General features: G+C 33.2%; 3 protein-coding genes across 3 annotated transcripts; 2 read left to right on the forward strand and 1 right to left on the reverse strand.

Moving 5' to 3' along the window:
- Nucleotides 1-31,752: 31,752 nt before the first annotated feature.
- On the forward strand, nt 31,753-33,079 carry LOC141630365 (aspartic proteinase CDR1-like). The gene has a single exon (XM_074443197.1). It carries the CDS (start codon nt 31,871-31,873, stop codon nt 33,002-33,004), a length of 1,134 nt encoding a protein of 377 aa, XP_074299298.1. The 5' UTR covers nt 31,753-31,870; the 3' UTR covers nt 33,005-33,079.
- A 5,523-nt stretch (nt 33,080-38,602) lies between these two features.
- LOC141641364 (uncharacterized) lies at nt 38,603-39,397 on the reverse strand. The gene has a single exon (XM_074450031.1). It carries the CDS (start codon nt 39,395-39,397, stop codon nt 38,603-38,605), a length of 795 nt encoding a protein of 264 aa, XP_074306132.1.
- Nucleotides 39,398-67,086: 27,689 nt separating this feature from the next.
- Nucleotides 67,087-67,950, forward strand: LOC141641365 (aspartic proteinase CDR1-like). Its single transcript, XM_074450032.1, has one exon. It carries the CDS (start codon nt 67,087-67,089, stop codon nt 67,948-67,950), a length of 864 nt encoding a protein of 287 aa, XP_074306133.1.
- The last annotated feature ends 4,139 nt before the right edge of the window (nt 67,951-72,089 follow it).

Genomic DNA, 72,089 nt, shown 5'->3' on the forward strand with positions numbered 1-72,089 from the left:
ATTAAATATATATTATAAGCAATGACCTGCACATTCACCAAAAAAAAAAAAAATTAGTCTTACGAAAATCAAAACATCAATATCAACATTATCAATTTATCATGCCTAGAAACGTGAAAATATAAATAATAATGGAGCATTAGAGGGATGATAGTAAACATCATCTAACTATTTATAATGATCGGTGTTGATGAATTTTATGTGTTGTAGGACTCATATATATTTTTGGAGTAATAATAATATTATTCAAATATAGCTTGGTTCCTACGTTTCTAGGCTTCCATATTTTGTTGGAGCTAGTGTTTGATCCATAATCTAATTCATAAAATTATTAAATTTATTCTTATTGAGTTGTACAAAGTTTTAATTTCGTAATTTTAAAAACTTGGACTGTCTATGTAATTATAATTTAAATATGGACTAATCTTTATTTTAATTATTTTTTATTTATACACATAATCAATATATATACTTTAATTATTTATTCAACAAAAGCAATAGCCAATGAAATCGCTCCAAAAGTTCCTCTATAGTAAACATCATCTAACTATTTATAATGATCGGTGTTGATGAATTTTATGTGTTGTAGGACTCATATATATTTTTGGAGTAATAATAATATTATTCCTCATCGACACAAATTTCACAACCTAATTAAATTGGTCGACTTAAGTACATCTCACCGTCCAATTGAAGGAATAACCTCTAATTTCTATACGGTTGATTTTCAATTATGTGTGCATGAAAATTAATATTATCAGATTAGCAATAGTATGCACCCGTTTAATTCCGAGAGATAAAGCAAAAAGAATTCTCTTACTTATGATCTGTCGATGCTCATTGCTCAACATTAACTTATGGAGTGAAATAACATTAAGTTATGGAGTGAAATTATACATAAGTCAAATATTATTTACATTACACCATGAAAAAACCTTTCAATTTCAGGGAATATAGACACAAAGATTAATTGATGTTCTGATTTCTCATACATATAAGTCAAATATTCTATCCAACATTTGCTTTTCATAAACCTTAAAACCCAAAAAAAGTAAAGCTAAATCACAATATAATATACAAAGGTTGAAAGATGAAAAATCTTAATTATGATGATAAGATTATAACTTAGCTAATGCATAGATACGGTAGAGACCAGAATTTAGTTACAATATGAAGTTAAAGCTAGAAGTTATCACCATGAGTACATAACCATGTACCATCTATGACTTTGCTAAAATTCTGAAGTTTGACACGGATAACTAATAAGTTTAAAATACTAAAGTTTATGAAATGTCGTTTCATTATAGGATTCATATATGTGCAAAGAACCTGAATTCTAATGTGCTTAAAAATTCATTTATAAATTTGAAAAAATTCATCTGAAATTAAATGGAACTAGATTTCAAGCCGGGCGTTGCTGCAATATCATAAGTTATTCACAACAACGATTTCATAATATTTATCTTGGGGCTAATATTAGAAAAATGCCCGGACGATGCGCAAAGCACTTGATAGTGTCTTTTATAATATCTTTAGTTATATCCAACAGTTCAGCTATTATCTCGTGAGATTGATATATTAGAAAAAAACAATAGTTTACTAATATATAGTTTTATGGTTTACCTTAAAAATAACGATCAATCTCCTATTGTTAGTTTTATGTTAGTGGTAGTGCTTGAATTTTTTCTTCTTCTTTTTCGTTCAATCCCTTTCAATTGTTGTACGCGAAATGACCTTATCGTTAATGACTTCTTATCAAATTGTTCAACCAATACGTCTTTGTACCTACACAAAGAGAGGGAGTCATTCGAATACGATTATTTTCAAGGGTAGAAGCCTTGGTTGTACCGATTCGGCAATATACTCTTTGTACCAATTTTGTCGATATTACCCCCATAGCCTCATTGTATCGACCGAATAACCCGACTGTACCGACCCAACACCGAGCCGAGAACCCCGCTTGATCCGTAATCCGAATTAACCCGATTAGTATGATCCCTTTGTGGTTTTGACATAATGAGTAATGAGTAAAACAATAATAAAGTCCAACTAATATCATGTGCATGCAAAATCCTATTTGTGCATGTACTGCTTATTCCCATCACATACATACATTTGCATTTTCGTTTTTCAGAAGATTAGTATTTGAATTGGCTTTTAGAATAATCATTAGCTAACTTCTTCCTTAATCCTTACATAGTTACGTATATTTAGGTTCATTGACATTAAATTTGACTATTGACAAAATCTTATACTATTTTGAACTATTTATTTTAATTTTAATTAATTGATCTACTTTTAAAAAATTTCTATATTTTAATATGCAAGTAGTTTAGAATAATTGGAGACTTTAAAATCGCTCAAAAAATTTATCTTTGGACCCGGGAAGTGGGTAACACTAACCACAAGGAGATTTAAGCATCAAAATATATCAACATTGAACGCACCATTTTTTCGTTTTATTTGTGTATCAATTTTTCATTATAAGACAAACTCTACAATCGATTAAATGAGATTATTTTATTCGCAATATTTGATGGCAAAGTAAAGAAACTATTTTATTTACAATCTAAATCAATATTGATAAATTAATTTGAGCTACAATCTAGATTCATGAAAAGAATTTGAGAAAGTGAATCAAACTCTAGTGCATCTTGATACATGTTTTATCTGATAGTTGAAAAATAATCATGCAAGACACTTGAAAAACTCTAGTGCATCTTGAAGTTGAGCGAAATCGTATCAGAACCGGTTTTTTATTTGATGCAACCGTCATCAATGTAACACAAACTCACAAAATAAGTTCATCATTACTTCATCGGTAATTCTTGTGGCTAAACACAAATAAAAACTAAGCGCTTTTTGTCAAGAGTACAACGACAAAATAGTAACATGTACAATAGTTGACGAATGAATTAAGTAGAGCAAAAATCATCAAATTAAAACCAAGTATATATGAGAATTCAACTTTTCAATAGGTAACTCAAGATGAATGCGTGTCTTTCTTAAGACTATTAAATCTAGTGTCGATCAATAACTCACGTCTTCCGGTATTCCACCCAAATAACTTTTACCTAACGCATGTAAAATAAAGAATAAAGAACTCATATGAAATGTAATTTGAGTTTTCGCTACAATATATAGTGGATAAAGGATTGAAATACCTTGTAAAAAAGTCGATCAAAGTCTTTTACAACACATTAAATATATATTATAAGCAATGACCTGCACATTCACCAAAAAAAAAAAAAAAATTAGTCTTACGAAAATCAAAACATCAATATCAACATTATCAATTTATCATGCCTAGAAACGTGAAAATATAAATAATAATGGAGCATTAGAGGGATGATAGTAAACATCATCTAACTATTTATAATGATCGGTGTTGATGAATTTTATGTGTTGTAGGACTCATATATATTTTTGGAGTAATAATAATATTATTCCTCATCGACACAAATTTCACAACCTAATTAAATTGGTCGACTTAAGTACATCTCACCGTCCAATTGAAGGAATAACCTCTAATTTCTATACGGTTGATTTTCAATTATGTGTGCATGAAAATTAATATTATCAGATTAGCAATAGTATGCACCCGTTTAATTCCGAGAGATAAAGCAAAAAGAATTCTCTTACTTATGATCTGTCGATGCTCATTGCTCAACATTAACTTATGGAGTGAAATAACATTAAGTTATGGAGTGAAATTATACATAAGTCAAATATTATTTACATTACACCATGAAAAAACCTTTCAATTTAAGGGAATATAGACACAAAGATTAATTGATGTTCTGATTTCTCATACATATAAGTCAAATATTCTATCCAACATTTGCTTTTCATAAACCTTAAAACCCAAAAAAAGTAAAGCTAAATCACAATATAATATACAAAGGTTGAAAGATGAAAAATCTTAATTATGATGATAAGATTATAACTTAGCTAATGCATAGATACGGCCGAGACCAGAATTTAGTTACAATATGAAGTTAAAGCTAGAAGTTATCACCATGAGTACATAACCATGTACCATCTATGACTTTGCTAAAATTCTGAAGTTTGACACGGATAACTAATAAGTTTAAAATACTAAAGTTTATGAAATGTCGTTTCATTATAGGATTCATATATGTGCAAAGAACCTGAATTCTAATGTGCTTAAAAATTCATTTATAAATTTGAAAAAATTCATCCAAATTAAATGGAACTAGATTTCAAGCCCGGGCGTTGCCCGGGTAATATCATAAGTTATTCACAACAACGATTTCATAATATTTATCTTGGGGCTAATATTAGAAAAATGCCCGGACGATGCGCAAAGCACTTGATAGTGTCTTTTATAATATCTTTAGTTATATCCAACGATTCACTATTATCTCGTGAGATTGATATATTAGAAAAAAACAATAGTTTACTAATATATAGTTTTATGGTTTACCTTAAAAATAACGATCAATCTCCTATTGTTAGTTTTATGTTAGTGGTAGTGCTTGAATTTTTTCTTCTTCTTTTTCGTTCAATCCCTTTCAATTGTTGTACGCGAAATGACCTTATCGTTAATGACTTCTTATCAAATTGTTCAACCAATACGTCTTTGTACCTACACAAAGAGAGGGAGTCATTCGAATACGATTATTTTCAAGGGTAGAAGCCTTGGTTGTACCGATTCGGCAATATACTCTTTGTACCAATTTTGTCGATATTACCCCCATAGCCTCATTGTATCCGACCAGAATAACCCGACTGTACCGACCCAACACCCGAGCCGAGAACCCCGCTTGATCCGTAATCCGAATTAACCCGATTAGTATGATCCCTTTGTGGTTTTGACATAATGAGTAATGAGTAAAACAATAATAAAGTCCAACTAATATCATGTGCATGCAAAATCCTATTTGTGCATGTACTGCTTATTCCCATCACATACATACATTTGCATTTTCGTTTTTCAGAAGATTAGTATTTGAATTGGCTTTTAGAATAATCATTAGCTAACTTCTTCCTTAATCCTTACATAGTTACGTATATTTAGGTTCATTGACATTAAATTTGACTATTGACAAAATCTTATACTATTTTGAACTATTTATTTTAATTTTAATTAATTGATCTACTTTTAAAAAATTTCTATATTTTAATATGCAAGTAGTTTAGAATAATTGGAGACTTTAAAATCGCTCAAAAAATTTATCTTTGGACCCGGGAAGTGGGTAACACTAACCACAAGGAGATTTAAGCATCAAAATATATCAACATTGAACGCACCATTTTTTCGTTTTATTTGTGTATCAATTTTTCATTATAAGACAAACTCTACAATCGATTAAATGAGATTATTTTATTCGCAATATTTGATGGCAAAGTAAAGAAACTATTTTATTTACAATCTAAATCAATATTGATAAATTAATTTGAGCTACAATCTAGATTCATGAAAAGAATTTGAGAAAGTGAATCAAACTCTAGTGCATCTTGATACATGTTTTATCTGATAGTTGAAAAATAATCATGCAAGACACTTGAAAAACTCTAGTGCATCTTGAAGTTGAGCGAAATCGTATCGTAACCGGTTTTTTATTTGATGCAACCGTCATCAATGTAACACAAACTCACAAAATAAGTTCATCATTACTTCATCGGTAATTCTTGTGGCTAAACACAAATAAAAACTAAGCGCTTTTTGTCAAGAGTACAACGACAAAATAGTAACATGTACAATAGTTGACGAATGAATTAAGTAGAGCAAAAATCATCAAATTAAAACCAAGTATATATGAGAATTCAACTTTTCAATAGGTAACTCAAGATGAATGCGTGTCTTTCTTAAGACTATTAAATCTAGTGTCGATCAATAACTCACGTCTTCCGGTATTCCACCCAAATAACTTTTACCTAACGCATGTAAAATAAAGAATAAAGAACTCATATGAAATGTAATTTGAGTTTTCGCTACAATATATAGTGGATAAAGGATTGAAATACCTTGTAAAAAAGTCGATCAAAGTCTTTTACAACACATTAAATATATATTATAAGCAATGACCTGCACATTCACCAAAAAAAAAAAAAAAATTAGTCTTACGAAAATCAAAACATCAATATCAACATTATCAATTTATCATGCCTAGAAACGTGAAAATATAAATAATAATGGAGCATTAGAGGGATGATAGTAAACATCATCTAACTATTTATAATGATCGGTGTTGATGAATTTTATGTGTTGTAGGACTCATATATATTTTTGGAGTAATAATAATATTATTCAAATATAGCTTGGTTCCTACGTTTCTAGGCTTCCATATTTTGTTGGAGCTAGTGTTTGATCCATAATCTAATTCATAAAATTATTAAATTTATTCTTATTGAGTTGTACAAAGTTTTAATTTCGTAATTTTAAAAACTTGGACTGTCTATGTAATTATAATTTAAATATGGACTAATCTTTATTTTAATTATTTTTTATTTATACACATAATCAATATATATACTTTAATTATTTATTCAACAAAAGCAATAGCCAATGAAATCGCTCCAAAAGTTCCTCTATAGTAAACATCATCTAACTATTTATAATGATCGGTGTTGATGAATTTTATGTGTTGTAGGACTCATATATATTTTTGGAGTAATAATAATATTATTCCTCATCGACACAAATTTCACAACCTAATTAAATTGGTCGACTTAAGTACATCTCACCGTCCAATTGAAGGAATAACCTCTAATTTCTATACGGTTGATTTTCAATTATGTGTGCATGAAAATTAATATTATCAGATTAGCAATAGTATGCACCCGTTTAATTCCGAGAGATAAAGCAAAAAGAATTCTCTTACTTATGATCTGTCGATGCTCATTGCTCAACATTAACTTATGGAGTGAAATAACATTAAGTTATGGAGTGAAATTATACATAAGTCAAATATTATTTACATTACACCATGAAAAAACCTTTCAATTTCAGGGAATATAGACACAAAGATTAATTGATGTTCTGATTTCTCATACATATAAGTCAAATATTCTATCCAACATTTGCTTTTCATAAACCTTAAAACCCAAAAAAAGTAAAGCTAAATCACAATATAATATACAAAGGTTGAAAGATGAAAAATCTTAATTATGATGATAAGATTATAACTTAGCTAATGCATAGATACGGCCGAGACCAGAATTTAGTTACAATATGAAGTTAAAGCTAGAAGTTATCACCATGAGTACATAACCATGTACCATCTATGACTTTGCTAAAATTCTGAAGTTTGACACGGATAACTAATAAGTTTAAAATACTAAAGTTTATGAAATGTCGTTTCATTATAGGATTCATATATGTGCAAAGAACCTGAATTCTAATGTGCTTAAAAATTCATTTATAAATTTGAAAAAATTCATCTGAAATTAAATGGAACTAGATTTCAAGCCCGGGCGTTGCCCGGGTAATATCATAAGTTATTCACAACAACGATTTCATAATATTTATCTTGGGGCTAATATTAGAAAAATGCCCGGACGATGCGCAAAGCACTTGATAGTGTCTTTTATAATATCTTTAGTTATATCCAACAGGTTCAGCTATTATCTCGTGAGATTGATATATTAGAAAAAAACAATAGTTTACTAATATATAGTTTTATGGTTTACCTTAAAAATAACGATCAATCTCCTATTGTTAGTTTTATGTTAGTGGTAGTGCTTGAATTTTTTCTTCTTCTTTTTCGTTCAATCCCTTTCAATTGTTGTACGCGAAATGACCTTATCGTTAATGACTTCTTATCAAATTGTTCAACCAATACGTGCTGTACCTACACAAAGAGAGGGAGTCATTCGAATACGATTATTTTCAAGGGTAGAAGCCTTGGTTGTACCGATTCGGCAATATACTCTTTGTACCAATTTTGTCGATATTACCCCCATAGCCTCATTGTATCTGACCAGAATAACCCGACTGTACCGACCCAACACCTGAGCTGAGAACCCCGCTTGATCCGTAATCCGAATTAACCCGATTAGTATGATCCCTTTGTGGTTTTGACATAATGAGTAATGAGTAAAACAATAATAAAGTCCAACTAATATCATGTGCATGCAAAATCCTATTTGTGCATGTACTGCTTATTCCCATCACATACATACATTTGCATTTTCGTTTTTCAGAAGATTAGTATTTGAATTGGCTTTTAGAATAATCATTAGCTAACTTCTTCCTTAATCCTTACATAGTTACGTATATTTAGGTTCATTGACATTAAATTTGACTATTGACAAAATCTTATACTATTTTGAACTATTTATTTTAATTTTAATTAATTGATCTACTTTTAAAAAATTTCTATATTTTAATATGCACGTAGTTTAGAATAATTGGAGACTTTAAAATCGCTCAAAAAATTTATCTTTGGACCCGGGAAGTGGGTAACACTAACCACAAGGAGATTTAAGCATCAAAATATATCAACATTGAACGCACCATTTTTTCGTTTTATTTGTGTATCAATTTTTCATTATAAGAGAAACTCTACAATCGATTAAATGAGATTATTTTATTCGCAATATTTGATGGCAAAGTAAAGAAACTATTTTATTTACAATCTAAATCAATATTGATAAATTAATTTGAGCTACAATCTAGATTCATGAAAAGAATTTGAGAAAGTGAATCAAACTCTAGTGCATCTTGATACATGTTTTATCTGATAGTTGAAAAATAATCATGCAAGACACTTGAAAAACTCTAGTGCATCTTGAAGTTGAGCGAAATCGTATCAGAACCGGTTTTTTATTTGATGCAACCGTCATCAATGTAACACAAACTCACAAAATAAGTTCATCATTACTTCATCGGTAATTCTTGTGGCTAAACACAAATAAAAACTAAGCGCTTTTTGTCAAGAGTACAACGACAAAATAGTAACATGTACAATAGTTGACGAATGAATTAAGTAGAGCAAAAATCATCAAATTAAAACCAAGTATATATGAGAATTCAACTTTTCAATAGGTAACTCAAGATGAATGCGTGTCTTTCTTAAGACTATTAAATCTAGTGTCGATCAATAACTCACGTCTTCCGGTATTCCACCCAAATAACTTTTACCTAACGCATGTAAAATAAAGAATAAAGAACTCATATGAAATGTAATTTGAGTTTTCGCTACAATATATAGTGGATAAAGGATTGAAATACCTTGTAAGAAAGTCGATCAAAGTCTTTTACAACACATTAAATATATATTATAAGCAATGACCTGCACATTCACCAAAAAAAAAAAAAAATTAGTCTTACGAAAATCAAAACATCAATATCAACATTATCAATTTATCATGCCTAGAAACGTGAAAATATAAATAATAATGGAGCATTAGAGGGATGATAGTAAACATCATCTAACTATTTATAATGATCGGTGTTGATGAATTTTATGTGTTGTAGGACTCATATATATTTTTGGAGTAATAATAATATTATTCAAATATAGCTTGGTTCCTACGTTTCTAGGCTTCCATATTTTGTTGGAGCTAGTGTTTGATCCATAATCTAATTCATAAAATTATTAAATTTATTCTTATTGAGTTGTACAAAGTTTTAATTTCGTAATTTTAAAAACTTGGACTGTCTATGTAATTATAATTTAAATATGGACTAATCTTTATTTTAATTATTTTTTATTTATACACATAATCAATATATATACTTTAATTATTTATTCAACAAAAGCAATAGCCAATGAAATCGCTCCAAAAGTTCCTCTATAGTAAACATCATCTAACTATTTATAATGATCGGTGTTGATGAATTTTATGTGTTGTAGGACTCATATATATTTTTGGAGTAATAATAATATTATTCCTCATCGACACAAATTTCACAACCTAATTAAATTGGTCGACTTAAGTACATCTCACCGTCCAATTGAAGGAATAACCTCTAATTTCTATACGGTTGATTTTCAATTATGTGTGCATGAAAATTAATATTATCAGATTAGCAATAGTATGCACCCGTTTAATTCCGAGAGATAAAGCAAAAAGAATTCTCTTACTTATGATCTGTCGATGCTCATTGCTCAACATTAACTTATGGAGTGAAATAACATTAAGTTATGGAGTGAAATTATACATAAGTCAAATATTATTTACATTACACCATGAAAAAACCTTTCAATTTCAGGGAATATAGACACAAAGATTAATTGATGTTCTGATTTCTCATACATATAAGTCAAATATTCTATCCAACATTTGCTTTTCATAAACCTTAAAACCCAAAAAAAGTAAAGCTAAATCACAATATAATATACAAAGGTTGAAAGATGAAAAATCTTAATTATGATGATAAGATTATAACTTAGCTAATGCATAGATACGGCCGAGACCAGAATTTAGTTACAATATGAAGTTAAAGCTAGAAGTTATCACCATGAGTACATAACCATGTACCATCTATGACTTTGCTAAAATTCTGAAGTTTGACACGGATAACTAATAAGTTTAAAATACTAAAGTTTATGAAATGTCGTTTCATTATAGGATTCATATATGTGCAAAGAACCTGAATTCTAATGTGCTTAAAAATTCATTTATAAATTTGAAAAAATTCATCTGAAATTAAATGGAACTAGATTTCAAGCCCGGGCGTTGCCCGGGTAATATCATAAGTTATTCACAACAACGATTTCATAATATTTATCTTGGGGCTAATATTAGAAAAATGCCCGGACGATGCGCAAAGCACTTGATAGTGTCTTTTATAATATCTTTAGTTATATCCAACAGTTCAGCTATTATCTCGTGAGATTGATATATTAGAAAAAAACAATAGTTTACTAATATATAGTTTTATGGTTTACCTTAAAAATAACGATCAATCTCCTATTGTTAGTTTTATGTTAGTGGTAGTGCTTGAATTTTTTCTTCTTCTTTTTCGTTCAATCCCTTTCAATTGTTGTACGCGAAATGACCTTATCGTTAATGACTTCTTATCAAATTGTTCAACCAATACGTGCTGTACCTACACAAAGAGAGGGAGTCATTCGAATACGATTATTTTCAAGGGTAGAAGCCTTGGTTGTACCGATTCGGCAATATACTCTTTGTACCAATTTTGTCGATATTACCCCCATAGCCTCATTGTATCTGACCAGAATAACCCGACTGTACCGACCCAACACCTGAGCTGAGAACCCCGCTTGATCCGTAATCCGAATTAACCCGATTAGTATGATCCCTTTGTGGTTTTGACATAATGAGTAATGAGTAAAACAATAATAAAGTCCAACTAATATCATGTGCATGCAAAATCCTATTTGTGCATGTACTGCTTATTCCCATCACATACATACATTTGCATTTTCGTTTTTCAGAAGATTAGTATTTGAATTGGCTTTTAGAATAATCATTAGCTAACTTCTTCCTTAATCCTTACATAGTTACGTATATTTAGGTTCATTGACATTAAATTTGACTATTGACAAAATCTTATACTATTTTGAACTATTTATTTTAATTTTAATTAATTGATCTACTTTTAAAAAATTTCTATATTTTAATATGCAAGTAGTTTAGAATAATTGGAGACTTTAAAATCGCTCAAAAAATTTATCTTTGGACCCGGGAAGTGGGTAACACTAACCACAAGGAGATTTAAGCATCAAAATATATCAACATTGAACGCACCATTTTTTCGTTTTATTTGTGTATCAATTTTTCATTATAAGACAAACTCTACAATCGATTAAATGAGATTATTTTATTCGCAATATTTGATGGCAAAGTAAAGAAACTATTTTATTTACAATCTAAATCAATATTGATAAATTAATTTGAGCTACAATCTAGATTCATGAAAAGAATTTGAGAAAGTGAATCAAACTCTAGTGCATCTTGATACATGTTTTATCTGATAGTTGAAAAATAATCATGCAAGACACTTGAAAAACTCTAGTGCATCTTGAAGTTGAGCGAAATCGTATCAGAACCGGTTTTTTATTTGATGCAACCGTCATCAATGTAACACAAACTCACAAAATAAGTTCATCATTACTTCATCGGTAATTCTTGTGGCTAAACACAAATAAAAACTAAGCGCTTTTTGTCAAGAGTACAACGACAAAATAGTAACATGTACAATAGTTGACGAATGAATTAAGTAGAGCAAAAATCATCAAATTAAAACCAAGTATATATGAGAATTCAACTTTTCAATAGGTAACTCAAGATGAATGCGTGTCTTTCTTAAGACTATTAAATCTAGTGTCGATCAATAACTCACGTCTTCCGGTATTCCACCCAAATAACTTTTACCTAACGCATGTAAAATAAAGAATAAAGAACTCATATGAAATGTAATTTGAGTTTTCGCTACAATATATAGTGGATAAAGGATTGAAATACCTTGTAAAAAAGTCGATCAAAGTCTTTTACAACACATTAAATATATATTATAAGCAATGACCTGCACATTCACCAAAAAAAAAAAAAAATAGTCTTACGAAAATCAAAACATCAATATCAACATTATCAATTTATCATGCCTAGAAACGTGAAAATATAAATAATAATGGAGCATTAGAGGGATGATAGTAAACATCATCTAACTATTTATAATGATCGGTGTTGATGAATTTTATGTGTTGTAGGACTCATATATATTTTTGGAGTAATAATAATATTATTCAAATATAGCTTGGTTCCTACGTTTCTAGGCTTCCATATTTTGTTGGAGCTAGTGTTTGATCCATAATCTAATTCATAAAATTATTAAATTTATTCTTATTGAGTTGTACAAAGTTTTAATTTCGTAATTTTAAAAACTTGGACTGTCTATGTAATTATAATTTAAATATGGACTAATCTTTATTTTAATTATTTTTTATTTATACACATAATCAATATATATACTTTAATTATTTATTCAACAAAAGCAATAGCCAATGAAATCGCTCCAAAAGTTCCTCTATAGTAAACATCATCTAACTATTTATAATGATCGGTGTTGATGAATTTTATGTGTTGTAGGACTCATATATATTTTTGGAGTAATAATAATATTATTCCTCATCGACACAAATTTCACAACCTAATTAAATTGGTCGACTTAAGTACATCTCACCGTCCAATTGAAGGAATAACCTCTAATTTCTATACGGTTGATTTTCAATTATGTGTGCATGAAAATTAATATTATCAGATTAGCAATAGTATGCACCCGTTTAATTCCGAGAGATAAAGCAAAAAGAATTCTCTTACTTATGATCTGTCGATGCTCATTGCTCAACATTAACTTATGGAGTGAAATAACATTAAGTTATGGAGTGAAATTATACATAAGTCAAATATTATTTACATTACACCATGAAAAAACCTTTCAATTTCAGGGAATATAGACACAAAGATTAATTGATGTTCTGATTTCTCATACATATAAGTCAAATATTCTATCCAACATTTGCTTTTCATAAACCTTAAAACCCAAAAAAAGTAAAGCTAAATCACAATATAATATACAAAGGTTGAAAGATGAAAAATCTTAATTATGATGATAAGATTATAACTTAGCTAATGCATAGATACGGCCGAGACCAGAATTTAGTTACAATATGAAGTTAAAGCTAGAAGTTATCACCATGAGTACATAACCATGTACCATCTATGACTTTGCTAAAATTCTGAAGTTTGACACGGATAACTAATAAGTTTAAAATACTAAAGTTTATGAAATGTCGTTTCATTATAGGATTCATATATGTGCAAAGAACCTGAATTCTAATGTGCTTAAAAATTCATTTATAAATTTGAAAAAATTCATCCGAAATTAAATGGAACTAGATTTCAAGCCGGGCGTTGCGTCCGTAATATCATAAGTTATTCACAACAACGATTTCATAATATTTATCTTGGGGCTAATATTAGAAAAATGCCCTGGACGATCGCAAAGCACTTGATAGTGTCTTTTATAATATCTTTAGTTATATCCAACATTCACTATTATCTCGTGAGATTGATATATTAGAAAAAAACAATAGTTTACTAATATATAGTTTTATGGTTTACCTTAAAAATAACGATCAATCTCCTATTGTTAGTTTTATGTTAGTGGTAGTGCTTGAATTTTTTCTTCTTCTTTTTCGTTCAATCCCTTTCAATTGTTGTACGCGAAATGACCTTATCGTTAATGACTTCTTATCAAATTGTTCAACCAATACGTCTTTGTACCTACACAAAGAGAGGGAGTCATTCGAATACGATTATTTTCAAGGGTAGAAGCCTTGGTTGTACCGATTCGGCAATATACTCTTTGTACCAATTTTGTCGATATTACCCCCATAGCCTCATTGTATCGACCAGAATAACCCGACATCGTATCGACCAACACACGAGCCGAGAACCCCGCTTGATCCGTAATCCGAATTAACCCGATTAGTATGATCCCTTTGTGGTTTTGACATAATGAGTAATGAGTAAAACAATAATAAAGTCCAACTAATATCATGTGCATGCAAAATCCTATTTGTGCATGTACTGCTTATTCCCATCACATACACATTTGCATTTTCGTTTTTCAGAAGATTAGTATTTGAATTGGCTTTTAGAATAATCATTAGCTAACTTCTTCCTTAATCCTTACATAGTTACGTATATTTAGGTTCATTGACATTAAATTTGACTATTGACAAAATCTTATACTATTTTGAACTATTTATTTTAATTTTAATTAATTGATCTACTTTTAAAAAATTTCTATATTTTAATATGCAAGTAGTTTAGAATAATTGGAGACTTTAAAATCGCTCAAAAAATTTATCTTTGGACCCGGGAAGTGGGTAACACTAACCACAAGGAGATTTAAGCATCAAAATATATCAACATTGAACGCACCATTTTTTCGTTTTATTTGTGTATCAATTTTTCATTATAAGACAAACTCTACAATCGATTAAATGAGATTATTTTATTCGCAATATTTGATGGCAAAGTAAAGAAACTATTTTATTTACAATCTAAATCAATATTGATAAATTAATTTGAGCTACAATCTAGATTCATGAAAAGAATTTGAGAAAGTGAATCAAACTCTAGTGCATCTTGATACATGTTTTATCTGATAGTTGAAAAATAATCATGCAAGACACTTGAAAAACTCTAGTGCATCTTGAAGTTGAGCGAAATCGTATCAGAACCGGTTTTTTATTTGATGCAACCGTCATCAATGTAACACAAACTCACAAAATAAGTTCATCATTACTTCATCGGTAATTCTTGTGGCTAAACACAAATAAAAACTAAGCGCTTTTTGTCAAGAGTACAACGACAAAATAGTAACATGTACAATAGTTGACGAATGAATTAAGTAGAGCAAAAATCATCAAATTAAAACCAAGTATATATGAGAATTCAACTTTTCAATAGGTAACTCAAGATGAATGCGTGTCTTTCTTAAGACTATTAAATCTAGTGTCGATCAATAACTCACGTCTTCCGGTATTCCACCCAAATAACTTTTACCTAACGCATGTAAAATAAAGAATAAAGAACTCATATGAAATGTAATTTGAGTTTTCGCTACAATATATAGTGGATAAAGGATTGAAATACCTTGTAAAAAAGTCGATCAAAGTCTTTTACAACACATTAAATATATATTATAAGCAATGACCTGCACATTCACCAAAAAAAAAAAATTAGTCTTACGAAAATCAAAACATCAATATCAACATTATCAATTTATCATGCCTAGAAACGTGAAAATATAAATAATAATGGAGCATTAGAGGGATGATAGTAAACATCATCTAACTATTTATAATGATCGGTGTTGATGAATTTTATGTGTTGTAGGACTCATATATATTTTTGGAGTAATAATAATATTATTCAAATATAGCTTGGTTCCTACGTTTCTAGGCTTCCATATTTTGTTGGAGCTAGTGTTTGATCCATAATCTAATTCATAAAATTATTAAATTTATTCTTATTGAGTTGTACAAAGTTTTAATTTCGTAATTTTAAAAACTTGGACTGTCTATGTAATTATAATTTAAATATGGACTAATCTTTATTTTAATTATTTTTTATTTATACACATAATCAATATATATACTTTAATTATTTATTCAACAAAAGCAATAGCCAATGAAATCGCTCCAAAAGTTCCTCTATAGTAAACATCATCTAATTATTTATAATGATCGGTGTTGATGAATTTTATGTGTTGTAGGACTCATATATATTTTTGGAGTAATAATAATATTATTCAAATATAGCTTGGTTCCTACGTTTCTAGGCTTCCATATTTTGTTGGAGCTAGTGTTTGATCCATAATCTAATTCATAAAATTATTAAATTTATTCTTATTGAGTTGTACAAAGTTTTAATTTCGTAATTTTAAAAACTTGGACTGTCTATGTAATTATAATTTAAATATGGACTAATCTTTATTTTAATTATTTTTTATTTATACACATAATCAATATATATACTTTAATTATTTATTCAACAAAAGCAATAGCCAATGAAATCGCTCCAAAAGTTCCTCTTTTAAGTATATATATTGATTAGGACTTATGACTATTTACGTAATATAATACTTCCTATAATTTATTTAATTATTTACGCTTGATTAAAATATTTCCATTAGAAATATAAAAACGGTCAAATTAATATCCCAAAGCAAGAGGGGTATGTAAGGTATCATAGTCATTTAGAAAGGTTATACTTGACTAAAAAATAGGAATGTAAAGAGTCAGATAAAACGGCTCGAAATGGAATACGTAAAGAACTCAATGAAACGGAGTAAGTAGTAGGTTAGATGAGTAACTTGAAAGACCGTCTTACAGTACTTGGTTATTATAAGACACAGGAAAAACTCCCTAGAAAGTAACAAAAAGTGATTTTTAAAGAGTTCAAATTAATAACTATCTATAATATATGATATGTCTCACATTAACCTGATTAGGAGAATTAGTGTGATAGTACAATTAAATAAGTTACAAATTGACTAGAGCTAGCTAGGTATTTGACTTTTGCGCTATGAGTAAAAAGGTCTTCAACTTTTAAATTAACTTTAACGTGATTAACGTCCTATATCGAACTCCAAGTTTTAGGTTAAATTATGTCATCCAATTTAATCACTTGGAATCAGATTTAGATTTAAATTAGTGGTAAAATTTTAGTAGTTAGGTCATGTCTTTTTTTTTTCACTTAAAGTCAACCTCTTTAAGTTTAATTCAGCTTATAAAAGTAAAAGTTTAACTGAGAACAGTTAAGCTCCTATAAGTTCACTTTAGAAAAGTTAAGCTCATATAAATTCAGTTTAGAAAATTAAGCTCAATTCATATCCATTATTCTATAAGCTAAGCTCTTATAAATCCAGTTCAGCTCCTATAAGTTCAGTTCAGCTCCTATGAATTAGTTTAACTTTTATATGTTCAGTTCATAAAAATTAAGGTTCTATAGCTTCAGCTCAGTTCAGCAAAATTAAGTTCAAAAGAACAGGACCTTAGAGTATTATTACATCATAATCATAGCCTCATAGGATATTACAAGTAGGCCCGGGCATCGCCCGGGCATTAAATCTAGTCTATATTAATAAAAGAAGCTTTTTTCGAGCGATTATAGAGAGTCCAAGTTATACAAAATACAATCAAATAAATTAATAATAACTTTTAAAGATAAAGAATTATTTATATAATAGAATTTGAAAGATATACAAATTGGGAGAATAATACTAAAATATCACCCTATATAAAGTGGTATGATGTAGCCTACCAAGCATATTTTATTTTTGTTCTACCCTATTCTCTTTTACGTTTCTCTTTGTTTAGTTGCCATACTTATTTGTTTGCAATATGCGTTTTGTTCTTCATAATATGATTTATTATTGCAATTGTATCTGTGAATCTAATTAATTTTCTCTTACTTTTTAATGTCAGGTAAGGGGAATAACAAGAAATCTCACAATAGTTTTATGTCATGCTTCTTCAATATATCTCTACCATACTTGTGATCCCGTGAGTTTGTGGTTGCATCACCATATTTGTAGATGGCTGAGCTGATCGTCATGACTATTAAAAAATAATAATTAGTATTACGTTTATGAGCTTTTAAAGGAGGAATCGATCTTCACAAATTTTGCACAAATAGGATTATACATCCAGTTGTACCATAAGCATGGTACAACCAAGTATAAGAATCCGAGCTTACGTGTATTCTTTCTGAGCTAATTTAAATTTCATGTTTTTAATGTGTAAATGAATGAACTCAATACTTTCTAATAAAGCTCATATTCTTTAATATAAAGCTCGGATACTTTGACACAAAGCTCAGGTTCTACACCGTACAACATATACAACTGGTTGTATAGTCCATGAGTTGCAAATTTTGTGTCTCAAGTGTATAAAGTTAATATTTTATTAGTAGTCTTAATCATTACAAATCTTCTAATTATACCTATTATATATAGGTAGTATATAAGATTCGTTATTCTATTCCTTATTATTCACGATATGAACAAGCCAGGTTAAAGTATTGTGCTTTAAACAAAGAGAAAACAAAATTGTATGGAGATCGAACTGGTTTAATCTGTCTTATTATTAAACTGGTTTATTCTATAGGTAGAAATGTAGAATCATGCATGTCAACTATCTATACTTTGGTATAATTTGGGTGGAGTAAGAAACTAAGAATTAATGAGATCAGTTGGTCTTATTTTAGACGGTCCATTTTATTTTGAAGCAATAAGATGAGATTTTTTAATCATATATAAAATAGTCACATATATCGTCTAAAGCTTCAGACGAAAAGCAATCATCTGAAACAAGAATTTGTGTAATGAGATAACAGTATTTAAATCTTAATTGTAAAGATAGAATTTAAATACATGAAAATTTGACCAACGTATATATTATACATGTTTTATTTTATATTCAACTCAGGGTAGAAAATTTTCTATTGTGCTTCTTTTTCAAATTGTCAATACATAGGGAACAAATAGTGTGTGAAATAGTTAAATGCTAACTTCTTTCTTACGAAATTATTATTATTAAAATATACTAAGATTAATCATCAAATTTTAATTAAAAATTAATTTTAACTAAATGCATAATTAAGGCTTTATGTATAAAAAATTATGAATTTGAGTAATAATCTTCAATTATGACTCATTACCTAAGCTAACGTCAATTAGTATATTGACATTTAGTTTTGTTAGGTGCTATATTTAAGATCAAACTCTATATTTATATATACAGATAAATATACTACTCCTTACCTCCAAAAAAATTACCTCCAAACTCTATATTTTGTCTATTAGATGTATATTAAACTTAAATCAAAGTTAGCATAATAAATTTGGCTTTGATTGAAAATATTATTTTTATAGTTTAAGAATGATTTTAATAAAAAATTTACCAATATAATTTGAAAAAAAAATGTATGATTTTCTCAACGTTCGTTTTAGAGTTTGTGTGGGGCTTAGTAGTGTTAGCAATTGTAAACAAAAACTTGAATTTTATATTCTTTTCTATAGAAGTTTTATCCACCTCTCTCAAGATAAAGGACAATCCCCCCTACTACTAAGAGAATAAAAACTCTTAGTAGTTTTCCCGCCTAAAAAATAACCTCTCAAATTTATATATGGAAACAATATTACATTTATATTTACCTATTTTACAAGAAACAATTATTATCCCTAATTTATTAGTATACAATCATTTCCATAAATGTTATCCTTCATCAGTTACACTCTAAAATTACGCAAATCTCCTTTTTATAGTATTATCCTTTATCAGTTAGACTCTAAATATGGTTTTTTAAATGACGTAACAAATTTTTATGTATTTTCTTTATTAAAAAAAAAAAAAAAAAAAATATTAGTTAATTATTTATAAATTGTCTTTTTAAATGCGTAGTATACTGTTTTTACCTGTTTTCGTTATAAGGTAATACACATTTTAATTAAATCTTACATCACTTAGTTTTATTTTATGTCATATTATATAACGATATAACATTACGGTATTATTTTTAACAGTAAAGTAAAAACAGTTTTAGACAAAAATAACTCAACTTAAAATATCTTTTGATGGTAGTAAACTTTCGTTTTCTACTTCTTACTAAGATTATATTTAGTACTCCATACATTTTAACATTAAACTCTAAGTATAGTTAATTTATACAATTAATTAAATAAGAAAATTTCTTTATAAAACGAATCTAGAAAATACCGTGCTGTAGCACGGGAACTATACTAGTTATTATTAAATAGAATTTGATTAAAAAAAGGAATTCTAAGCAAACTAGCTGGAATTTAACTAAGAGAAGAGTCCTGTGCTTTCTCGGCTAATAAGTACGGAGTAATAACACAATTGGCGTATAATTTTATTTGCAATGGAACTCTATTCGATATACTAAAGAATTTGTGCTAATCATATATGCTAGGTACAAATAAAGGAAGATTGTGCTATAATTGAATGAAAAATTATGTCTAACTATTACTTCATAGTAACTATCCCTATATCTCAATCATTTCTTTAGCTTTTTTAATTTTTGTTAAAGTTATTTTATCAAATACAAACAGATGACTGAAATAGAGTTAAAGTATTATTTGGTTAGCGAATTAGAAATGTAATGGGTGAGTAATTTAATCGATTTGGAGATAGAGTCTCATCGAGCCTTTTTATAGGTAGGACTTGAAATTTACAGCGGTTATTTATAAACTTGACGTTCACGGAGGTTTATAATAAGACAAAATATTATAAGTGGCCCGTGCATCGCACGGGCATTAAATCTAGTATATATATATAAGAGAGTTTTTTCGAACGATCTGAGAGCGTCCACATCATCAAAAATCAATTTAGGAAAGTATTAATTTTTATGTAAAAAATAAAGTGGAAAATCTTTTAATTATTATAATATAATATATTTCCTAAATTATATTCAAGTGACATTTCCAATTTTTATATCGAACTTTTACATTTCATTTGGCAAAAAAATGTTAAAAAAATTATGAAAATAATATAATTAGCTTTGTGTTAAAAAATGCTATCATTAGAGTATAAATTTCATATTATTTGCACATATTAAAGATGGTGTACTTCTTAATACGTAAAATTATGTACTTTTTAGTATGTTTCCCACATTGGAAAATAAGTAGGTGTGGTGAATAATGAATGTACTACATATAAATAGTAAAATTGTCCCACATCGAAAGATTAGTATAAGGTGATGTGATCCTATGATTATAAATTGGATGCATATTAGGAACTTATGTATCCACCCAAAAATTTTTGAGTCTCATAAATATTGTTTTAAAGAGCTCTTAATATTTTCTATCATTATCTACGATATGATATAAAAAATAAAGTGGAAATCGTTGGGAACTACGGTTTTACTAATGGTAGTTTTCTGACACAATACAAAACTAAAGATTTTACTAATGGTTGTCTTCTAAATGCAATAATAGAGCATTAATGAGTCGTTATATGTACGATGTAGAGATCCATATCTAACGATCGAGATTAAGTGGTTTTACCTTTGAAGAAAAATAATATGTATACAATAGTGGTTTTTTAAGAAGAGACATGTATTTCTTGGTATGTTATATCTTTCACATTGAAAAATAATGTAGGCATTATGAACATAGTACGTCTAAATAATTAAATTATGTATCTCACATTGAAATAATAGTATACGGTAGGGTGATTCTATAAATATAAATAGGAGGCATCCTTGAAACTTAGATATTAATCCAAATTTTTTTTGATATAAAAGATATAGACTTTTTAGTATGTTATATGTCCCACATTGAAAAATAACGTAGGTGTTGTAAATATATTATGTATAAATAATAGAAATGTCCCATATATATACATTTTCTATATTATATTAAAGTGATTTTATAATTTTTATATAAAAACTTTATATTTCATTTGAAAAAAAAGTATCGTATGAAAATTATATAATTAGATTGTGACAAAAAAATGCTATAGTTAGAGTGTATATTGTATTGTATTGTATTTTCTCATTATTAAATCGGTTTGATGTCAAAGTAGGTGGAAAAAAAATGGTGTACTTAGTATGTTATTTGTCCTACATTGAAAAGTAACGTAAGTGTGGTGAATATACTATGTATAAATATTAGAATTGTCCCACATTGGAAGATTACCATAAGGCATGGTGATCTTATGATTATAAATAGAAGTCATAACCCAAAATCTTTTGAATCCCTTAAGTATTGTCAGAGATAACTCTTAAAAGAGTTTGTATTATTCTCTCTACAATAATGATTTCTAACCTAAGTTAATGTTTGGAAAATCTTTTAGTTATTATAATATATACTATGTATTTCTTATTTTATATTCAAGTGATGTTTCTAATTTTTATATAAAAACTTTTAAATTTCATTTGAAAAAATAATGTTGGTAAAAAAATTATGAAAAATAATATTATTAGATTCATGGTAAGAAATACTATTATTAGAGTATATATAGATTTTATATAATTTGCACATATTAAAGATGGTGTATTTCATAGTATGTTATATCTCATACATTGAAAAATAATATAGGTGTGATAAATATACTACATATAAAAAATAGAATTTTTTCACATCGAAATATAGCATAAGGTGGGTGATTCTATGAGCATCAATGGAACTTATGCATCAACCCAAAATCTTTTGAGTCGCTTAAGTATTGTCTTGGAGAGCTCTTAAAAGTTTATATCATTATATTTTTTACCTATGGATTTTATATGTCCCATATTGAAAAATAATGTAGGTGTGGTAAATATACTATGTTTAAATAATAGAATTAGAATTGTGTTAAAAAATATTCTATCATTAGAGTATAGGTTCTTATCATTTGCACATATTTTAATTATGATAAAAAAAATAGAAAACAAACGTCCATGGTAGCATGTGTAATCTATCAAAGTTCAAGGTTACCATGAGAAATTTCCAATATTATGATGATATAGTTAATTAAATTTGCATTTAAAAGAGAGATATCCGTACCAATAAAACAATAAAGGGGGTATTATTTTTTAATTGTTATTTTATTGCCACGCCATCAAACTTAACGTCCATTTAACACCCTTTAGATTAGGGGGTACCATGGGCAAAAAAATGGAACCTCAAGGGTACCATAGGCAGATTTTTAAAAGTAGGGGTAACATGGAAAATATAACAAAATTAAGGGGTACCATGAGAAATTTCCGTATCTCAATTATGTTAAACTTTTTTTGAAGAAAAACAACGTACAAATATTAATTGAGAGTACTTGATCATATTATTAAATTTAAATATAACTATTAGATATAATGAGTAGCAATTGTCTGTATTCGGTATTCGAGATATGGTTGGATGTCGAACTAAGTGCAAAAAAGATGGTGTAATTCTGAGTATGTTATTTGTCCCACATTGAAAAATAATGCAGGTTTGATAAATATATATTACGTATAAATATTAGAATTGTCCCACATCAGAAAAAAATACAATTTTTGTGAATATATTACTTATAAATAGTAGAATTGTCCCATATCGAAATATTGGTATAAGGTGGGGTGATTATATGATTATAAATAAGAGTTAACCCATGTATATATTAATCTTTTTTTTTTTTTTGAAAGAGATATTTTAATAATATGTAAACAAATCATTAGACATATAATATAAACATTAAACGCTTATAACGTTTTTTTTTCTGCATTATAAATAAGCTAATTACCCCGTTGCAACGCACGGGCATTCAAACTAGTATATAATATTGCATAATTCCTTCGATTTGATTTAATGCATATATGTAATATATTTATATAAATATATAATCCTCTTAAAATTTTATGCCTACGTAGTAAAAGTAATTTCATTAGTAAAGAAAAAAAATTGTAGTAACATTGGATATAGTTATATGATAGTAATCACTCATTTGAATAGTAAAAGTAACAATATTATCAGCGAGATTAGTGAAAGTGGTAGAAACAACAACAGAAGTAGTGAAATAATCAATATTAATGCGGCAATAGAGAAAGTAACAATAATTACGGCGGGAGTAGTGAAATTATAAATATTAATGCGGTAGTAGTAACTATAACAATAATTACGGCGAAAGTAGCGAAAGTAACAATGACTACGGGTAAGTAGTGAAATATTATTACTATTGTTTCATTAATAAGAGTAAAATATTAATAGCGGGACTAGTGAATTTGTCTCAAAATTTATTTCATCGTATTTTAGGATATGTCATAAAAAAATATATTAATTATAAATTTATAGGTTATGCAACTTTAAGTATTTTTATTTAATGAAAAAAAAAATTTAATGGTAAGTAGAGGTAGCCCGAGCGAAGTCGGGCACCAATACTAGTACTATATATTAAATCCAGAAATCAAGGACTTCAATGTAATTAAAGAAATTAATATAAATTATTTATACTATATAGTTTTAAAACAATAACACCGTGTGATGGACCCGATTAAGGGATCTCAATGCAAATATTATATAGTTTGGGTTAAAATTAAATTATGTAGAAGCTTGGTAATTTTCCTAAACATTTGTAAGAGACTAAAATATGGTCAATTTCCTTAAATTAAAATAATTAATTAAGATGGTCAATTTCCTTAAAATAAATTAATTAATTAATTAAGATGGTCAATTTCCTTAAAATAAAATAATTAATTAAGATGGTCAATTTCAAGGAAACTAAAAGAATAAATATATAATTTATTTTAAGGAAATAATTCAAGTTAGATTTCATAATATATAATATTGCATCTTTCGGTTTGATTTAATGCATATATGTAATATATTTATATAAATATATAATCCTCTTAAAATTGCATGCCTAAGTAGTAAAAGTAATTTCGTCAGTAAAGAAAAGAATTGTAGTAACATTGGATATAGTTATATCACGATATGATAGTAATCACTCATTTGAATAGTAAAAGTAACATTATTATCAGCGAGATTAGTGAAAGTGGTAGAAACAACAACGAGAGTAGTGAAATAATCAATATTAATGCGGCAATAGTGTAAGTAACAATAATTACGGCGAGAGTAGTGAAATTATCAATATTAATGCGGCTGTAGTGACAGTAACAATAATTACGGCGGCAGTAGTGAAAGTAACAATGATTATTACGGACAGGTAGTGAAATGTTATTACTATTGTTTTATTAATAAGAGTAAAATATTAATAACGGGAATAGTGAGTTTGTCTAAAAATTTATTTCATCGTACTTTTAGGATATGTCATAGAAAAATATGTTAATGATAAATTTATGGGTTATGCAACTTTATTGTTTAGCAATCGTAAGTAGAGGTAGCTCGGGCGAAGCCGGGCACCAATACTAGTTAAATCTAATTGTACTATAAACTTGAATAATGGATTATAATTTACCAATTAGCGTAGTAATTTTATTGTTTAACAATTGTTAACATGTTTTGTTGAAATTATCAGGTTTCGTCAATTAGTGAAATTACTGTTAACTTTGTTTATCAATTATTATCAATGGTTTTTCTAACGTGTGCCCTAGGGGCACACATTAAGAGTCTTAATATAGAAAGAATCAAAGGAATATACTAAAAACATACTAAGAAAGTTTCCTCGAGTCAAATACATACACTGACGTAAAATATAAAAATTTATAAGATGTTGATTTAAAATTTAAAGTAATATACTAAAAACATACTAAGAAAGTTTTTGAAATATATCGCAAGAGATTATATGTAGTACGTTATAATTAGGGGTGTTCATTGGTCCGGGACCGGACCGGACCAAATTCTCTGGACCGAATTGAAGACCAAATAAGGGTTAAGAGGTGGATCGAGGACCGGACCATATTAATATTGGTCCGGTCCGGTCTGGACCATAAAAACACGTGGACCGGACCGGACCGGACCAAATGGACCAAAATTGACCAAATCTTATTGTCATTGACATGTTTTAGCATATAAAACTAGAACTCGAGAAGTTCGTAATGATCAAAATAAACAACACTATTTTCTTACTAGATTTAATTTCATAATTACACATCTTATAATATGTGTAAACAAAGTAGAAAATAAAACCAATAATATTACAAATTTAAAAATTCTCTTATTACATAACTTCGGTCCATGGTCCGGTCCGCGGTCTATTCGGGTTGGTCCAGGACCGGACCGAAGACCAAAGTAGAGTAAATAGGTAGACCGTGGACCGGACCAAACCAAATTCGGTCCGGTCTGGTCCGGACCAAATGGTTCGGTCCGGTCCGGTCTTGTCTTTGGTCCGGACCACTGAGTGAACAGCCCTAGTTATAATGTACCCGCTTTATCGCGTTTATTTGTTACCTTACCCTTAAAATAAAATATATTTGATAAGAAAAAAAAAAGTTAATCAATACATATATATAAAGCAGAAACTTTTCGAGCGATATTAGAGAGTCCAACTTTTTAAGAATTCCTAATGAGTGTAGATCTAGCTTTTTCCTCTTAATAATTTATTAGAAAATTCTCCTAATCAAAGTAGATCTAATAATTTATGACAAAGTAATCCTAATAGAAGTAAATCTAATATTTTATAAGAAAAAAAAAATAGAAGTGGATCTAATAATTTATCGATTATTCTTTACTAACATAAAAATAGAAAAATAATGTTATAAAAGAATATTTATTTTAAAAGTATTTATAAAGCAAAAAAAAGTCATATAATAAACGTACAAAAATGTTAAAATTATATATTTTATAAACATAAATTATAAAATACACTTAATTTCTTACAAACATAAATATTGTCAAAAATCTAAGTTATTCGATTTTAACTACTTGGTGAAATTCGTTTAGTAATAAAGATAATTTTATTTAGAAACTTTTTTGAATATTTAAAATATTTACAAAATATTCAAGTTTGTAATTATTACCAACTCTGTAATTGTCTTACAAAAACCTTAGGAAAAAGCTGAACTTTATTTAAAAAAATAAATACTTCATGAAAAAGTAATATGTCATAATAGGAAAAAGAGGTAAAGAATGACATTTACTTAGCATTTGACAGAGAAAAATTTCTACAATGATAATATTAGAAATGAACAACTTCAACGATGGCATGAAATCGTTTTAACTCTGACTTTCTATAACGTATCAAATGTGTGATTATATTACCAATAATATTCACATAAGATTAAAAAAATTGAGCTACCATTTAAAAATATTAAATAAGTCTCATATCGATTTTGTCAAATGAGCCAAAAAATTAAATACAAATGAACAAAGTCATGAATTTCGATTTTATGCGGACTAATAATTATTCAAGAACCAGCTAACTATGAATAAATCAGTGTAAATATATATACAAATTTTTAGAACTATATATAATATACTATTATATCACCGATTTTTTGTTTTCAAACTGGTTTCAAATTCATATCAAATCCATAATAGTAGTTAAAAATGTATTGAACTGCCAAATATACAAAATTATACGGTTAGATCAGTTTTTACTTTCTAAATTCCAATTCTCCTATGTGTTTTTATTCACTTAACTATTTACCGCGGTTTGCATTTGGCTGGTTATTACTTTGCCATGTATTGATTGTATATTTAAAAGTGCAATAGTTTTACGATAGCTTTCAAAGGTGTTTTTTATTTTGGGAAAATTTACATTTTGTTCCCTGAGGTTTGGCTTAATTCCACTTTAGTGTCATGGGGTTTGCATAATTCCACTTTAGTGTCCTAAGGTTTCGACTACTTCCACTTTGTTAACCGGAGTTTTGAATAAAATTTCATTTTGGTGGCCTAAAATATTTAATAGTCAACTTTTATCTTAAGTAATTATATTTTCAGTAAAATAAAGTGCAAAATTGGATATTTAACCTACATACAAAATAGTAATATTGCAAAAAAATGCCAGATTTGTTATGTTCAAAATATTTTTTTAGTATTCCTCAATTATCTTTTATCTTTTCATTTCAATAAAATTCTCTCACATATATTAGAGAAGTGGTCGAGGAGATAAAAGATGATGGAGGGAGTATGAAATATTAAGAATGTTATGTATAAGTCACTTAAGTGGGAAGTAGACCTCAAGGCACCATAGTGAAATTATGCAAACCCCAGGGCACTAAAGTGAAATTAGGCTAAATCTTAGGGCACCAAAGTGAAAATAATCATGTTTTTTTTAATGGTTAACTATGGGTATCCCATAAGGGTTTAGTTGAATATAAAGTACTCCTTAGTATAATAAATTAGGTCAAACTTAAGAGTTTGAACTTAAGATAAAAATCCTAACTGCATATATATTGGTTAAGAAGTGAAACGATTGTACATATATATTTAGTAATTTGAAGCAATTTTTTTTAAAATTGAAACTCTTTCTGAAAATTTGTTCATTTTGTTATTATAAATAAAGAGTAGAATAACAATGTAAGATAGTGAAACTTGATTTTGTGAATAGATAACATTTCAAATAAACATAAATGAATTATAGTAATTTTAATAGAATTAATATAAAACCAATCGACTTTAAGAGTAGTATCATAATATCCTACTCCCTCGAATCCACACAAAACCCCTGATTTGTTTTTTACAGGTCAAACTTTGAAAAATTTGACCGTTAATTCACTTAAAAATATATCTCACATCTAAAAAATTAAATTTCGTATTATATATTTTACATGAAGTTCATAGAGAACAACCAGTCTTAATGGTCAATAGTCAAAAACAAATTTTTATTGTTTAGAGATCTAACAAAAATCCTCCAAACAGGCTACATATATTATTGAGATACATGTTGTTTTTCGTACCACCATTCAACATTTACACGGTCGTATGCTTACAAAATGGAATATTCGTAAATGTTGTAAGTTAATCTAATTTGTGAATCTTATAAAATCGGCCTCAGTTATCATGTGTTCATTTTATGGAATTAAACCACATTTTTAGGAATGACGTTTTAAATTAACTAAAATCGGTGGTGCATATAACTATAAAAATAGGTAATTACATTATACAACTGTGTCTTCGGATTCTATACAACTGATATAATTACTAACCACAAGGAGTAGCTTTAATTTAAGTTAAAGGGACTGATGATCCATCAATAATCAACCCAAAAGTTTTTTGTGTTCCTTTTTTCAAGATTGTTGGACTTTTTTTTTTTATCAACTTAATTGACTTCTACTATCAAAGCATGACAATGTAAACCAATGTTTGCAATTTGTTGTTCAACAAATTCTTAGAACATTCAATATACATATTTTTAAAGATAATCCTAATGGGAGCTCATGCATTCTATTTAACAGAATCACATATATTTTTGTACTATTGTTTAGAGACTACTAATTTTATTGGAATTTAGTATGGATTTGATTTTACGAGAAGGTATATAAAGAGCAAAACACTCTCTTAATTAATTGTAGATAATCGAGGAAAACTTTTGCTATAGGAGATCTAACATTGCTCTAAACACACTAAACATAGATAATTATGATACTTGTTGTTTTACGTAAAACCATTTAGTTTTACGTAGTTGTTATAGGTTAAAATAATTTGCAAAATTCATAAAGGTCTGTCTCGGTTATTAAGGGCGATTCATTTGGTGAGCTATACTATATTTATGGACATAATGTTTTGTATTTACTTAAAATCAGTGATACCTATAACAATAATGGAAAAACTAATTACATACGCTTATTACCATGTTACTTGATGTTTTACAACTGAATTAATAACTACTAAATGACAAAACTCCTATGCAAAAGCACTAATAGTTCATTGATCAACTATACCAACCACGAACTTTTGTTTATCAATGATTTAAACATAATTGAACTTTTTTTATCAACTATAGAATATACTAGTATTGGTGCCCGGCTTCGCCCGGGCTGCCTCTACTTACCATTAATTTTTTTTTCATTAAATAAAATTACTTAAAGTTGCATAACCCATAAATTATCATTAATATATTTTTCTATGACATACCTAAAATTATGATTAAATAAATTGTGAGACAAATTCACTACTCCCGCTATTAATATTTTACTCTTATTAATGAAACAATAGTAATAACATTTCACCACTTGCCCGTAATCATTGTTACTTTCACTACTCCCGCCGTAATTATATTATTGCTACTGTCATATTAATGTTGATAATTTCACTACTCCCGCCGCAATTATTGTTACTGTCACTACTACCGCATTAATGTTGATAATTTCACTATAATTTCACTACTCCCACCATTATTATTGTTACTTTCACTATTATATTGCCGCATTAATATTGATTATTTTACTACTCTCGTTATTGTTTTTCATTGTTGTTTCTACCACTTTCACAAATCTCGCTGATAATATTGTTACTTTTACTATTCAAATGAGTGATTACTATCATATAACTATATCCAATGTTATTGCAATTCTTTTCTTTACTGACGAAATAATTATTTTTACTACTTAGGCATGCAATTTTAAGAGGATTATATATTTATATAATTATATTACATATATGCATTAAATCAAATCGAAAGAATTATGCAATATTATATATTATGGAATCTAAATTGAATTATTTATAACCTACTTATATTATATTTTTGTATGTTAAATAAGTAACATCTCTATACATCTAATAAACTATAAAGTTTAATAAAATTGCATATATTTTAAATTCAATATATAATTTTAGGATGATAATAATTAATACCATAAATGTGCATGTGTATACTAATTAATTATTTTATTTTAAGGAAATTGACCATCTATAGTCTTCTATAAATGTTTAGGAAAATTACCAATCATCTTCTTTCTTTTAGTCTCCTTGAAATTGACATCTTAATTAATTATTTTATGTTAAGGAAATTGACCATCTTAATTAATTATTTTATTTTAAGAAAATTGATCATGTTTTAGTCTCTTACAAATGTTTAGGAAAATTATCAAGCTTCTATATAATTTAATTTTAACCCAAACTATATAATATTTGCATTGAGATCCCTTAATCGGGTCCATCACACGGTGCTAGTGATTTAAAACTATATAGTATAATTAATTTGTATAACTTTCTTTAATTACATTGAAGTCCCTTGGTTTCTGGATTTAATATATAGTATTGATTTATACAGATGACCCTAATGAGAGCCCCGTGCATCGCACGGGCTTTTCAACTAGTAAATGAATAAGACAAATGTGAAGTTTTAGAAGAAGAAGGGTTTTTCTAACGTGTGCCCTAAAGGCACAAAATAGAAAATATGGTATAATATATAATGAGATTAGGACATAGTAAATTTAGAAGAAAATAGGAGAATATAAGTCCATTACATCATAAATTTAGAAACAAATAGGAAAATATACACTAACATATTTACTAAGAGAATAAACAATAAGCAATGTTTTTTTTATACGATTTTTTTCAGCAATAACCTATAATATCTTCATTATTACACTAAAGTATAATATTTTAATTAAAATCAAATCAAAATAAAAATATAAACTAAAATCAATGTTACTTGGAATCTCTTGAGATATATTTGAAAAATATCAATAAGATTACATAAAATCTTGGACAGTTGATAATTACTTAACTAAAATCGCAGAAGTGAATTAGGTCAACTCACTATATAACCCGTGCATATTTATACTTACAAATCAAATAATCATAATCAATACTCCATATTCTTTTCCAATTTCTCGTTGAACTATGGCAATTAGCTATACCTCTTTTTTACCTTCATTGCTAATTACATTCATAGCAATTGTTCATCCCTCATTAGCCAATAAACAAGGCTTCAGTGCTAAACTAATCCACCGCGATTATTCACCCTTATCGCCATCATACAATTCATCCCTTAATCAATATGAACGTCTAAGAAACACGATCCAACGTTCAATGTCTAAAATTGACCGAATTAGGACATCCCGGTTAACAGGAGACACACAATCGAATGTAAAGTATGCTCGTGGAGAGTACTATATGGAATTGGCCTTTGGGTCACCACCCGTGTTACAAATGGGCCTTATAGACACTGGAAGCGATCTAATATGGACTCAATGTCAACCTTGTACGCAATGTTTCAAGCAAATCCTTCCGATTTTCGACCCAAATAAGTCATGGTCATACATGGATCAATCTTGTGACACACAAGGTTGCCTTGATTTAAGCGGGAGTCAACACACTTGTACTAGGGATAACAAGTGTTTCTACACTTATCAATATGCCGATAATTCTTACACGGCAGGCTACCTGGCCACCGATATCATAACTTTCCCACAAGGAAAACGAGTCCCTAAGATTACCTTTGGTTGTAGTATTAATAGCGACGGGATTCTATACGCTAAAGAAAGTACCGGTGTAATTGGGCTTGGTGGTGGGCCGTTGTCGTTGATATCACAACTTGGTTCGAGAATTGGTGGTAAATTCTCATATTGTTTTATCCCTTTTTCAAAAGAGGGTCGTTATACAAGTACTATCAATTTCGGAGATGAAGGAGAGGTATCTGGACCAGGTGTTATTTCAACCCCAATAACCAAAGACGACCAGACTTTTTATTACCTTACCTTAAACGGGATTAGTGTTGGAAACACAAAAATACCCCTTAACAATGAATTTCCTAATCTTTTTAATACGGGAAATATCCTTATAGACTCGGGAGCCACAATGACCATTTTACCCACAAGTATGTACAACAGTCTCATATCAGCTTTAGATAACAATATCCATGCACCCAAGATAAAAGATCCAACAAATCTATTGACCGTATGTTATCGAACCACTAACGGTGGAGTCGATCTAGGGATTCCTGATGTCACGGCCCATTTCAACGGTGGCGACGTGGTGTTGAAGCCAGTTAATACATTTGTCGAAGTCACCCGTGGAGTGATGTGCCTTGCTATTATATCCGCAGACGGCCCCGTAGGCCCAACTTTAGGGAATGTTGCTCAAATGAACTTTTTGGTTGGCTATGATATTGAGGCGGGGAAGGTGTTCTTTAAACCAATGGACTGTACTGCACCCCAAAACTAAAGATAATTAGCTAAACACCCAAACATTTTCAATATTCATGTTGAATTTAGAGTTTCTTATTTTTAGTATTTACTAGTATTGGTGCTCAGTCACGTTTAGGCTAATTTCTATTTACCATAAAAATTTTATTTTCTATGAAATAAAACTACTTTAGAATTGCCTTAATCATTCGCACCAAAAAAAAAAAAAAAAAAAAAAAAATTGCTTACTCATAAATTACGATTTATTATTTTAATATATTTTTCTATTAGATCTTGAAATTATGCAAAAATAAACCTATCAGTAATTATGAGACACATTCAATAGTCTCGCTCTTAATATTATTATTTCATGACATCTGGTATTAATACTATTACATTCAGTATTGTTTTTTTTACTAGTCCATATATTTTTACAGTTACATTCACTATTCTCATTAAATTTATAAGATTTATAAATTTAAATAAATAGAATATTTTTCTTAAATCGATTGGTTAGCTAGTCGTTCATATATATTTTCTCTTATTGTTACTAACTTACTATTAGTACTTTAACTACATTACCGTCCTTCTGGAGGACGATACTCCTCACACACAAACACAATCCACCCAAGTGGAATAATATAATGGCTTGTGTGTGAGGAGTGCCGTCTTCCGGGATGACGGTAGAATTACTCTCATTATTGTCTTTTACTAATCCCCTATTTACTAAATGAATAGGCGAAGCTCCAAATTTTCCAGCCTAAACATATTTCCTAAAATAAAGTTTAGTTATTTTTAGCATATTCTATAAGTATGGTGCACTATAATACACGTAATTTTTCAGATTTATATATTTACTAGTATGGATGCCCGGCTTCGCCCGGGCCACTTGTATTTAGCATTAAAATATATTTTCGATTAAGTAAAACTATTTGAAAGTTTCACAACTCATAAATATCATTAATATATTTTTCTATGATACGGAGTATATCTTAAAATTATAGTGAAATAAGTTATGAGACAAATTCACTATTCCCGCTATTAATATTTTACTTAAATCTATTGCTTAGGTAATTTTTCATATATATACTTCCTTTTGTTCTTAGAATTTTTACTTTTATTATATTCGTTATTATTACTTTTACTTTCAGTACTCCCGCCGTAATTATTGTGACCTAATTATTGTTACTTTCACTACTTGTACATTAATATTGATAATTTCACTACTCCCGTTGTTACTTCTGTTATTTTCACTACTCCGGCTTGCTGCTAATATTGTTACTTTGACTATTCAAATGAGTGATTACTATCACATTACTATATCCAATGTTACTACAATTCTTTTCACTGCTAACATAATTACTTTTACTTTAAGTATCCAATGAGTGATTACTATATCCAATTAAGTTTGCTTTTATTACTCTCACTACTCGAAATAACAAATATATTATATATATACATTAAATATATTACAAATATGCATTAAATTAATTAAGTCGAAATAATTATGAAATATTATATTTTTTGGAAATCTAGCTTGATTTATTTATTTACTTTTTAATAGTTTCCAAAATATAATATACTTATATTATATTTGTTATGTTAAAATAATTAACATCTTTATATTAATTAATACCATAAATGGGGCATGTTTATTTTAAGGAAAATTACTATATTGCGTGTTCTCTAAATTTATACTTCAACCAAAACTATATAATATTTACATTGAAGTCCCTTGTTCAGGTCCGTTGCACAGTGCTATTGATTTAAAACTATATACTATAATTAATTTGTATAAATTTATTTAATTACATTGAAGTCCCTTGGTTTCTGGAATTAATATATAGTATTGATGTCATTTAGTATTTTACAATCTATACAAAATTATCTCCAATCTTTTTATAATATAAAAAGGAATTCTTTTTTTTTAAAGAATCATACGAAAAAATTCATTGATTATGATGAAAGTTGCGGCTAAAAATATATTATCAATAAAATTTTATAAAATAACACAATTAGGACTTGTTTGGTTGCCCACTTGCCCATCAAAAACACATGAATTGTAATTCATGGGAAGTGTGAAAATAACAAGTTGTTTGGTTGCCCCAATTCATGTGAATTGTAACTTCCTAGGAACTCTAATTCCTCCATAATGGAGGAAGTTGCTTACATATCTCCCCCTAGGTAAGTGAAAGTTCCTATGGAATTGGAGTTCCCACATGCAACCAAACAACGTTTTCAAATTCACATGAATTAGAATAGCATAGTAATTTAAACTTCCCGGGCATTGCATTTTCCCATTACGAACCAAACGACTCCTTAATCTCTCGGTAATAGGAAAAACTTTCATTGAAATACTCATTTCATGATTAATACGATTTAGACTTTGATTTTTCAAATCAAAATATAACAATAAAAAACATAAAAAAAAAATAAAAAAAAAATTAGCTAATTTATATTTCATAAGTATAATATACTAAAAAAAGTACAACTCTATATATACCGTGCACATTGCACGGGAGCTAAACTAGTGCCACATTAATACTGTTAATTATGTTACTCTCATAGCTGCTACAATTTCTTTCATTGAACTATTCTTTCTTTTAAAAAAATAATAATCTTTTCATCATTAAATTTTAAAATTTAATCTATTAACTAAAATAAAATAAGATTGGTAGAAAACTATACATAACCATAAAATGTTATTATTAACTTCGTTTCAAAAAATTAATAAAATAAAATAATTTTAAAAAATTAATAAAAAATAAAATTTATTTAAATATCTTTCTAAATATAAGTATTTTATGAAATTACTCAATTCTCTTGATTAATTTTGAGATTAAATTTTTACTCAAATCAAAATACAATGAAATATCAATCTAAAATCTATAACTACTACTGTAAAATTTAAAAAGTCTATATATACCGCGCATTAATTGTGCAGAAGCTAGATTAGTTGTATAAAGAGGATAACTATCATTTAGAAGGAATTAGAACCACATATTAATATAAAATTATTTTGCACATCAATCAGCCAAAGAAACATCTTTTATTCTATTAAATTAACAGAAAATTATTTTGGTAGTCCTTTGATTTGTGACATTGCACGTGGTAACCCTCTCTTTGAATAACAACACTTTAACTGATCGTAACTCGCGTTTGCGAGTTTTGAAAATGACGAATTTTTTAAAGATCAATCGTTGTTACAAGAACTACCATTTGAAAAAAAAAATGCCGCTTTTTAACTTATGACTATAGTCAACCAAAATTTGTTAAATTAAAAAAAATTGACTACAAAAACTTTTAGCCACGACTTTGAAATGTGGCATTTTTCAAATCTAGTTCTCACAAATACAATAAACTTGAAGATAAACAGGTTTTACTATACTCATAAACTGTCAACCAAAGTTTCGTGGTTCAAAACAGGTTTACCACGTGCAAAGTGGCTTTAATTAAGAATACCGCATGAATTTTTTTTAATATTTGTTAAAATAATGGTGTAAAAGTAAATTATCATTTTGGTTTTAAAATAAACTTAATTATCAATGTTGTGTCACCAAGAAACCACCACTTCGTCTTTGTACCACCATCAAATCAGCGGCCACACATTTTCCCTGAATCTGTAACTATTCTCGCCGCATTCAGCCATACCCACTATATGCACTGTTTTACCCCATACCAAACCACTGTTGTGACACCTACAAGCCTTACAACATTATATATTCGTTATCCTCTTAGTCCAACTGGTTCTCTCAGTTCTCATATTCTAAATGACAATCATAACCTCAAGCATTGCCCATGTTTACATTAATTTCGTCAATTCACTCGAAGTTTCACCTACCACATGATCACTACCATCATGATTCTCACGAGCCTTAGAACTCAACCCAAATGTTTCACTGCTTTACCAGTAAGATTTACTAACATCAAGGTTTTTGTATCATCGAACACAACGTCCATCAGATTATCATATCTAAAAGCATTTGGAGTACTGGAACTTTTGCTAGTAGACACCATAAATTTAGCTTTCTTTTTATAATGGTTGTTATAGATGAAACCAAGGCTTCCATATTGCCCAAGCAATAGGCATCATCAAGGTATTTCAATTTACCCTTCAGACCACAAGATTGTGAATTAGCTAATTGAGAAAGTGCTTACAAAGACTTATTTTCATTTGTATCCATAAGAGTAATATTATCCAATGGTCTAAGATTTCAAAGTTTATATCATTGGTTAAAGGTGACTCGAGGTGCATAAAAAAGGGTGTAGAGTTCGGGAAGATATGTGAATAGAATCATTGGTAATAGGAAGAGTATGGAAGATGTTACGGTTACATTTAGTGTATAGAATCTCTTATACACTACCAATAGAATTTGGACATATGGAGGAATCTATTATTAAGGAAATTTGTTAATTTTAGTATTATAATTAAAATTAGTTATATTTTCCATAATTAAACAATATTTATTTTAACATAATATTCATCCATATCTTGTAAATTTTTCTAAGTTGACAATTTATTATAAAAACTTAAAAAAAAAAACCCTAAAATTTTCTAAACTGGACAATTTATCATTTTACTATTTCTTAACGTAAATTGTTTTACATAGAAAAGCTAGTTTATGAATTAAGAAGCACACCGATATTATTAACCTCAATGAATCGATTTGATTTTGTTACATACGAACCAATAACATTGAAGATATGTCAATGATTTGGGTTCTTTGCTTTAATAATGTCGTCATTGATTCAATGACCCAATTTCGTTGTTGGCGGATGATGGTATGGGTAGTGGTTGGCACCGCCAGGGCGGCGCACGGGGAAGACGAAGAGGTGGTTGGCGGCGTGAAGTGATGGTGTACAAGCATTAAGTAGTACTGGTTGCAGCAGCTTGGTGGCAATGTACGTTAAATCGATTTCATGGGGAGCACAAAGTGGTGGTTGTTGGAGGTGAGAGGGTTGGTGCGCCAGTGACGGTGATGGAGTCACGCTGGTGTTAGATTCGTGCGCCAGCGTGAGAGGTTGTCGGCGCCGACAAGAGGGTTAATTGGCCGGGAAATCAATAGTAGTTGTGGTGTGGTCAATGGTGGTAGGGATTGGTATTTGGTAGTAGTAGGAAAAAAACGTAGCAGATAAAAGAACTAGCATAATACATTAATACCTTACCAAATAAGAAAAATTATGATATAAAGAAATTATTAATATATTAGGAAAACTTTTAAATTTGCCTTTTTTATACTTTATGCCCTAAAATATGACAAAAATAAACTTAAAAAATATTCCGTCTTATACTCCACTATTGCCACATGTCAATATGATACTCGCAGTGTATAAAGGATTCTATACACTGAGTGTAACCGTAGCCTTTTCGGGAATGGTAGCCCCCTTGATTATAAAATGGTACGTTATCCCAAAAGGCTACGGTTACACCCAGTGTATAGAATCTTCTATACACTGCGAGTAACTTGTAGTGACACGTTGATATGAGATGGAATCTCTTTTAAATTTATTTTTTTTTTTTTTTGGTGAAATGTAAGTTCTCATTAGAAACAAAGTAGTCTATTACAAACTACTCACACCCATTAACTTAATCACAACTACATTACGTCATTGACAGTGCAAATTGTTGTACTCTAAACTAAACTAAACGCATGATTTGCTCGATGACAACAGTAGGATTACATAAAGTCGCATTCAGTCTAGCATTATTCCTTTGCTGCCATATGTGATAGTAAACCGCCATGACAGCACACAAACAGGTCTTCTTCTGGTTATCAGACCATCTCCTCCTGCCAATCCATATGAGAGCATTACCAACAGGCACAGGTATCTGAAATCTCATACAAACACCCGTGAGAACAAGCTGTCCATACTGACAGTGCTGCATTAAATGAACCACGGATTCCTGGGCAGTATGACAAATGCAGCAGATATCATCAGGTGAAATCCCATGGCGAAACAATTTATCTTTGACATTGAGGGCATTCTTGAAGATTAACCAGCAATGAAAGCTATGCTTTGCTAAGCTCCATTTATTCCAAAGCAATTTAGCCCAACCAACCTTCTGCTCTCGGTGTCTCAGCCACTCATAGCCTGAGCTGACAGTGTACCCACCTCCATTAGCAAGCCAAGTACCAGACGAATAACCAGGTTGAAAGATGTCACGAACCTTACAAATGGCTTTCCAATTGCCACTCATATGGTTCTTAGGAGAATAAGAATCCCAGTCAATCCCTTTCATATAAATTTGATGGATCCATTTAACCCAAAGATTATCAGGCTTGCTATACACCCACCAAACAAGCTTACCCACTGTGGCAATGTTCCAGGTCTGACTATACCGAATGCCTAGCCCACCTTCAGTCTTGGGGAGGCAGACCTGTTGCCAAGCTACCAGAGGGGACCTCATATACTCACTGGTCCCATCCCACATATAATTGAGACAATAAATTTAATTTTGTTATTTTAAAGCCAATATTGTAAAAATTAAATTCATAATTTAAAAAACTTTTCCATAATTATTAATACTAGTTCTTATGAAAACACTCTCATGTAAGTCATATGTTCATTACTTTCCAGAAGTAATTAACTTGAATCAAACAAATTCTTTATTATAAAAGAAACACTTATCTAAAAAATTCTTTATTAATGGATTATCGCGATTCTCTCTAGGGTTTCTATGAGAGCCTCCATCTAATCTTCGTCTTTAGGGTCATCCTTTCCTTCGAGGGGTCATCCACGGTGCTCGTGGTGGTTTCTTTTCTTCTGATTAGGGTTTGGTTTTCAACTCGGTAACTGATATGACATCACGCTTAGATTTAAGAAATAGGAAGGGCAAAGGCATTATGGGTAACGAGGAGGAATTTGTATGGGATGTGGGCGAGGAGAGGGCGGATAATGATAAAACTGATGTCATTCCACTACTACAAATCCAGGCAACTACAACGCCCCTTTAACAACGATTATTCACGAAAATCACAATAGACGTTGTAGAATGTATGGCGCGAATTTTACTAAAATTAATTACAACGGGTATGGTTATAACAACCGTTGTTATAAGTTTTAACAACGGGTCACACATGCACAACCGTTGTTAATAATTTGGCGCAAAATTGACGCAAAGTTAGTGAAAAGTAATCACAACGGTTACTTTTGAAACCCGTTGTTAAAACTTATTTGACAACGGTTGTTGTTTTACAACCGTTGTTAAAACGTTTTAACAATGGTTTTTGTTTAATAACCGTTGTCAATACCTTCCATACTATAAACCACACAAACACAAATCAGCTACAGCCACAAAACACAAACCTTAATACACAAACACAAACACAGCAGACAAACACAAACACAAACACAGCAGACAAACACAGCAGACAAACACAAACACAAACACAAATACAAACACAAACACAAACACAAACACAAACACAAACACAAAACACACACTTTCTCATCGTCTCTTTCTATCTTTCTCATCGTCGCTTTATCTTCTCGCCGTCACTGTTGATTTCATCGTCTCTTACTTTCTCTAATTATCAGGTAAATCTCGCCGTCACTGTTGGTTTCATCGTCTTTCATCGTCATTATTTTCTTTTTCTAATTATTTCATTTGCATGTATGTGTTTTTATCAACCATTATGTTATTTCTTTAAGTATTGTTCGCTTAATTAGCTAGTAAAACAAATTAAATAAACTAAAACAAAGAAGAAGCAAGATGAAGAAGCAAGATAAACATAATTAATATATATATATATATATATATACATAAATTAAAAAAAAAATTACATTAATAAAAATGCAATTCTTATATTTTCGTAGAGAGTCTTATTCTCTTCTATGATATCCGTCCTCTCCTCCTTGGCTATTTGGAGGTTCCGTTCAGCAGTTGTTATATCGTCATATAGCTGCAACTGTTGCTGCTCTGTCAAGCCATCTTTTTGGCGTCCTTCAAGATGGGATCGAGCATCCACAAGGTAGCTCCTGAAACTTTCCTCAATGTGGAGCAACCGGCGGATGAAACTGTTGTTGTTCTCGATCATAGTAAGAGTCTTAAGGATGATATCATTCATTTTGTTGATGGAGTTTGGAGTTTGTTTGAAAGATTAATTAAGGTTTATTTGGAGTTTGTTTTAGCAGTTAGGGTTTGGGAGATGTATAGTGAGATAATGGAATGTTAGTTGAGATAATGCATGTATTTATACTAAGCAATGTGTGGTTTGAGTTGTTTTTTAATTAATATATATGTTAGGAACTTGTGCCATAATCATCATCATATCTCTCTCTGCTGCTTCAAATCTTATTACTAACCCTTCTCAATTCATATTGTCCATTCATATGCATAGGGATGGCAGTAATAATGCATGCATCGGAATTATAATGGGCCGTATTTATGCATGCATCTAGTAATATTTAATTTAATTTTTTTTATTTTTTAAAAACAAACAACAACGGTTATTTATAAACAACCCGCTGTCTTTAGTTATAACAACGGTTTTGTATATTACAACCCGTTGTTATAACTTTGTGGGAAATAATCTGTATACTTCCCCTTAATTTAGAAGGATTATAACGATTTAAATAAGATGATCTAAGGTCATAAAATAAAATACATAAACATAAGTAAAAAGATTTAGAATTAACCTCCGGTCCTAGCAAATATGGCCTAAGAACAATACCAAAGTAGGTATTCGCCTATTGGTTGCACCCAAGACGATCTGAGATATATCCTTTGATTATGCTAGAAATCAATCTAAAATTTTCTGTAAAATTTTATTGTCTTTGTGTTCTTGTGATGAGAAAGAGGAGGCAAGGTCAGAAAAAGTATTCGGTTCGAAATAATTCTCTACCTTTCTTTTTATATAGACCGAAATCCGAAATCAATTAGGAAAGAAATAACTCTCCTAATTTTCGGCAACTGTTGACCGAAATAAGGAATAAAAATTTCCTTATTTTTGGTCTTTCCAAAAATATATAATATGTGTTGAATTGTCATCTAGTGAGGATCGAACCCATGACCTCTTGGTATGTGTACCCTCACTATTACCACTATGACACATTCAGCTTGTTGATATTAAATACAACTGATTATATTTAATTACGAATTAACAGATTAATTCGTCCAAGCTAACATTATATATATATATATATTTAATTAAATATAACTTATTATATTTATTTTACGAATTGACAGTTAATTCGTCTCAACTTAATATTATTTAATTTTCATTAAATAATTATCTCATCAACACATTGACTAACTTTTTAGTCATTTTGGGCATCAATGTAATTATATTTCTATAACCACATTTCTCAAATACGTCCTATAGGTGTGACCTTTAGGGACCAGTTGATCACCGCCATCTGTATGATAATAACGTCAAACTTTCTAGCAAGCCAACCGTTATTAGGTAAACGTTAATCAACTGATTAAATATACGAAGTATACCCTTGTGAACCTGTAAGAGATTTACAAATGTTATCACCCTAATTTGTGGAGGACACAAGCTCCAACAAACTCCCACTTGTCCTCACAAGTGTATGTGTGATAACCGATTCTCATATCCTATAAAATTTCTCCCACTCAATGTAAAACAATTTGCAAATCCGAATTCACAAAGGTCGTATTTTACAAGCGATCAGTATCAAGAGTGGTTTTCCCGACTAGAGAGTAACTTAACTGTTAAACGAATCAACATTCGAGCATGGCCATGCATTTCTGTTACAACTCCTCGAGTGGCCCTGAGAAATAACTATAACTGATAAGGGATGGATATTTTCCTCAACTCAAATCCTGCAGATGTAAGCACAGTATGAAATGACCCAGAAAAAATCTACTTAGCCCCAGTTACGGTAGACTGTGAGAAAGAAACTAAAGTCACCCAAAGACTGTCTTAATCTCAAGAGACAGTTGATAGTCAAAAGAATCGACTCTAGGAACACAATGGATGTCCTATCCACGACCTGGCACCGGATGTTATTAAACATTTAGGACTCCATTACGTTGTCACAAAAAGTTGTCCTACGAGGTATCGTCATAATCTCGTATCTGTGATCGATCAGTCAACCGTTTGACTTATGGTTCGTTGAACCCACCATCAATCGACTGCACAATATAATAGCCGGAGTTATCAGCTCACATTGGCGATTACGGAGCAAAACAAATATAATGTAATTCAATTCACTTTGTGGCGTTCAATGTTGTCAGTACAATCCACATGAAAAACAAAATATTATAAAACCGATGTAGTTATAAATAGTATATGAAAAAGATAACGTATCGAATTCATAATCACCTACTATAACTCAGGTACACGTTTAATTCTCATGGAAATAACGTGCCCTCAATGCTTATCATATTTCAATGGCTCAGTAGTAGAATCTGCTACAACACACTAAGAGTGAAGACGAACCGGACTGAGATCCGTTTGGAAGCTACCATCTCGTAAATCGGTTGCGCATAGCTTAGTATCTCCTCCATAAGTCAATACCCAATCTTTAGTCCTCCGTAGGTACCTGGATTCTTTTGGTACCGACTTGTCATACTCAATGCATGTGCCACGTCCGGACGTGTGCATATCATGGCATACATGATCGATCCTATTGCAGATGCATAAGGAATACGACTCATGTGTTCAACCCCTTCAGGCGTCGTGGGTGACTGAGACTTGCTCAACTGCATCCCAATCGTCATAGGAAGGTTCCCCTTCTTGGAGTTGGTCATGCTAAACCTCTCAAGAACCTTATTCAAATAAGACTCCTGACTAAGTGATAACGTCCGTCGTGATCTATCTCGGTAGATACGGATTCCCAAAATACGTTGTGCCTCACCCGGATCTTTCATCCGAAATGGTTCTTCAACCATTCTTTAACCGAAGATAGGAGAGGAATGTCATTCCCAATCAAGAGTATGTCATCGACATACAATATCAAGAATACAATCTTGCTCCCACTCGACTTGATATATAAGCATGGTTCTTCGACTGATCGAGTGAAACCATACTCTTTTATCACTTGGTCGAAACGATGATTCCAACTCCGAGAAGCTTGCTTAAGTCCATAAATGGAACACTTAAGCTTGCATACTTTCTTAGGATGTTTAGGATCTATGAAACCTTCGGGTTGCACCATGTACAACTCTTCCTCCAAATAACCGTTTAAGAAGGCGGTTTTTACATCCATTTTCCAAATCTCATAATCATGAAATGCGGCAATCGCTAAAATTATCCAAATGGAACGTAGCATGACTACAGGTGCAAAAATCTCATCATAATGCAATCCTTGCACTTGAGTGAAACCTTTTGCCACAAGTCGTGCCTTATTGATATCTGGTTGCGCGTCTAGATAATGCTTTATTTTGTAAAGCCATTTGCACTGTAGAGGTTTTACCTTATTAGGTAAATCAACTAGATCCTATACGTTATTATCATACATGGAGTCCATCTCGGATTGCATGGCTTCGAGCCATAGCTTTGAGTCGGAACAGGCCATAGCACCTTTATAGGTTGCAGGTTCATTACTTTCTAGAAGTAAAACGTCATTCTCCTCGACCATACCAATGTATCTGTCCGGAGGATGAGAGTCTCTACCCGACCTCCTAGGTTCCTCAGGAATATTAACCGTATCATCAGTTGGAGGTAAAACTTCCTCCATCTGTTCCTCGGTTGTTGGTTCTGGAATCTCCGACAGCTCGAAGGTTCTATTACTCGTCTTGTTCTCGAGAAATTCTTTCTCTAAGAACGTCGTACTAGCCGCAACAAAACTCGATGTTCGGTAGGCGAATAGAAGTAATGATCAAATGTTCCTTTTGGATAACCTATAAAGTATGTCTTGACCGATCGCGGGCCGAGCTTATCCTCGTGTCTCCACTTGACATAAGCCTCGCAGCCCCAAACCCGAATAAAGGACAAGTTAGGTACCGTTCCCTTCCACATTTCATATGGAGTCTTGTCGACAGCTTTAGACGGACTTCGGTTAAGTATAAGAGCAGCTGACAAAAGAGCATAACCCCATAATGAATCAGGCACTACGGTGTGACTCATCATGGATCGAACCATACCAAGTAAGGTTCGATTTCTCCGTTCGGACACACCATTTAATTGAGGTGTTCCAGGTGGAGTTAACGTAGAGCGATTCCACGATCTTTCGGTGTTGATCAAACTCATTTGAAAGATATTCGCCACCCCGATCTGAACGGAGTGCTTTAATCTTTCTACCCAGTTGGTTATGTACCCTATTCTGGTATTCCTTGAATTTCTCAAAGGACTCACTTTTATGCTTCATTAAGTAGACATATCCGTATCTACTCAAATCGTCCGTGAAAGTGATAAAATATCTATAGCCATCTCTAGCGGTAATTGACATAGGTCCACATACGTCCGTATGTATGAGTCCTAATAGGTCACTAGCGCGCATTCTAACACCTTTGAAGGAAATTCGAGTCATCTTGCCAATGAGACATGATTCACACGTGCCATATGCAGAAAATCCGAATGAGGGAATAGTCCCATTATCGACGAGTTTCTTTACGCGTTTCTCATTTATGTGTCCCATTCGACAATGCCATAGATAAGTTTGATCTTTGTCACCAACCTTTAATTTCTTATTATTCATGTGTAATACTTCCGTGGTTTGATCTAAGATATAAATTCCATTCATGGAAACTGCTTTGCCCTAAATCATTTCATTAAAAGAGAAAATACAACTATTATCCTTTATTGAAAATGTAAAACCGTCTTTAGCAAGTACGGAAACAGAAATAATATTCTTAGATAAACTGGGTACATAGTAACAGTTATTTAAAAATAACTCAAAACCACTAGGGAGTTGGATTACATATGTTCCCTTCGAGGCAGTAGCAACTCGTGCTCCATTCCCGACTCGCAGGTCCACATCACCCTTTTCGAGAGGTATGATGTTCTTTAGGCCCTGCAAATAATTACACAGATGAGAACCACAACCAGTATCTAGTACCCAAGTTCCGAAACTTGCATGGTTAATCTCAATTATATGAATATAAGATGACATACCAACAGGAACGACGCGTCCTGCCTTGATGTCCTCACGGTAGACGGGACAATTCCTCCTCCAATGTCCAGTCTTGTGACAATGGTGGCACTCTATGTCACCGCCCTTACTCTTTGTCTTGCCCTGTGAGCCACTAGTCTCACCAGGCGCACTCTTACCATTTCCTGGCTTCTTAAACTTTGGCTTACCTACAGCTAGGTCGCCATGAGCCTTGCCCTTACCTTTACCTTTGTTGTGAATCGTGAGAACATCCTGCTTCATGCTCCCACTCAATTTCATATCCTTCTCGGTCTGTACGAGAAGGGAGTGTAGCTCATGAGGACTCTTTTTCAAGTCATTCATGTAGTAGTTCGCCCTGAAGAGGGCAAAACCATCGTGAAGAGAATGAAGCATTCGGTCAATGACAATGCTCTCACTGATTTTACAATTCAGTGCCTCCAGCTTCTCGACATTCTCATTCATGTGAAGAATGTGTGGGCTAACCGGTTGGCCCTTCTGGAGTTTCGCATCAAAGAAGCGACAGGTATGCTCATATGTAACGATTCTCGGTGCCTTTGAGAACTCGTTAGTGAGCGTGGTGAAAATCTTGTTTGCACCTTGGGCAATGAAGCGTCTCTGCAAATTGGTTTCCATTGCAAAGATGAGTACGTTCTTTATCGCACCCGCTTCCATAACGAAATCACTATAAGCGAGTGATTCGTTGACTTTTGCATTAGGGCCTGGGTTGACCGGTATTGGCTCAGTTAAATACCTGAGCTTACCGTCAGCAATAGCAGCATTTCGTAGTGCCGCCTCCCGATCCAAAATTGGACCCATCATTCTTCAGTCGAGTGGACTGATTCATTTGGTCCATAAACATTTTTAGCCAGGACGAACGATCTAGTGTGGCACTAGGCATTGGGATTGCGTTATTTCCAGCCATTTGTTGTAACAGTATTATCGATAATAAACGTGTTCTACACTGCGAAAGAAGAATAAAGTAATAACCATGCATCGTTTTATTTTAAGTCTAATGAACTAATGTCATAACGCGAAGACTCAAAAACATTTATACAATTGACCTCCCTCAAGAATTATATAAATGACCCCAAGACTCAATTTTCTGTAAATTGATAAGCTAACCTGTTAGCTAATTCTACCGTTAGAATTCTTGGTCGATAAATTTCTGTAAATACTATCTTTAGTCCATCATAATCACGAGAAACTCTTCGGACTATAATGTTGAGGTAAACTAAGTCAACACAACTACTTACCCAACGTAGAAGGGGTCATATTAGGCCTACCGACGAAGAAGGGATTCATAGATGTTTGCCCTTATAAAGACTAATCTCAATTTCCGTTTTAGAGGAAGATCCCATCAACTTTTTAATTCATTTTAAGTGAACTATAATCTAGCATGCGAGACTGATTTAAACTAAGGTGATGTCTTAAAGATCGACATCTGCATGTCCATGAAAACTAACATACAACCTATATGAGTCAATTTTCATGCATTTTAGTAGTAGGTGGTTTGGTTTTAGGCGGAATATGATGCAATTACTAAGCAAGTGAATGAAAAGCAATGAAATGAAAAACGTAAAAAAAAACAAGAAAAGTCCTAGTGTGGCCTATCCTATCAAAATGAACAATAAATACAAGTTTGGAATCCATCCTTGGACCCGAGAAGCTTGTCTTGATGTTCCATCTTGATCCATGTAGCGGGAGTGAGCTTGAATCTTCATCTTTAGTCTTCTTTGAAATTACAATAAATAAAATTACATAATTGACCTATTAATTACATTCTAATTTCAAAACCCAAAACTAAAATAAAGGAGATTCGAGATCTCATAATTACATAAAAATCATGTTTCCTTCATTACGAAAACATAATTGACTAAGGCCACACTAAGTATTACAAATTACAACCGATTGCAAAATTAAATACGTAAATAAAATTCATTAATTCGATTCATTCAACATAATTAAAAGCATCAACTAAAATAAATTAAACATACATAATACAATAAATTAATTATGTTGATTAATTTATCCAAACCACCTATTTAAATTAAATTAAGTGACAATTCCGCAATTTAATCACATTAATTTCATTTCAATCCATATTAAACTTGTAATATGAATTCTATCCGTCAAAATTTTAAACCGCTTTAAAATAACTCGGTATCTTTAAATTGTGAACCGATTCACAATAACTAATTGGCCAAAAATAAAAAAAATAAAAACCAATTAAAATTGGTTCGGCTGAAAAAAATAAACAAAATTTTTTTTATTATTTTTAACAGCTACTACACGGCTGATCATAAAAAAAAAAAACAGCCCCTTTTTTTTATTCGGCAATTAAGAAAAAAAAACTTCCATAATTTTTTTCGGAAAAAAACTTTCCTTCTTTTCTTTTTTCTGATTCGGTAATAGAGAAAAAAAAATAACCTAAAAACGTTTTTTTTTTCACGGCATACCTAAAAAAAATTGAGCCGTCAAAATTATTTTCCTTTTGCGGCAAAAAGCCCTAATACAAAAATTGATGAAGAACAAAGTTTATAGTTGCTAATAGAACATGGTTTAGCAAATGAATTAACAATCATGATTAATCTTATATGCTAAAACTATATAGCAAAAACAAGTTCTTGTATCAATGACATGATGATACTATATTTATTTTAACTTAATCTGCATTAAATCAAAATCTACCAATTCTCATATTATAATTTTAACCGATTAAAACAATGATATGATCTAAAGAAATTGGATATAAATCATCAAACAAAAGGAAAAACGAAAGAAGAAAAAAAAAAACAGGCCGAAAGATAAAAAACTCGGCCAAAAAAAAAAAGTTTTTTTTTTTTAAGCCGAAAAAAAACGAAACCCTAATTTTTTTCTCGAAAATTAGGTTATAGTTTACATACAAATTTTATGAAAATCATCAAAATTAAAATCGTAGCCTATGGCTCTGATACCACTTGTGGGAAATAATCTGTATACTTCCCCTTAATTTAGAAGGATTATAACGATTTAAAGAAGATGATCTAAGGTCATAAAATAAAATACATAAACATAAGTAAAAAGATTTAGAATTAACCTCCGGTCCTAGCAAATATGGCCTAAGAACAATACCAAAGTAGGTATTCGCCTATTGGTTGCACCCAAGACGATCTAAGATATACCCTTTGATTATGCTAGAAATCAATCTAAAATTTTCTGTAAAATTTTATTGTCTTTGTGTTCTTGTGATGAGAAAGAGGAGGCAAGGTCAGAAAAAGTATTCGGTTCGAAATAATTCTCTACCTTTCTTTTTATATAGACCGAAATCCGAAATCAATTAGGAAAGAAATAACTCTCCTAATTTTCGGCAACTGTTGACCGAAATAAGGAATAAAAATTTCCTTATAATATGTGTTGAAATGTCATCTAGTGAGGATCGAACCCATGACCTCTTGGTATGTGTACCCTCACTATTACCACTATGACACATTCAGCTTGTTGATATTAAATACAACTGATTATATTTAATTACGAATTAACAGATTAATTCGTCCAAGCTAACATTATATATATATTTAATTAAATATAACTTATTATATTTATTTTACGAATTGACAGTTAATTCGTCTCAACTTAATATTATTTAATTTTCATTAAATAATTATCTCATCAACACATTGACTAACTTTTTAGTCATTTTGGGCATCAATGTAATTATATTTCTATAACCACATTTCTCAAATACGTCCTATAGGTGTGACCTTTAGGGACCAGTTGATCACCGCCATCTGTATGATAATAACGTCAAACTTTCTAGCAAGCCAACCGTTATTAGGTAAACGTTAATCAACTGATTAAATATACGAAGTATACCCTTGTGAACCTGTAAGAGATTTACAAATGTTATCACACTAATTTGTGGAGGACACAAGCTCCAACAAACTTTCCCCCCAAAATTGAGTCACACTTTCCACAACGGGTTTTTATACTTAAAACCGTTGTTAATAGTTTTAACAACGGGTTCCTTAAGAAAACCAACCGTTGTTAAAACCTTTTACAACGGACGCATTAACAACGTCCGCTTTTTTATATAACAGCGGTTTTTAACCGTTGTTATAGCCTGTATCTGTAGTAGTGTTCTTGTGGGGAGAATCTGGACGTTGAAGGTGATTAATGCAAGGGCGGCTATTGATACCTTGACGAAACTCTGGAATACTAAAGGTAATATCGTCGGAAATCTCATTGATGTTAAAAATAAAATCTTCATCTTTAAGTTTGAGTTAGAAAGCGATAAGGCCAAGGTGGTCGATGGACAACCATGGCATTTTGACAAGTTTATCTGGTGCTTTAATGATCCTATTAGCGATGTTAAATTGTCGGATACGCCGCTGTCTCATGTTCCGTTGTGGGCTAGGGTTTATGACCTGCCATTGCGGGGGTGTTCAAATTTAGACAATGTTCGTAGGCTAGGGATGCAACTTGGGCGTTATGTGGGAGTTAATGAAGCACCGATGCCAGAAGTGGAGAGAGCTATTCGAATTAGGGTTTTGCATGATGTACGTTCCCCCTTTCGTGATTCTGTGAAAGTTATACTAGAAAAGGGGGAGAAAGTCGAGTTCGAAGTAAAATATGAAAGACTTCCTATATTATGTTATGGGTGTGGGATCTTAGGTCATGGAGAGAAAGATTGTGATGAGGGACCATATGAAGAAGGGGAGCTTCGCTTTAGCGAAAATTTGAGGGCTTCACCAAGAAGGGTGGTGAAAACTATGTCTGATGTGGACCACACGAAGGCGAGGGTTCTGTATGGGCCTTTTGAGGAAGAGCACATGCGCAGTGAAGAGGATGCAGTTTCGAGTATGATCGCGAAACTGCAGAGCATCTCTATAAAAGCGAGGCCGAGAGCTATGGAGAGGGAGGGATACAATGGTTGGCGCTCTAATGGTACGGGAAGAAGGGAAGAAATGTAGAAGGGCAGGACTGATGAGGGGATTGGATAATGAGGGTTAGTTCAAGGGGAGTGCGGTGAGGAGATAGGGAATACGAAGGGGAGGGAGGAGGTGGAGCAGGGAGAACGGGTTGGAACTGATTACGCCGAGCATCAGGGAGGGGGTGAGAACACTAGTATGGCTGGGATGGTGAATGTGTCGGATGGAAAACAAGGGAGCAGTACGGTGAGGAAATGGACGAGAACAATAAGGGAGTTAGGAGGGAGTGTTCAGGATGGGAGGGAGTTGAGCATGGAACATGTGGGGGAAAAGAGGAGTTAGGGTAGTCTGGTCAACGACGATAGGGAGGCTGGTGTATCTAAGTGTCGAAAAATCATGGATGTAAGTTCATCTGAGGCGGAGGTTGAGGGCGCTCAACCCCGCCGGGCCCAATGAATCTTTTAAGTCTCAACTACAGGGGGCTGGGCAATCCCGCTGCAATTAGTGGTCTCCGTAATTTATTACGGAAAGAGGCCCCCGCTTTGGTCTTTCTCTCCGAGGCCAAACTTAGCGGTGAAGAATTTAGGAGAGTGCGTGCCTGTTTTGATGAGTATAAGGGGATGGAAGTGGATAGCGTTGGGCGATCAGGGGGTCTAACTTTCATGTGGAAGAAACACGTTCAATGTATTTTTAGGTCGACATCGGTTCATCATATGGACTTTGAGGTTCTTGGAGAGGAAGGGACGTGGAGAGTTACGGGTTTCTATGGGTGGCCGAGTGTTACGGAGAGGTATCTTTCATGGGAATTACTTAGGATGTTAGAAGCGTAATATAATGACCCATGGGTGTGCATTGGAAACTTTAATGAGGTGCTATATGCGACGTAAATGAAAGGGGGAGTGCGCCCACAATGGCAAATGAATAATTTTAGAGAAGCAGTAGATGATAGTGGGTTGAGAGATGTCGATTTTGAGGGTTATATGTTCACTTATAACAATGGCCAGGCAGAAGAAGACAATCGATAACGCCGGCTTGATAGAGCTCTTGGGGTGACTTGTTCCCGAGGGCAAAGCTGACTCACTTGGAGCGCGAGTGGTCTGACCATGCTCCCATATTGTTACGGTTGGTGAGGAGGAATAGCGAGGAGCAGATACAAGGTAAGCTCTTCCGGTTTGAGCAGGTGTGGGTGGGAGAGGAAGGATGTGAGGGGGTGATACAAGAGGCCAGGGAGGGTGGAGGCACGGATTTAGTGTCTTTATTATCTCGATGTGCGGAGGAGCTCCAGAAGTGGAAGGGGGTGAGTATAGGCAAAGTCATGCGGGACTTAAAAAAGAAGCGACGTCGTCTTGAGGTGTTGAATGCAGGGGGAGGTCGAAAGGAGCGGTCAAGGATAGGAGGGGATTGGTGAAGGAGATTGCGGAGTTATGAAAGCAAGAAGAGTTGTTTTGGAGGCAACGATCCCGTGCGATTTGGCTTAAGGAAGGAGATCGAAACACCAAGTATTTTCATAGGAAAGCGAGTCAGCGCAAACAATAGAATCATATCGCAAAGCTTGTTGATAATGAAGGTCGGGTGTGGGAAAGGCGGGAAAATATTTCCAAGGTGGCGAGGGAGTACTTTGAGGAGGTGTTCTCTACGGGACAGCCAGACAATTTCGAGCAGCGGCTAGATGGCGTGCATGGGAGGGTCACAGAGAGAATGAATATGCTTCTTTGCTGTGATTATACGGAGGAGGAGGTTGTGACCGCTTTAAACCAAATGCATCCTTTGAAGGCTCCTGGACCGGATGGTATGAATGGGCTATTCTATCAAACCTATTGGCATACCGTGGGACGCTCGGTGGTTCGAACTGTGTTGGGAATATTACGTGGAGCACCATTTCCAGAAGGTATTAACAAAACTCCTATTGTTTTAATTCCGAAAAAAAAGGCCCCGAATAAAATGACTGATTTTGGCCCAATTAGTTTGTGCAATGTAATTTATAAGTTGGTGTCGAAGGTCCTGGCTAATCGATTGAAATTCTTTTTGGGTGATATTGTGTTGGAGAATCAGAGTGCCTTTATACCGGGTCGTCTTATCACTGATAATATTTTGGTTGCGTTTGAGATGTTTCATTTTATGAAAAATTCCAAGCACAAAAATGGGTATATGGCTCTAAAACTTGATATGTCCAAAGCTTACGATAGAGTGAAATGGAAGTTTCTGGAGCGGGTTTTAATTCGTATGGGGTTTGATGTCGGGTGGGTTGATAGGGTAATGTTGTGTGTGTCTTCGGTGACTTTCTCGGTTCTTATTAATGGTATACCGTCTGATGAGTTTCGACCGGGACGTGGACTTCGACAAGGCGACCCCTTATCCCCATATCTTTTCATATTGTGTGCTGAGGTTTTATCAAGTTTAATGAGACGAGCGGCGGAAATAGGGTCCATCCACGGTATAAAGATCGCCCCACAGTCTCCAACTGTTACACATCTACTTTTTGCGGATGATAGCATCTTCTTTGTCAAAGCAAAGGTCGAAGAAGCAAATCGTGTGAAGGCGATCCTACAAGGTTATGCTGGGGCTTCGGGTCAAGTTATCAATTTTGATAAAAATACGGTCTCATTTAGTCGGGGGACGCGTGAGCTGGACAAGGACAGGGTAACTCAATGTCTGGGGTGCGTATGGTTGATGGACATGACCGTTACTTGAGACTGCCCACAGTGGTTGGTCATTCGAGGAATGTCATAGCGAGTGTTGTGCGAGACAAGTTGGGTAAGAAATTGCAAGGATGGAAGGGTCAGTTGTTTTCGAAGGCTAGTCGGGAAGTGTTGATAAAGGTCGTTGCCCAATCAATCCCAACCTATGCGATGAGTGTCTTCAAACTCCCGGATAATTTTTGCAATGAACTCCGTTCCCTAGTGTCTCGATTTTGGCGGGGATCAGCTCATGGCAAGGCAAAAATTCCATGGATTGCTTGGTCGAAGCTGTGCAAACCGAAAGGGCTTGGAGGTTTAGGGTTTAGGGACTTTCATAAGTTCAATTTGGCGCTCTTGGGAAATCAAGCCTGGCGATTATTGACTGATAAAGTCAGCCTTATGGTCCGTGTCCTTGGAGGTAAATACTTCCCGGATGGAGCATTTATGGATGCTACTCTCGGGAATAATCCGAGTCATACTTGGTGTGGCATTTGGGAAGCTCGTGAGATGATGAAGTTGGGGATACAGAGGCGTATTGGAAACGGCTTGGGCACGAAGGTATGGACCGACCCATGGGTACCTCACACACAAACGAGACTCATTCTTTCCCCTAGAAGAGAGGCACCGGCTGATATGTGTGTGGCTGAGTTGTGGAATGTTGATGGGAGTGCGTGGGATACGAGTAAGGTAAGCGAACTTTTCCTACCATTTGAACAGGAAAGAATCCTTAATATACACATAAGCAACACGAAACCCGACGATGCTTGGACGTGGGACTTAGAGAAGAGTGGAGAGTACTCGGTTAAATCGGTCTATAAAGAGATGATGAGAGATGGAGTAGAGGAGGCTGGGTCGTCACGTTATGCGAAGGAAAAGGAGCTTTGCAACCATATATGGAGAGCGAAGGTGCTGCCAAGGGTCAAGGTGTTTATATGGCAACTTTGTAACGATGCGATTGCCACAAAATTCAATTTAGATACTCGTGTTCGGGCTATTAATGTTGGTTGTCCGGTGTGTTGCAGCGAGATAGAGACTTGTCTCCATCTTGTACGGGGTTGTGGGTGAGCGGGAGGGTTGTGGGATAGGTTGGGATTGATGTAAGGCTGACGGATGGGTGTGAGCGGGTGAGGGAGTGGGTAGAGGATGTGTGGAGGTAGTTGGAGGATAGCGAGATAGATACTTTCATGTTGGGGATGTTGGGCGATGTGGGAAGCGAGGAACAAATGGGTGTTTGAAAACGTGAAGGTGGAGGTCACAAGTGTGGTTAAGAGAGTGGAGGGACTGCGGTGGGTGATGGAGGCTGACACGAGAGAAATGGAGGAAAGAGAGCCAGTTGTGGGTGGAGGAGAGCAGTGGGCGAAGCCCGGGGTTGGAGCTATGAAGCTGAATGTTGACGCGGGGGTGAAGGAAGGTTGGGGTATGGGTATTGGTGTGATATGTCGAAATAGTGAAGGAGAGGTGGTGTGGGGTATGTCGGAGCACAGGAGGGAGGAGCTGGAGCCGAGGATGGCGGACGCAGTGGCAATTCTAGAAGGAATCAAAGAAGCGAGGAGGCGCGGTCATGTGAATATCGTTATCGAGAATGACTGCAAAACGGTGATTGATGCGTTGAAGACAATGGCGCATGGCTATAGCGATTTCTATTTAATTTTGGATGACATTTTTTCTATTTGCTCTGATTTCAATTTTGTTGTTTGGTCTTTTGTTAGTTGGAAATTCAATGGCGTAGCGCATGAGCTTGCCCACTTTAGTTCGTCTATCATAGGTAGGCAAGTATGGGACGGTTTGCTGCCCGAACAAATTATGTCTTTGGTTATTAGAGATCTTAATGAGATGAGGTAAACCCGCTTTTGGGGTTGTTTCAAAAAAAAATACTAGTTCTTTATACATCGGCACCAATGACTACCACCCTGTGGTCCATGTCAACTCCCCGCCAGTAACCGCCAATCGGCGCCGACAATGACTCCTCTCCCGGTGTGACCCCTCACTTGACCACGTACACTATCAATTCACGCCGCACATCACCTTTTCGTCTTCTCCATGAGCCGCCGTTGTCGTGCCAACCACCACACATGCCGTCATCAAGCCCTTGGCGCAAGGACAGTTCGTTGTTATTACAGTTCTCGAGCATCAAATAAATAGAGGTCAACGGGATGTTGAAGTTCTCGTGAAAGGGGTAGAATATTAATCTGCTGCTAGTGCATCATCAATCATCATTAGTACTAATCAATTATTGTCCAACAATTCATTCTGAATTTTTTGATCGTTTGGATTCAGCAATCAGCACTTCCCCCAAATCTTTTTCAGATTTTTCGTTTAATTCAATTGATTATTTTTGTTTTATTACAAATTGATTATTTTTTTTAATTCAAAGTAAATGTATGACTTTAAGTTTTTTTTTTTTGTAAACCAAATTAACCGTATAAATTTTTGATAATAGATTGTTAATGCAGAAAATTTAGAAGATATGTAATTTTTTTTTTAAATATAATATATTTAATTATAGTAAATATATAATTATTAATCATCATACCAAAATTAACAAACTTCTAAAATTTTCCATACAATCTCTCTTCTCCGACAATGTGGGACACTCACATTGTCACATGTGGGGTTATATTCCAACATATGATCTACTAATTACCAAACGCCCTTTCGAAATTCTACTAGTTTAGTTTGATAGTTCAACCTCTTAGTCTGCTGCTACTAAAATATTTTAACCGTATTCTGCTAACGTTATCGAGTAATATAAATCTGCTTCTACTGTTTGTCAGTCAAGACTACGGGGCTGTTTGGTAAACGGTGAATTGATAGATTTTTAGCATATTAATGGCGTTTAGCATGTTTGACTCGTCAATATGCTATTTGCTAAATGTATATTATAATGATTTCAGTTTATAAATTTTCTTAAATACTTTCAATTAATTTTTGTCATAAAACTAATAATATCACTTATAAGTTTTTTATACGATTTTAGTATCTGTTAAGCATTCTTTAATACGGAGTACATACTAATAGCATTAATAAAATATTTACAAATTTATAATTTTTAGATTTATACCAATTTTATTTTATTTTAATTAAAGGATTATAATTTAGAATTTAGAAAAGATTATAATTAATGATTAAAAGATTATTTAATGAAACAAATACTTGTTTCCTTATTTAACCAAATTTCTTTTGGAGGGAAAATTTTAGAGAATTTTTATCGGCTTTGAACTCTTCTTTCTTCCCATTCCCTAGAACAGCAGGGACGGAGCTCTTCTAGTAGTAGTGATCTGGTAGTAGATAAGAAAGGGATTGAAAAATATTTTAATTGACAATTTTACCCTTGATAGCATATATTATCAATAATGACTCAAAATCATATTAGTCATTTTACGCGAAAATAAACAATCTGTTAATGAGAAACCGCTAATTACCAAACACCACTAATAAACTCTGCTATTATATACTCTCTCCATTATTTTATATATGTCATTCTCACATTTTGAGAAACTCATTTCTCTCTTCAATATCTCTCAAAATATATAAGTTAATGATATAAAATGTATACTCTTTTGGAAGCAAATTTTATGACGAATTTAATGATATAATTCATAATTTTTTATGAATAAATTTTTATATAATTAAAAGTCAAAGACTTACCTCGTAAAACGAAAACGTAATATATAAAATAATGGAGGGAGTATTTTAGTTAAACCTGAAGAGTAAAGGACGAGAACACCTAAGAGGGGGAGGGGGTGAATTAGGTGTCCAATTAAAAAATTTTAAGCTTGAATTAAGCTTCCTTGAAATCTAGGACAATAGACTAAACTGATATGGACAATAATTTAAAAGATAGAGGTGTTTATACTTAGAACTATTTGAGTTAGAAGTATATACACACGAATTCACTCGAGATATGTCACAAGAAAAGTCGATCATTGCACAGACCAGAAAAGTATGAATGAAAGAGTATATTTCTTCAACTTAGCAATGACGATATAAAGTGAATACTTTTTAAGTTGAATACTCTTAGCAATGGAAATCTTAAGTGAATCCTTTTTAAGTTGAAAACTTGAGACACTTAATCGTTTTACAAGATTGAATCAATCAGCAGGTCTGAGACACAGTATTGAACACTGTGACACAGACAGATTGCGAGATAAACAATATATAAATAAGGAGAACAAACGTAAAAGTAAACGAACAAACAAACAAGACGATGTTTAAAAATTTGGTTCAGCCTCTACTCCGAAAACTACGTCCAACTGTTATTTTATTACTTGTTTAGAAATTTACTCAAACAACTAAACCCCTTACAATGAAAATAACTCGCCAACCTACTCCAATTGCACTTGCTTGAAGCTACTCCGCTTCAAGACTTTCACTTGCTCAAAGCTACGCCGCTTCAAGACTTAAGTTCTATCTCACAGGTTTACAGAGTCTTTGAATCTCAATCGTTCACTTAATGAACATGGAGATCACAATTAAGACCTAAACACGAGAATCATGGAACAAGCTCAGATGCCACAGTAGTGCAGCGAACTGATACATGGAGATTTACAGCTCTTTTGAAAAACGATTGAAGACTTTTAAAATAGAAAACAGTTTTGCAAATAAGTTGAAGAAAAAGTGCTGATGTTTTACAAAGTGTTTTAACAATTAATGCTCAGAAAAGTCTTAGGTACTAAATGATGCAAAGGCTCCTTATTATAGTGAAAACAATCACCTAAAGAGTACACTTTAAAGTAATTTAATCCATTAATAAATTAAGTAGCCTTTGAGTGACTTAAAATCTAGAGGATTAATCAATATGGATTTGTGACTTAAAATTTGACAAGTTTAACTTACCATTTTAGTAAAAGGTAAATGCACAAATCTAGAGGATTAATCAATATGGATTTGTGACTTAAAATTTCAGATTTAAAACTTCAACACATTTGATAAGTGACAACTTACCATAAATGGAAGAGTGCTTTAGTACTTGACTAAATCAACTTTCCATTTATGTAAAAGTAGATGCACAACTTTAGAGGAGTCACATGTGCGATTTGCAAATTGATTTTTTCAGATTTGTTTTCAAATTGGGATAATTCAAATGTAAAATCTTTGAGAATATGAAATTTGTAAATATTTTGACACTTAAACATTTCGAATAAAATTCCCTCCATACGGTAGTATCAGAAACCACAGTGCAGTGCACTGTTGCATGGTTTTGCAGCCACTTGACGTAAATGAAAATGTTACACTTACTCTTACATTTTTCGACTAATGCTAGGATCATATCATTGTCTTGACTTCTTGTTGACTTCATCTTGATCATGTTAAGCCGTCTTTGAGAGTCCATTTGATTGCTTCAATCACTAAGCATTTGTAATCGTTTACAACATTTGACTAAGGCTAAGGGATTTCTTGTCATAACTTCATCTTGATCATTCTTGAACCATATTTGGAAATTCACTGAGTGCTTCAAATGCTAAACATTATAACTGAGAAGCAAACAATTAAATAACAATGAAACTTGCCATCATCAACCAAGTGTGTTCTAACAAAACCCGCTATTAAAATCTGTTAATTATAATCTGCTTTTACAACTAATTCTGCTAATATAAACCCATTATTTACCAAACATAACCTACATGTCAAATCGTGGAAAGAAATAAAATCTCAAGTGCATTATTTTTGGTAGCAAATATAAATTGTTCTATATATGTTTGATATCCTAACATACTGAAAAACGTGCTTGTGCTCGACAATGATAACAAAATTTAGAACCACATCCTTTATATTATATTAGAGAAGACAGAAAATTGTGGTACCTTATTTTGATAACAAACATTACAAAGCTTTAATGCATATGTTAATAACCTAAATAGAGACGACGTCTATTTTTCAAAAAGCGTAGGGTCTAGGGTTCCTAGGGTTTGTCTAATTCCTCTTAGGGTTCTCCTCTTCACTCGGGGCTCTTCTCACAATTTTTGATTGTGAGTAGGGTTTTATGTTTTGTTTTCTCTTGCACTTTTGTTTCGTTTTGCAGGTCCAGATGAGGAGTACAGTTCGTGGGTCAAACCGGAAGGATAAGGATATTTGGCTGGAGGATGAGGGGACTGCTGAGGGTAATGGCGCGGTCGTCGAATGGGAGGAAAGCACTGATGAGGCTAAGGGCAAATGGTTACTCGTTGGAAAATTATGGGCGTCGAGATCTATCAACGTTAAAGCTGCTATCGAGACGATGATTCGTCTATAGAATCCGTCCAAACCAGTTATGGGAAACGTGGCCGATGGCAAGGAGAAAACTTTCGTTTTTCGATTTGATGGTGAACAGGATAAGGCGAGAGTGATGGACGGCCAACCGTGGCACTTTGAAAAGTTCGTATGGTGCTTTAATGAACCTAATCAAGCGGGTAAGGTAACTGATGTCCCACTTTGTCATTTTCCTATTTGGTCTCGAGTATACGATCTACCTATTTCGGGAAGGGCTAGTTTATCAAATATTCGGAGAATTGGCGAGAATCTGGGTACCTTTCTGGAGGCCGACTTAGGCCAAAACTATGAATTGGATAGAGCCGTCCGCATTCGTATTATTCATGATGTTCAACAACCCCTGAAAGCTATATTTCCCATTAAGATGAAGGATGGTCGAATTGTTAACTTTGATGCTAAGTACGAGCGATTACCCATTTTTTGTTACGGTTGTGGGGTGATGGAACATGGGGAGAAAGACTGCGAACATGGCCCTTATGATGAGGAGGATCTTGTTTTCGGAGAATGGCTACGTGCGTCTCCATGGATGGTGACTAAAACTGTTAGTGAGGGGTCGGGCAAGGCTAAAAAGAATTTGAACCCGACTTTTGATACAGAAAGGAAACAGGAAGCGGCCAACAATATTTCCTTAATGATTGAGCGCCTTCAAGCTATTGCCATCGACTTCAAAACTAAGAAAAGTGGACTCAAAGCTCACAACTCTGAGAAGATGCAAACTGGGGAGGGAGATATGCGAGGACTGGGGTTTGAGGACCGTGGAAGTGGCAGTGAGGAGGTGAACTCTAGGCAGATTGTGGAGGGCATGGTGGGCGACTTCAATGAACAGCAGGGAGAGGTGGATACTTCGTGTGCTCAGCTGGAAAACAGGGGTGTAGTAGGAGGGGAAAGCGAAGTGCAGAGGGTGGAGGAAGCTTCTGTGGGGGGTTCAAACCAGGGAGGACATACGGGGTTGGGGACAAAAAAACGCAAGGAGTGGAAGAAACTTGCACGGGTGCAGAGGAGGGATGATAATTGTGAGATGATGGGGGCTACGAGTGGAAGCAAGCGTGGGAGATTAGAGGAAGAGGGGGACGGGTTGGTGAAGAAAATCAAAGCTATGGAAGACGGGGGCGTCTTAATACCTGAGGCGGTGGTTGAGGGCACTCAACCCCGCCGGGCCCAATGAATCTCTTAAGTCTCAACTGTCGGGGATTGGGCAACCCCGACACGGCTTTTGCCTTGCGTACTTTTGTGCGTAAGGAAGCCTCGGCCATGTTGTTTCTTTGTGAGACGAAGCTATGTGGTCGTGATATGCGGAGGGTGAGGGAACGACTGGATGGTTATTATGGTATGGAAGTGGATAGTGTGGGACGTTCGGGGGGTCTCGCTTTTCTTTGGAGAAAGGAAATCGATTGTCAGTTCATTTCTGCGTCCGTTCATCATATGGATTTCCATGTAAAGGAGGGAGGTAAGGAATGGAGTGTTACCGGCCTCTATGGGTGGCCTTCTGTTTCGGACTGCCACCTTCCGTGGTCTTTACTTCGATTGCTTCATAGTCAGTCCGAGTTACCATGGATTTGCATTGGGGATTTTAATGAGATTTTATATTCCACCGAAATGAAAGGAGGGAGTCGGGCTCAATGGCAAATAAACAACTTTCAAACTGCCATTGATGACTGTGGATTACTGGGAAGGGTATGCTTATACTTTCGACAATGGACAGGCTGGAGATGTGAACCGACAATGCTTACTTGATCGTGCTTTCTGCTCGGAGTCCTGGACTGATTTGTTCCCCTATGCAAAAGTTTATCACTTGGATAGAGAATGGTCCGATCACGCTTCTATTCACTTGGCCTTTGATAGATGGGCGATAGGGAGTAAAACGAGATCTCGATTCAGATTTGAACAAGTGTGGGTTGGGGAAAAGGGGTGTGAGGAAGCGGTTAGAAGGGGTATTGAACGGGGTAATGGGGATTTGGTCGACACCATATCAGCTTGTGCGAGGGAGCTTTGTGCAAGGAAAAAAATTAGCATTGGTAAAATAAATCGTTCCATTGAAAGTAAAAGGCGACAGTTGACTCGTTTAAATGAAGGGCCGAGGTCTGAGGAAAATGTAAAGAAGCGAAAAAAGATTATTGCTGAGATTGCAGGCCTACTCAAACAAGAGGAGCAATATTAGAGGCAACGGTCGCGAGCTCTTTGGCTGAAGGATGGGGATCGAAACACAAAATGTTTTTCATACAAGAGCTGGGGAGCGACGAACGAAGAATTTTATAGGGATGCTAATTGATGATGATGGCCGGGAATGCGCTGGAAACGACGATGTCGCGAGGGTGGCAAATAATTACTTCCAGGACCTCTACACGTCAGCTGCTCCATCGGGTTTTGATGAGGTCCATACGGGGCTTGAAGGACGTGTGACGGATAGGATGAATATGTTCTTACGGGCTGAATATGGCGAGGCTGAGGTGACTGAAGCTCTCAATCAAATGCACCCGTTAAAGGCGCCAGGTCCGGATGGGATGAATGGTCTATTTTACCAGACATATAGGCATGAAATTTGACCTAATGTGGTGAGTACAGCTTTATCTATTTTACGGGGACATGATTCGCCAGCGAGATTAAATAAAACCAATATAGTCTTAATTCCAAAGAAAAAAGCACCTGACAAAATCCGGGATTTTCGACCCATTAGCTTGTGTAATGTTGCTTATAAACTCGTCTCGAAGGTTTTGGCCAATCGCCTGAAGCTATTTCTCGGTGACATTATATCGGAAAATCAAAGCGCGTTTACTCCGGGCCGTCTTATTTCTGATAATATTTTGATTGCTTTTGAGCTTTTTCATTTTATGAAGAATAATAGACAAACGGAGGGACATATGGCTATTAAACTAGATATGGCAAAGGCTTATGATAGGGTGGAGTGGGTTTTTTTGCGATGAGTTTTGGTGACTGTAGGTTTTGATTCTCATTGGGTTCAACGAGCTATGAGCTGCGTTTCTACGGTGATATTCTCAGTTCTGATAAATGGCTCCCCTAGCGATGAATTTCAGCCAAGCCGTGGATTGAGACAGGGAGACCCGTTATCCCCATATCTCTTTCTCCTTTGTGAAGAGGCGTTATCAAATATGCTACGGAGGGCGGTCGAGAACAACTCTCTGCATGGTATACGTATCTCAACCTCGACACCTGCTATTTCTCATCTCCTTTTTGCAGACGAGAGTATCTTCTTTGTTCGAGCCAATATTCAGGAGGCGGATATTATTAATTCTATTCTTCGAAAATATGAGGGAGCCTCGGGACAATTAGTGAGCTTGGAGAAGACGACGGTTTCGTTTAGTAAGGGGGTGGGGACAGGCCAACGCACTTTGGTGGCGTCTAGATTGGGGGTTAGGGAGGTGGAGGAACATGCTAGGTACCTTGGTCTCCCCACGGTAATAGGTCGATCGAAGAAAATTATTACGGATATTATCCGTGATAAACTACGTAAAAGGTTACAAGGATGGCGTGGGAAAATGTTGTAAGGGCTGGTAAGGAGGTTCTTATAAAGGCCGTGGCCAATTCACTCCCTACCTATGTGATGAGTGTGTTTAAAATCCCGCTAAATTTTTGTGATGAACTTTGATCTTTGGTGGCCCGTTTTTGGTGGGGACATGACGAGAATAAGAGGGGAATTCACTGGGTTGCTTGGCGTAAAATGGCGAGACCAAAAGGCAATGGAGGTATTGGGTTTCGGGATTTCCACCTTTTTAACCTAGCGCTCCTAGCTAAACAAGGCTGGCGTTTAGTCACTAACACGGACAACCTATGGACGAGATTGATGCGAGCTAAATACTTCCTAACCGGAGAGTTTATGACTGCTAATTTGGGACACAATCCAAGCTACACGTGGCGTAGTATTCTTGAGGCGAGGGAAGCTTTGAGCCGAGGTTTGAGAAGGAGGATTGGTGACGTGATGGAGACGATGGTGTGGGGGCATGCCTGGGTTCCTAATACTCAATCGGGGAGGATAATTTCACCGTGTTTACCGGGCAATGAGAGCATGAGGGTGGCAGAGCTGCTGCTACCGAATATAGGGGGCTGGGATTTGAAGAAGTTGGGTCTCCTATTACCGTTTGAACGTGAACGGGTAACAATGTGAGTCGGAGAGACATATGGTACTGAAGCCTCGAAAAAGATGGTATTTACACGGTTCGAAGTGCTTACAAAATGCTCGCTGGGGACCCGGGGGATATGGCGGGTGGATCGAGTTGGGAACGAGAACGTTGGCTTTGGAACAAACTATGGAGCACTCCGGTTTGGCTCCGAATCAAACTCTTCGCCTGGTAGCTGTGTAATGAAGCTTTAGCGACAAGGGCGGACATTGCAGCTCGACTTGGAGGTGAGTTCTCTTTTTGTCCTTTGTGTCTTTCACATATTGAGTCGAGTCTTCATTTATTTAGAGATTGTGGGGTTGCTAATTGGGTGTGTGATGTGTTGGGAGTTGAGGGAGTGACGGCAGCAAGGGGGGCGATGTTAAATCATGGGTGGAGGAATGTTGGAGGAACATGAATGAAGATGATTGTGTGAAGTTTATGACAGGCTGTTGGGCAATGTGGGAATTCCGTAACAAAGTCGTATTTGATAATGTGGCTGTGGACTCAGAGCTGATTGTGAGACGTACAAGGGACGTGCTTCTTGAGGGTGTGGGAGACTCGGGGGAGGGGACTGATGGGATGCGTGCTGCCCGACAAAGAAGAGGTAGGAGCAATAGAGAGGAGTAAGGATGGAAACCAGCACAGGAAGGCCATGTGAAGCTCAATGTGGACGCGGGTGTGAAAGAGGGTGAAGGGGTTGGGACGGGAGTGGTATGTCGGGATTCGAGAGGCTCGGTGCTATGGGGTTTGTCTGTTCATCGTTTGCAGGACTAGGAGGTTCATTTTGCGGAAGCTATGGCTATTCTGGATGGGCTCGAAGAAGCTGTTAGCAGAGGGATTACCAAAGTCGAAGTTGAAAGCGATTGCTTGCCCGTGGTTGATGCTATTAGGGAGCGGAGGACTGGTCGAAATGCTTTTTCGTTAGTTATTGATGATATTATAGAGATTAGTTTACATTTTGAGTCTTTTATTTGTTTACATGTTAGTCGAGCAAACAATTGTGTTGCGCACGAGTTAGCTCATTTATTTCCACGTACTATAGGTAAGGTTACTTGGGACGTGAGATTACCGGCGTCTGCGAATGCTGCTGTAATTTCCGATCGTAATTCTATTGAGTAATGCCATTTAGGCATTTTCCTTCAAAAAAAAAAAAAAAAAAAAACCTAAATGTTATAAGATTTATATGATATTTTCACTAATTATAGTAAAAATGAGTTTATATTTAAATTTTTCATAAGAATATTTTGCAAAATTTACCACATTTAGGTTATTAATGTGTACACTTAACCGAAAACCAAATACTCCGACTAGGTTAACTTTTTTTTTTGAATTCCCCCAACTAGGTTACATGAATACCTGAAAAGCTAGCTGAAAATTGGAAACTAATAAGGTAGCTGATTAATTGTAAAGTGTTTGGTAAAACTAACTGAAAAGGTAACTGATTTTTTGTAAAATAACATAAAAGGACATTAATAATTATAATAAATTAATTTAAATAAAGGGTAAATATGTAAAGTAGAACATTTCAGCTACCTGAAACTTTAAAAAGCTACATGGAGTAGCTTTTCATTTCAGGTACCTAAAAAGTCATTTCAGGTACCTGAAATCACTTTACCAAACAGCACTAGGTAAAACAACTACCTGAAATATTAGTCAAATCAGGTTGCTTGGTCAAATCAGGTACCTGAAATGCCTTGCCAAACATAGCCTAAGAGCAAGTGCAATGGTAGTTCTTAAAATAAAGTTCTTCATTTTCATGTCATATTTTGACAAACTCCATAAACTTGAAACTTTTACCTACAATGGAAGAACTTTTAAATAAAGTTCTTAAGAATATTGGTAATGGACAAAATTAAAATAAAGATATGTATTCATTGGTCAATTGTTTTGGTTTTTGGGACAAACTTGGTTCTTATTTTGAAACCAAGTTTGTCAAATGAAGAACCCAATAACAAAAACTTTTTGTCACAATGGACAAACTCATTAAAATAAAGTTCTTGTGACAAACCCAATAACAAAAACTACACATTGCTATTGTTCTAACATATTGAAAAACGTGTTTGTGCTCGCCAATGATAACAAAATTTAGAACCACATCCTTTATATTATATATATTGGGTTTTTCTAACGTGTGCCCTAAGAGTACACGTTAATAACCCATATATGGTAAGATTATCAACATATTCACATGAGATACTCAAATATATTCTCATGTTTACCATATTTAATGAGAATATGTTGATAATCTTACCATATATGAGTTATTAATGTGTGCCCTTAGGACACACGTTAGAAAAACCCATATTATATTAGAGGACAGAAAATTGTGGTACCTTATTTTGATAACAAGATATTACTAAGCTTTAGTGCATATATTAATAACCTAAATGTTACTTCGTATAAGATTTATAAGATATTCTCACTAATTATGGTAAAAATGAGTTTATATTTAAATTTTTCATGAGAATATTTTGCAAATCTTGCTACATTTAGGTTATTAATGTGTACACTTAACCGAAAACTAAATATTCCAACTAGGTTAACTTTTTTTTTTTTTTTTTTTTTTGAATTCCCCCAACTAGGTTACATGAATACGTGAGATCATTGAACATTTAGTGTATCCACCATATTGATTTCCTTCCTAACTTTGCATAAACATTCCCATATAAAATCCTTGAAAATAAGTTCAATAGAAATCACCCAATATCTTTCGTCAAATTTTCATTCAATTCACCATGACAATTAACTCTTGCTTGCTTCTCATTGCATCCATCGTTACATTCTTAATCATAGTTCAACCTACACTACAACATCAACAAAGGTTCACCACGGATTTAATTCACCGCGATTATTCACCCTCATCTCCGTTTTACTCTCCATCCCTTAATCAATATGAACGTCTAAGGAACGCGGTCCAACGTTCTATGTCCAAAATTAACCACTTTATGACAACCTCCTCTAATGACGCGCACTCAAATTAAGTCTTATGTAGGAGATTACCTTATGGAATTGTCTTATGGGACACCACCGGTGTCACAGCTAGGTATTATAGACACGGGTAGTAATCTAATTTGGACTCAATGTCAACCTTGCGTAAATTGTTATAAGCAAGACCTGGCAATTTTCGACCCAAGTAAATCATCTACGTACATGATCCAATCTTGTGACTCACGAGTTTGTCAAAGTTTGGATAAAAGTCAAATTACTTGTTCGGGTAAAGGAAATTGTAGTTATAGTTTCCTATATGGCGACTTCTCTCATACAAACGGGGACTTAGCAACCGATACCATAACATTCAAGTCGGGAGTTGGAGCCAACGGAATATCTTTCCCTAAGATTAGCATTGGTTGTGGCCATAATAATGGCGGAATATTTGAGAGTGATGGGTCCGGTATAGTCGGTCTTGGGGCTGGGCCCTTATCATTGGTGTCCCAACTTGGTTCGTCAATTAGTGGTAGATTCTCATATTGCTTAATCCCTTACTCTAAGGAAGGTAATTACACGAGTAAGATTAATTTTGGGAATATCGGACAGGTGACCGGACCAGGAGTTATTTCAACTGCTATAGTGAAAGGTCAACTAAGAACCTATTATTACCTAACCCTAAATGGTCTTACCATTGAAAAGACAACAATACCCTTTCATAGGAAATCATCTAGTAATGCTGATGATACTACTATGAAGGGCAACTTAATCATAGATTCGGGGACTACATTGACAATTTTGCCCCCGGATATGGTCTCTGATTTAAAAACTGCCTTGGAGAAAGGTATCCAAGGAGAGAAGGTAAATGATCCATCGGGGAATCGCTTGCAGCCTTGTTACAAAACAACTAAGGGTGGTGCTGATCTAAATATTCCGGACGTCACAATGCATTTTGATGGTGGTGACTTGGTGTTGAAGCCAAAGAATACATTTTTTGGAGTTGCTGATGGAGTGGTATGCCTTGCTATTTCGTCAGTAAGTGGTATGCTAGGCGATGGAATATTAGACTACGTTTATAGGTTGGGCTAAGTAGGTCTAGGTCTTGAATAAGGACAAATAAATAACAAATAAAAAAAGGAGAAAGAAATTAAAATTTTGGAACACATTTGAAGAAACACGGTCCAAGTGGTCTAATTTGGACCTCCTAGACCACTTTGAAGACCTTGTTTGAAGTAGACAAAAAAAAAATGAAAACCAATAGAATTATGACACGCAGGAGTAGAGTAAATGTGTAGGAGTAGTTTTTGCAGGCAAGAGTAGATGTGTAGGAGTAGTTTTTGCAGGAGACTAGGAGTAGCTGTAATTTTAAACGGATATTTTCTTCTCAATTTATAATAACGACTATATTTTACACAAGTAATTTATATTAAAAAAAAAAAAGTTTACCAACAGCTATATTTTTTCACCCCCTATAAAAAGAGACCAAATTTGATATTTTTTGGATATAATTTCTAAGTTTTTCCATTTCTCCTATTTTATTGTATTAATTCAAAAAATTACATACAAAATTACAAAAAGTCATATTTACATTTAATAATTAATTTCATACTTCCACAAAAATAATGAATAACGAGTTTATGAATTTGCTAAATTCCAATGATTATCCAACTTCTCAAGAATATTTTAATTCCGACGAATATCGTCTTAATTCTGAATATTCAAATTCTCAAACATATTCGGAATTTGTTAATCTTCAAGATTTGGGAGAGCAGACTTTGCCGCCTCCTTCTTCGGCTACTAACAAGAAAAAAAGATCAACAAATCGAAGTGAACATATTCCATGGACCGCAAAAGAAGATGAAGCTCTAATGTCGGCTTGGTGTATGTGTAGCACTAATCCCATACTTGGGAAAAATCAAAAGGATATCACGAGATGGAAAGATGTATTAAATTTGTATGAGAATTCTCGAATAGAAAATCCAAATGAAATTAGCTCCCGAAATAAAGAAGCTTTGAGGTGTCGACAAAGAAAGTTGTTCGAGCAAGCCAACAAGTGGCTTGGTTGCTACGAGGCGGTGCTTAGTCGGAAAAAGAGCGGTGCAAACGAGAAAGATTATATTGATCAAGCTCAAAAAGCTGTTTAAGCAAGAAACGGGAGGTATGTATCTTGGTTTGGACGTTTTTAATAATGTTTTGAGTAAATATCCAAAATGGAATATCAACATAAACCCAAACCTTCAAAATGAAGAAGAAGTTGCTATTCAAAGTAGTGAAAGTTCAAAAAGATCAAGGTTAAATGAACAAGATGATTCATGTGATCCCGAGACCCCTACTAGTGTAAATGTTAGTGTCTCAATGAGTCGTCCCGAAGGAAGAGATGCAGCAAAAAAGAAGCTTAAAGGAAAAGGTAAAGCAACTCCTTCACAAGCTCCAGAATTTACTTCACGCTTGGATGCTTTGCAGATTTCAAGACAAGAAAGTATTGAAGTTATGCGAACGAAAATGCAGTATGAACGTGAAATGGATCAAGCTAGGATAGAACTTGAAGATCGAAAGAGAGATACGACTACGTTCAACAACTTGCTATTGAAACCAAACTTAACCCCTTACGAGGAAGACTTAAAAATTAGACTTATGAATAGATTGTGGCCTAATTAGCTTATTGGTATTAAGTTTTTATTCTATGTAATAGTTTAACGATATTAAGTTTTAATTGTTTAATGTAATAATAGTTTTATTTTAGTTTTATTTTTATGTAATAGTTTAATGCTATTAAGTCTTTCTTATATGTAATAGTATGTAATAGTTTTTACCCTAATTTTTATTAAGTGTTATTTTTATTAAAATGAATGAATGTCTTTGTCCAAAATGGTGCATGCACTTGTCTTAGTCTATACTGCAAACTTGAATGCAGTTGTCTAAGTCTATGTCTGCAAAGTTGAATGCAATTGTCTCATCATAAGTGGAAAATGATTTTTATCCACACAAAGATATAAAACAACGTAAATGCATCTACATCCATACAAAATCTCCATATTTCATCTTTAAATAGTTAGTAGTTGAATGAACTTTATTTTCAAACTACTTGAATTCTTCTTACTCACACACAATTCCTCTTACTCACTCACAAAAAAATGTCTTCAAATAATAATTCAAACTCATTTGATTATAACAATCCTATTACATTTAGCACAAGATTAGCCGATTTTACTCAATGGCATGAACAAAACACGCTTGAAGATGATGTTTTAGAAGAAGCTATAATTTTCTATGCAAATCAATCTGTACAACCAGATCCAAATTGTAGAGTCCGTAGAAGATACATTGAAAGAAACCGTGAGCAAGGTCATGAACGTGTGTTATCACCATTCTATCAGCTGTTCTTGCAGCCCTACTTAGACCTAGTTCCAACATTAAAATATTAATATATATTACTTAACCTACTTGCAAGACCTTGTTCTTGATTTTGCTATTTTATCAAGACCTCCCTTAACCTACTTAACATCACATATATTTTATTATAAAATCCTTACATCATAAATTTATTTTGATAATAGTGATAAAAAATATTTGCGATTAGTATGAATTAAGTTTTCTAGAGAAAAAAAATACGAAAAATAAACACGGTTTTATTAAATAAGATATGTTACAACATGGATTACAATAATTTAAAAAAAAAAACAATTAACGTGGAATAAAGTACAACATGACACTAAAATAACTTAAAAAGTAATATAATAAACAATATTAAAACGTAATAAAATAATACAGTTAATTGAATTTTTGCCAAATATGCTCAATAAGATCATTTTTAAGCTGAACATGAGTTTCTCTATTACGGAGTCGTGTCCGATTCTGCAAATAACTAGTTAGACTTGATGCTTGTGGAAAATATTCAAAAGGAACATCATTAGTTCCACTCTCTTGTGTTGGCCGATCATCGCTAAACTCGGTTGTGTCGCTATAATTCTGATACGTGTCCCGTTCATCCTCCACTATCATGTTATGCAGGATAATACAAGCTGTCAAAATCTTACCCATTAAGTCTGCATCCCAAATAAGACAAGGTTGTTTGATGAAAGCAAATCGAGCTTGCAGGACTCCAAATGCACGTTCTACGTCTTTTCGAACACTTTCTTGATAAGTAGCAAATAATTTATGCTTACGAATTTGTGGTGCACTAATAGATTTCACAAATGTAGCCCATTGAGGATATATACCATCAGTAAGATAATATCCCATATTATACTGATGACCATTTACTACAAAATTTACCTGCGGTGCTCGACCTTCTAAAATGTCATCAAAAACAGGAGATCTCTGAAGAACATTAATATCATTGCAAGAACCTGGTGTTCCAAAGAAAGCATGCCAGATCCATAAATCATATGAAGCAACGGCTTCAAGTATGATTGTTGTTTTCTTATTTCTGCCTGCAAATTGTCCAGCCCAAGCAGTTGGACAATTTTTCCACCCCCAGTGCATGCAATCGATGCTTCCCATCATACCAGGAAATCCGCGTTCCTCCCCTTTACGAAGTAGCCTTTCTACATCTTGCTCGTTAGGCCTGCGTAGGTACTCTGCCCCAAAGTTATATATCACACCATCAACAAAATGTTCAAGAGATTGTCTAACGAGAGCCCCGCTAATGCGAAGGTACTCATCAACAGCATCTGCCGCTATTCCGTAGGCTAGAACCCTTATCGCAGCTGTGAATTTCTGTAATCCAGAGACCTTTACTCTACCACTTGCATCATAACCATCTTCAAAGAAGTTATCACCATTCTTGATGGTTTCAACTAAACGAAGAAACACATGTTTTTGCATGCGAAATCGTCGACGAAAAATATTAGGAGGGTACACCGGATCAGCAGCAAAGTAATCATTGAACACACGTTCATGACCTTGCTCACGGTTTCTTTCAATGTATCTTCTACGGACTCTACAATTTGGATCTGGTTGTACAGATTGATTTGCATAGAAAATTATAGCTTCTTCTAAAACATCATCTTCAAGCGTGTTTTGTTCATGCCATTGAGTAAAATCGGCTAATCTTGTGCTAAATGTAATAGGATTGTTATAATCAAATGAGTTTGAATTATTATTTGAAGACATTTTTTTGTGAGTGAGTAAGAGGAATTGTGTGTGAGTAAGAAGAATTCAAGTAGTTTGAAAATAAAGTTCATTCAACTACTAACTATTTAAAGATGAAATATGGAGATTTTGTA

Source organism: Silene latifolia, chromosome 2 (assembly GCF_048544455.1).
Source record: "Silene latifolia isolate original U9 population chromosome 2, ASM4854445v1, whole genome shotgun sequence".
Lineage (NCBI taxonomy): Eukaryota > Viridiplantae > Streptophyta > Magnoliopsida > Caryophyllales > Caryophyllaceae > Silene > Silene latifolia.

Bases quoted from the DNA above. Each gene is read 5' to 3' on its own strand.
- LOC141630365 (XM_074443197.1), top strand. From the start codon at position 31,871: ATGTCTAAAATTGACCGAATTAGGACATCCCGGTTAACAGGAGACACA.
- LOC141641364 (XM_074450031.1), bottom strand. From the start codon at position 39,397: ATGTGGGATGGGACCAGTGAGTATATGAGGTCCCCTCTGGTAGCTTGG.
- LOC141641365 (XM_074450032.1), top strand. From the start codon at position 67,087: ATGATCCAATCTTGTGACTCACGAGTTTGTCAAAGTTTGGATAAAAGT.